We start from the raw sequence: 72,089 nt of genomic DNA on the forward strand, positions 1-72,089 counted from the left end.
AAAATAAAAATACAAAAATGTTTGACACGAAATTTTTTTGTTGTCAAAGGGATCCTATTCCATTGTTATTAAGTTCCCTCAGCGCTCTACCGGCTCTAGTGGCAAGTAATCGCATATATCCTTGGCTGTGTGTTCCAGTTACCTTGGTACACGCATCATTTGTTCATATTTTGTTGAAAACGATCTGCCATAAGTTGGTACGTGCGTTTGAAATCGATCGCTCAGATATCTGTGAACTGTTCCGCGACTGTTTGGAGCCGGCATTACATTTAAATAGGTGATTAGCAACCCGCCCCGGCTTCGCTCGGCTAAAACCATAATAAAACTTCCTCAGAAATCATGTAGATAATCAGATTTAATTACTTATTTCCATCGAGATATAATGCACAAATGCTAATTTCAGCGTTTGCGTTTTGAACTCCGCCGCGGGCTGTCATTAGAGTACATTAAATTGTACCATACACGTACAGTAATCAATTTAATTATCCTATTTTATAAATAAGTAAATTAAAGTAGTATTTTATAAATAAGTACAGTGTTATTTTTATAAATGTTAAATTAAAAAAAAAATGATTCGTTATTCTAAAAAAATGTCGGACGCTAATGAAACGCTACACGCCGCGTTCAAACGCTCATGAAATTCACGTTAGTATCATGGTCGAATATTAATTTCAATTCGTCCTTGGTTACATATAATAAAAAGTTCCTTACCCCTTACCCCATCACGTACATACAGATGTACGTGATAAATTCAAAAACTATCGGATTTTTGTACGGTCTTGAGGAAGGTTCAGCTTTCTCTGTCCGCGATTTCGCTGCGTAGATACTCACTGAATTGCAAGCGTTTTCTGATGAAGATACTCCAATACCACGTTGTTTGGCTAATCTCGCTTGGGAAGTATGTTTAGATAGTTAGGATGGGGTTAAAAGTAAAAACGGAACACTTCGTTGTTCGTCTGTCAAGGGCCTTTTCCTCAGGAATGCGTACACGTATAACGATGAAATTTACATGAAATATCCAGGTCGATGGTTTAAAGCGATGAAAAAATTAAACTTGCAAGTCAACGTGATCAAAACAGTTTTGCTAGTGACAGTTTTGCTATAATTTATTAGAGTTCGTCCAATATTACCGGAGACAGGTGTGTACAAAACATTTATTCCTACAAATTTTCAATTTACAATCATCGGGGTCAACTTTTCTAAAAAAAAAAATTATATTTGCCTATATCACTCCTGGTTACGTTTCGTCTGTCTCTGTGCAAAATTTCATTAAAATCAGGGCAGTAGTTTTCGAGCTTGTCGGTTACACAAACAAAAATACAAATCGTTTCTCTTTAGAATATTAGTATGGATGAGAAGAAGCAACTAAATATGATTAAATAATATATAGGTATAATTTTTTGCATTAATTTATTCTATGTCACATTTTATCAACTTACGAATAAATACGTTTTAAACTTTAGTACTAAGAATATAAAGGTAGGTATGTTTAAAACTATGACTTGAGTTTGACTCTATTTGCTTTGGCACATTCCTATATAGTTTATTATGTATCAAATATTTTACAATGAAATTGTTTACTTAAAGGTAAATAATACATAAGTAGGTATACCTATAGCATACATTGTTTGGGCCCAAATCGTAAAAGTTAACAAAACACAAAAATAAATCCTTTTTTTGTGTCACTAGTGAAAAATGGAATACCATATAACTATAATTTAAAAAAGACAATATTTTAAACTAAAATACGTTTGAAATAAAACCGATTGTTGATATAAATCAATAATACTTACTTATAGAAATTTTTAGGTTATATTTTTTTAACAGACAATTCCAAACTTTATTACAATACTATTAAGTCCCTGTATTGGTTTATGTTACATTACATTCATAAATTTATATAAATATATTAATGACATTACATATAACAACACAGACAAGACAGATTTATTATTACCAAACACGCACAAGTTTCGTACAAAAAGGTATTTTACTACCAAAAGATAACCAATTTTAGAAAAAAATAAGAAAAAACACAATCATTTTTTTCTATGCTTCTTACGTTTTTGAATAAAGAAACTCACATAGATACATACAAAACATGAACGCTGAAATCATGTCACTCCTTTTTTGAGCAGTCGAGCAATTAATAGAACATTTTATGCTTCGGAGCATTCCCTAATTAGTTTGTTTGATGTCATTGGGTCACACTAACAAATTATCATTATAAATTAATATTATTATTATAAATTACACGCGACTGATGTCTATTATGACTGTAAATATGGATGTTAATTGTTTTCAGAATGCTAGCAGAATTATTTAGATATTTTACGGACTGAATGTAGGTCTAGCCGAAGATAAGCAGGCTCCACCTAGGTATAACTACCGACCGGCTGCATTTAGATCTAAAAAAAATCTAATATATAGATAACTACATAATAATATTAAAATTAATATTCATTACCAAAAACTGTATACCTAAGTTACCTATTTAAGTTTGTGTATTTTCATTTGGATGCATGGATGGATATTTTAATTTTATGAATTGCCAAATAATTAAAGTATCTCAATATTATATTTTGATTGTTAAATTAAATGATAACACGAGACCTCCGAAAACGTGATTATTTTTCCTCGCTTCCAGTTTCCAGATGAAATCGCTCACGTAGGCCAGACCTCACAGCAAATCTTTACATAATTATAAAACAAAGTCCTCTGCCGCGTCTGTCTGTTTGTCTGTTCGCGATAAACTCAAAAACTACTGCACGAATTTTTTATATTTAATAATATACAGTGTAATTTCTAAGAAAGGTTTAGGCGTATAATTTATTATGTTTTTAACCGGGTGAAGCCGGGACGGACCGCTAGTGTTCTTATATAGATTAACAGTAGTCGAAAAAATATATTTTACTAACATTTTATAATAATATATGATAATGGAATTTAGAAGATAATAAAAAATGTGGAATCGAAATATAAATTAGTTCAAAAAAATCTATTTTTGCGAAATGGTCTATTTATTAAAAAAAAAAACAAAACTTTTAATGAATCTTGATTACCAAAGAAACAGAAATATGTATATTTTTATGTATCAAATAACTGTAACGATAACCAAAATTACTCGGACATGTCGCAAATTTCCAGTTAGATAGCTGATATAGACTTAATTTGATGACAACGTTTATAATCGTAATAAAAATATACATATTTCTGTGTCTTTGGTAATCAAGATTCATTTAAAGTTTTTTTTTTCTTTTTTCTAGGCAATATTTGTGTTCTACTGCGGCTCATAATTCTTCGTACTCTAAAAAGAGGCGAGTATATTCCGTATTATAAAGGAATGTAATATTTTATTGTTAAAATAATATTTCGATGTTATTTTTGATTTGCATAATAAATGTGTTAATTATTTATCTCACGTACATACATTTCATTTCACGTAGGTACGTACATTCTTCACACGCTTTCGTAAAAACATTATATCTATTCCGAAAATAACAAAAGCTTATGATATTACTACAAGAAAGTGTCTTCCCTTCGTCGTTTTTGCTGGCAGTTGTTATTAAGCTGGTTCTCAGGTAAGTGGAGACGGACCTTTTTTGAATTGGTGCTGTTGACTTGGTGGACCCTCTGCTTCGGGTACTTCAAAGTGTCTTCTTTTACCTACGAGTAAACGTCTAAATTAAATAGAAATAATTCTGTTATAAAGCCTACATCTCGAGTGCACTAAAATATGCTCAAGACGTTTTGCATTTTATCAAGACCTTTAGTTCTCTCTTCACAATTATAATATTAGTGACTATATTTATTGATTGTCATGTTCATATGATAAGTAAATATGCAAGACTTGTAAAAAATTAATATATATAGGAAAATGAATTTGTAACATATAGATTTGGTGACGAAACGAATTTCATATAGATTCCCATCAGTTGCCGAGGTCCTTAGTCGCCTTGTACGACATCTACACGGATATGGAGTGGTCTTGTACTAGGGTGCGACCACACACCACTTAAGGGAGATAATTATACAGTGGGAACTTAAAAGACTGACCCTAACTGTCAGGTCGTGCCTGGTTCTCCTGTGGGATGACGTCAGCAATTCTGTGTGAGCTCTGGACTCGTTGCCAGCAGGGCTGTCGCTGGCACGCATCCAACACCACAGCCATTTGTATGGCGGTATGTTCCTGTGGGAACAACGACACAAATGTTTTTCAAATGTGATTGAGAAATCTTCACACTATTCTATTCACGATCGAATGAAAATAATTTGTAAAGTATGACAAAGCGGATAAGTAGTGATCGTTTCAGAGGGGGAAAAGGTAACCAATAAAAATATAAACTACTAGATGTTGCCCGGGGCTTCGCTCCCGTGGGAATTTTGAGATAAAATATAGCCTATAATAATCTTGGATAATGTACCTATGTATATGTAACTAGTAAATATCTTCTCTGGCTTCTTGTCAGAAACTCTCTCATCCACAATGGAATGAAAAATTTGAGAAAATTTAATAAATTAACTATAATTGCGTGAGTATCGGGTCCCCGGTCGTGTGAAGCGAATTATAAAAAAAATAACTTCACGATTTTAAAGGTTTGGAAGACGGTTGACGTCAGCATTGCCAGAGCTCAAAATCATAATGTTTATTTTTAGCGTCAATTGAGAATCTATACTATAATTATAAAGAGGTAAGAGTTTGTGAGTTTGTATGTTTTAGCCGGGTAATATCGGAACCTACTGAAACGATTAAAAAATATTTCACCGTTAGAAAGGTACATTATCCAAGATTGCTATAGGCTATATTTTATCTCAAAGTTCCCACGGGAGCGAAGCCGCGGACAACATCTAGTACTTGATAAACTTGTAATCCATTGACACGATTTGATAATATGCTTTCTTCGTAAATCTATTTTTGAACATCTCTCTTTCTATAGCTCTTTAAATAAAGTTAAAAACTATATTATATTACTAAAAACTATATTATATACTTATATTAATAGCTATTTAAAGAAAATTTATTTTTTAACTTATTCTATTCACACAAAAAATCTTACATTCATATTTTTTTGTTTATTCCTTACAAACACCAAGGAGAATTATTATGTACGTTTTGTTATTATGTGCATTGCATGCACACAAAATATATAAAAAGTTCAAAAGAACTAGGACCCATGAACCACAAGATGAAATTTATTGAACGAACGGAACGAATGAAACTTCGGAAATTAGTACTGAACGACGCTTTGTCAAGAAGGAGCTAAGTTGGGAAATTAATTTAATAAATCAATTGAAGTTGACAATTTCATCATTAATCATCGCGCTGAGAAAATTAAGGTTCCGTATTTAATTATACATGTATTTAAGTGATTTATAACTAATATTATTTACTGCTTCAACTAGAAGTACACTTATCAGTATCGGTAATAGGGTAATCTCCAAATAGACATTTTATTTCGAGTGTTCGAGAAAGTAAAGCAATAACTTTATAGGATCAAACAAGCCATTATATCTATCAAAGCCAATTTGCTCGGGTTCTACTGAAACGCTACGATTGAAATTAGTTTACGTATCTGTGACCGCGTATTAAGTAACGTGAAGGTTGAACGAACTTTTTACCAGTACGGGATTTTTTACCATTTCAATCATGTCATAAATATATTCACGGGTAATTTTGGAACTAGTTTTTCGAGACTTTGCTGTCAAAATCTTCACGATAAATCTAGAAGTGATAATCTTACCTTAAACTACTAAAGATTAGGATATAGATATGAACTTTTTTGATCATTTAACCAGTAGTATGCGGATCTCCTCAAGATCATTTTCAAGCCAGTCATCTTGAGTTTTAGTTTCACCTCGAGTCGTAGTCTGGGAATTATACTTTAAATTTTTTTCCAAAGTTTTACTGGTAAAGAATGCTTTTAGCATTAAGTCTTCCTTTTGTTGTAATTTGCAACTTCAAATACATATGTTTATTTTTAAACGCCATGTTTTACTTATTGACGTCATTTACTTAAAACTAATCATACTGCCGAATTTCAAAGCACAGATGAGGAAGAAACGCAATATTAACCAAAGTTTAAATAAATTAATACCTTCGTCATCTTACCTAAGGCTAACAAAGATCCTGTTAGAGAATATAAAGTAGATGACTGGGTTAGCAGCGGAGTTGAGTGGGACCAGGCTTTGGATGAACGAAGCGATGGCCGTGTTGACCTGTGTCTCTGGTACGAAGCCGTAGACTTGCAGGATATCGAAGATCATATACGGCGACCAGCAGATGATGAAAACTGCAATGCAGTGATTGTTAATGTTCCTGTACAGTGTGATATGAGAGTAGCAAATAATCAAGGGGGTTTATTGCTTTATTTTTTGCTTTTAAAAAAGTTACAATTTGAACTTACATTACACGATACATAAATAGAATCTTACAAGTGTACTTATCAAAGTTTTGACCACAAAAGTTTAAAATATACAATTGAAGAATATGAGTAATAGACTAAATGATTGAAAACTTAGTTAAGTTCAGTACACCGGTGCCTTCCTATTGCGAAAAAAATATAAACAGTTATGCTTTGGGTCGAAGTAAAGACATGTTGTGAACGTAGTAAAGTAAATGGTTAATTCAGATATCACATCAGTACAAGGTTATTAAAATTGTATATTTAGTAGTTTAATAAATAGATATATAAATTCGTGTATTTGTGGCCACAATCACACACATGCTCAAAAATAAAAAACAAACAGAAAAATGGCTACATATTATATAATTTAAAATATTGCAATATAAGTGCAGGTGTGTGCTGCAGAAATAAAATGGTTACATTTCGGCGGTGGTATAACTCAGCTCGAAAGTTGTAGGTGTTTGTGTGATCATATATTGTGACATAGCAAACAATATAACGAAATGGAAGAAAAGTACTAATTGAAATCTAGAATGAATGTATTATGAATATAAAAGTAAAGTAAGTCATCAACTTGGAGGTGGTTCAGTCTAGAAATGTCCTAACCAAATAGGAACTTCATTTCAATGCTTCAAACAAAGACGTTTTACCAGTTTAAAAGGTATGTGGTTAAAAAGGGATCCTCAATTAAACGCGCTCAACCCAAAACTTTATTTGAACCTTAAAACCGAAATGCTTTAAGGCTTTCACCGTACAAAGAGACTGTCACACGCAAGGAGAATCTTTAAAATCCAATTAATATTTTCCGTTTGTGGCACTGTCGAACACAGTCCGGTGGTGACTTGACTGTACTCGTAAATTTCCGCTAAAAATAATGAACGTTGTAAAATTTTGAATTTTAGAAAAATTGTTGACGTTTTTCATTTTGAACGTTGAATATTTGACTTCAAATATATCCTACTAATATTAATGCGAAAGTTTGTGAGGATGTGTGTATGTTTGTTACACTTTCACGCAAAATTTACCGGATGGATTGTTATGAAATTTGGTACACGGGTAGAATATAACCTGGAATAATCTGGAATAACATAGTATGTGCAATGTAATCTACATTGTATGAATCAATTCATTTTGTGTTCTTAATAGCCAGTTTTGATTGAAAGAGATCTTGTGATACTATTGAATATTATTTCATTTTAATTTGGCATTGGAAGTTAAAAATACGACGACCTCCCTGGCTTAATGGTCATCATGCCGGACTGCTACAGTGGAGGTCCCGGGTTCGAATCCCGGTCAGGTCAACATGAAAAATGATCTTTTTCAGATCGACATGGGTCTTGGATGTTTATCTATATATGAATATGTTATAGAATATAGTATCGTTGAGTTAGTATCCCATAACACAAGTTTCGAACTTACTTTGGGTCTAACTCAATCTGTGTTATTTGTCCCTATTTATTTATTTATTTAAATAGACGTTAAAATGACTGTCCTAAATTGGTTTCTCAATTGCCTATTGGTGTATGTTGATAAAATGCTAATGCGAAATAAACAAGCTCAGGATTGGGCGGGAATCGATCCCTGGCTGTCGAGATAGCGCAGATGAAAATGACACAGACGCTCGTTCGATAAATAAGCGATACTTATTATGCTAATCTTTAGGTAGATAATAATAAACATACGTATTTACGACAGCGATCAATGTATAGATGGAGTTTTTGTTGAAAAACATAATTCAGTCGATTTTTTATCAGGATAATCTATCATCTTCACGTGTGCGACTACATTCGATGCCGTGACTCACCGATGCACAAGGGGTTTGCGTAAAAAATCAACTAATTTTGAAGATTTGGCTACGATTAGCTATACAGCCAGATGTCTGTCTGACGTCAACCCAACTAAATGATCATCTACAGTGCAAAGTCAACTCGTTAATCGCGCTGAATCGAGACACAATATATGTAATCGTTTGACCAGCGCATTTGCACCGGTTCGTAAGGTAAACGTTGAAAAAAATAAGCAAGCAGTTCAAATTTATCTCTTATAGGATCACTTATTACAGTACGTTAGCACCCTGAATAAAATATCAGAATAGGTTTATACTAATGCGATGTGATTACTTCGAAGCAACGTAGTTTAGGAGGTCAACATTCGACAAGTAGTTAAGAAGACAACGAAAGCCAAACTGTTTGAACAAATAAAATGGATTTACGATCAGTTTTATCACATACAAACTTATTAATGCGCTGTTCCTCTTTTATTTAGAACTAGAGTTACTTATCTACTAAATGGATCTTTTATTATTAGGTTTAATAACTTTCATTATTGTTTGGAATGAAAATATTTTTCAGCAAAATTATATAAAAATCCATTCCCGCAACATAATTTACGCAAAAGAGTTCCTTTTTGCCAAATACACGTTCGTATTATTATATAGGTATATCAAGAATGTTGTCATTTGCATCTATAGGCTTTAAAATTGAAGAATTCATCTATTAATCCATACTAACATTATCTGTCTGTTCCTGTTTGACGGCTAAACCGCTGAACCTTCCTCAGGAATCACACTATCTTTTGGTGAAAACCGCATGAAAATCCTGTGCTTTTGTGACAGACAGACGCGGCGGAATTTGTTTTGTATATGTCAAAAGTTGCTAATAATGATATTGCTTTGGTTCATAGCGTGACTGGATCTAATATCAATATTTGTTTGTTAGTGCTGACACAAACTGACATCGCGTTTGTTGTGTCATTATAATATCGTGACCTAATTAGTTATTTGTTTTGCTATTAACGATATAGAAGACGGTAGAAATGGGCTCCAACAATTTATGACAGAGGAAGAAACTGGTTATGCACTCAGAGGAGAGACACCTACCGTCTCTTCACTGAGTGCATAACCAGTTTTTGAATTTAAATTTCGTACAAGTTACATGTTGTGTTATTGTTGTGTTAAAGTGAGGACCTGAATTAGTTTTTATCCCAAAATTCTTATAAAAACCTCATACAATACTCCTAGTAATGTACTAAAATAATTACTTTCATTTTGGCACATTTGAGATTTTAAACAACTACTTGGGTACCATTATTAGACAGGTTAGTAATAAATGGCAAAACTTTGTGATAAAAATTTAAAAAGCAATTTTGACATGCGACTAGAGCCCTACTTGGCACCGATTCAGAATCAGAATCGATATAATGCCACCACTAATGTTGAATAGAGAGAAAATATCTCATTACATTGTTACAACCCTATTGGATCATAACTAGTAGAATCTATAATATTGCAAATAATTTAAATGTTATGTTACGTATTTTTTATACCTACTGCGCACGTATCACGATGAAACCTATACCAAATTTTAAGTTAAATCGTCCGCTATACGACGCATCAAATTTCATCCAGAAGTTTTTGCGTGATGCACAATCACACATACAGACAGACAAAAATTTAAAAATCTGAAGACCATACTTAATTATTTTTCTTTAAAATCTACTATATACAGACATAGCCCACTTTCAGTTTTATTTATAGATTAAGCTCGAAATATTGTTTCGGAAAATCCCATCTAAATATCGGGGCCAATCAAGAAATAGATTTTGCATTTGACAGCTCCATCATTGAGGAAACTCAATTATTTTAGGTTTACTTTGCCCAACGGTTTCACTTCCCGCCATTCCTTCAAAGGAAAGCTGATTAAATGGCTGATTGACAAAAATGTCGAAGTCTTTTTTTAGTAAAATGTAAATGGTACTTCTGGTACTAACATTAATATTGTACAAAACAAATAGTGAATTTGACAATTCATTACCTTGTATACTGATATTTATATCAAAATAGTAATTCGATTGGGATTGGCTGTTTGTCTTGAAAAACATGTAATCGTTACGTCATAAAAATACACTCAAATACAAAATATAAGTTTTGTGACATTTGGCCGCCCAGCATTGGATTTTACCTGTTAATTGTTTTTTTTTGCTTTCACCCTATACAAATTACAATAACAAATAAAAAAAATATATAAAGAAACTTGCACATTCAAGTAAATTATAGAGTAATGATATTTAAGCCAGGCTTCATTGCTCCGTTGCGTTCCGATAACAGATTAACACACACAAAGGCAGTGCGGCGATGTAATGATTTACATTATAACGCCGCACTGCCTTTGTGTTTGTTACATTTGTATAACCTATGTAAAACGACACCGGGGCAACTCATTACTTCGACGCAACGTAGCGCAATGGAGCAGTGTGTGTGGCCCTCATAGTGTGCGTCGATTGTCTTGTTTTATTACGTGAATACATTCAACTATATATTTTATACACAGGCAACTACCATATTCGTTGGCACCCTATACCTGTGCGGCAGCATAGAGATCTCTGTATGTATAGCTTGATTTAGAGTTGAATGTACTTACCAAAAACAATGACGAAAGTCATCTTCACCGTCTTTATTTTCGCCTTTGGTATGATTCCTCTGCTGCTGGCACGACGACTGTCCAAATCGTCACTGTCTGAAATAGTGCAGATTGTTAATGACCTAATTCATTTCACTTTGATCGGTGGATCAAAGTGAACTAAAGATTTGTGGATGAAGGGTTCATTGATGGATCAATGACCAATTTTTCTTGCTACTTGAATGCTTATTATAATAGTATCTTTTTTCCTTTGTGTTCCATTAGTGGATCAAATAATATCTTTTTCACATCGATCCACCGGTGAATCAAAAATTTTAAGGGTCATCTTTTATTTTTCTAGCTGTTACCCAAATATGCGATCACTTGGAAATATATAAAACTAGTGACCCGTCAATGCCTTCAAATTTTACATAGATGGTGTATGGTCCTTCGAGCCGGACATAACTAGCTAATGGATATAATATAGCAAAACAAAATCAAATACATAAATAAGACGTATGATATAAATAATTTAGTGAATTATACGATAAAATGCTCCTAAAATATCAAGTCCATGACAAATGACCCTACTACTCGACATTCTTGAGCCTATACACATAAAATCTCTGTGCTTCTGTCCTCATATTTCACTGGACCCACTTGTAGATAAACATCTCGCTAGAAACCGTGAGTGGACTGGATTTACGTGTCTGTTATAGTTAGGTAACGTTTTTGGTAAAGCTTAGTTTGAAAAGGGAAGAAAGTTTATAGAAATTAAGTCATTAAAATCTAAGTAATATATGGACAATTCACACAGATTGTTATAGGTATGACAATAATGTTGTTTAGCCAAAATCTTTCTTCTTTGTAGATTTTGACGTTTCAAACAGAAATACGAATGAGAAAGTGTTGTAAATAGACACTTCGTCCATCTTCACCGTCATTCAAATTCAAAATTCAAATTCAAATCATTTATTCAGAAATTAGACCTTCACAGGCACTTTTTCTCGTCAATCTTTAAATTTATAGTTATTTCTCACAAGCTAGAAACTACTGGCATTTCGGAACGACCACTGCTGAGAAGAAATGCCGAAAGAAACTCATTTGAACAGTGTTGGTCCCTATCATGCCAGATCGGCTTACCATTATTGTTTCTTACAATGTTTTTTTTTTTCTTTCTAATAATATATAAAAGTACATAATGTACATAGTCAAAAGGTATATCAAAACAGGTTATGATTGTGATCCGAGTGCTGATTATAATATATATATCATTCCTTTTACCCCAACTGATCATACGTCTTAAAGATGCTATGTCTAGTTGTGTGTATATCTGTGTCTAGACCCAAGCCATCGGCACTCAAGTCACGCACTCCCTAATTTGGCTGGATTCCTCAGTTTTTACGCTCATCCATTCACCATCCGTTGACAGGTCCTTTTCGTGAAGAATATTGATAAAGAACCGTCGGTTTTTTTTATTTCCTTCAATTTTATCGACATCATTCCTTTAATTCAGTCAAGCTTAAATTGTTACAAGTAGTAACACATTAATACATAATAAGATAATAAATCTTATATTTGTCACATGCTTGTATCCCAAAGGGTGAACTCTCCTAGTGTAATCCTGCGCCTCGCCCCATGCGTTTATAAAAAATATATTTTACCACATTCGTAACTGTTCTTTGATAACTGGCTACGCTATTTATTCATTATCAAGAAAATAATTATATTGTGCACCCAAAAAAAAAAGCGAGCGAAAATAGTTTTTTTTTTTTTGCAACTGATTATAAAATCAATATACTTAGGTACAACAATTCGGGATATCAATGTTATTTGTGTTATAATTACAAAATGAATAATTTTAGACTACATTATATTTGAATTATAATATTTTTATGATAAGTTATTTTTTATTTCCTTTAACCAAAATAAGTTTAGAATTCCAGTGGAATTTGAAAATAATTTGCGCGCATTGTTAGGAAAAGTTTAGGAAATATACAATTTAAACGACCTACTTCTGGTTCAAACGTGATATGAATCATATTCCAGCACATTTTATGGGCGCAGTTCTCTGTAGACAGTTCTCCTTTTACCACTAAACTTGTCTATGAAGTTGGAATGAACCAAAAAGTTGTATTAGTGAGCAACGTACTAATAATAATGGAATATTCACGTACAAACTTTACAAATGTCATATAACTGAAAAGTATTGGATATTCTTCGAAAGTAGGTGCTTGTTTTCTTTTTGAATGATAAAAGAGATTCACTTTGCTTTTATTTTCTTCTTTTAGTCGTTTTTCACATGGCTTTAAGTGGAATGAAGCACAAATAACGACATCTTGGATTACATACATTAGATACTAGAGATTATAAAAACAATTGAACAATAATCGGATCGCGTCACAGCGTGGAATTGATAAGTTAATGGACTGGTTTGCACATTAACTTATCCATCCATACACTACTTGATAAATCATCATCTAAAGTGCAGCCTTCCTTACGAAGTTTTTCTTCACCAAACAATAATGTGCCAAAATGACTGAAAACGAAGAAGCCTCATTAACTAAATAAACAAATATTAATAAATAAATATAATAGGAACAAATCACACAGACTGAGTTAGCCCCAAAGTAAGTACGAAACTTGTGTTATGAGATACTAACTCAACTATACAGAATTATATAATACATATTGTTGATAAACATCCAAGACCCAGGTCAATTTCAAAAAGATTAGAAACTGTCAAGTAAATCCTATACGTACTTACATTGTTTCGTTGTGACTCTTCTGCCCAGCACCTTCTGACTCTTGTGTCTGATGGTGAACACAATGACGCCGTAGCACGCGGCTATGGTCAGCGCAGGCGCAACGAACAGGGATATAAACACGGTCGTTATCCATATCCGCCATTGCAATAAGCTGATGTCCGCCCAGCATTGGATTTTACCTGTGAATTGTTTTTTTGCTTTCAATATATAAATATTACAATAACTAATAAAAAAATATATAAAAAAACTTGCACATTAAAGTAAAATATAGAGTAATGATACTTATCCATTCGATTTAAGCCAGGCTTCATTGCTCCGTTGCGTTCCGATAACAGATTAACGCACACAACCGATGTAAAACGACACCGGGGCAACTCATTACTTCGACGCAACGTAGCGCAATGGAGCAGTGTGTGAGGCCCTCATAGTGTGCGACTTAAGATTAAAATGTCTGTTTGTAAAAACACCACGCGCTTCGACACGAGCTCGATTAATATATAATTATCTGATTGCGTTATCTAAGGCTTTAACGAAAATCTAGTACATATTTAGTACATACCTACGTCTTCTTCGTCAAATAAAAATAACATAGGAACACAGAAAAGGAAGCTGATGAACCAGGCGCCCAATACAAGAGCTCGCGCGCGACGCCCTGAAACAAAAAATAATGATTTATTTGAAAAACTGCACATAAGTATATAAAAATAAGAACTAGGTACCTATACACACATGACCGTGGTAGCCTGTGTTGAACACCGGATGATTAAATATAGTTTAAGTACCATACGTTTTTTTTAGCGGTAAACATTATTTTTAACCCGCGACGCAAAGATAGGGGTGTTATAAGTTTAACGTGTCTGTCTGTGTATCTGTCTGTGGCGTCATAACTCCCAAACGGATGAACCGATTTTCGTTTAGTTTTTTTTTGTGTCATAGATAATTTTATCCCGAGTCTTAATTTAAATCAAACTATGTATTACATAATATAAAATGCCCGGGGCTTCGTTCCCGGAATTTTCTTCGTTCAGGAATTTTGTTTAATTTAATTTTTATTTTTTTTCGTTCAGGAATTTTGCGATAAAATATAGCCTTTAGCAATCTTGGATAATGTACCTTTCTAATGGTGAAAGAATTTTTGAAATCGGTTCGGTAGTATAGGAGTAAACAATAAAACAAACAAACATACAAACCCACAAACGCTTACCTACATATTTATAATGATAGTATAGTATAGATATATCACTTACAGCTTCCAGTGAAGTTCATGGGATGTGTGATCGCATCACAACGGTCCACACTAAGAGCTACTAATACGTAAGTAGACGAATATGTTACTACACCCTGAAAACAGAAGGCAATTTAGTGTTACATCTAAATCATAGACAAAACATTTCTGTTAAGACTTTCACAGGCACTTTTTCACGCCATATTGCTTTAGTGAAACGCTTTAGGCGACTTTAATAAAACTTGACACAAGTTTTAACAATAACATACTCATAATGATAAAAAAGTGTAAAGTTGTTATGATGTTATAAAGTTTTAATAAATAAAATGAATAAATTAAAAATTGTGATTGAATATTTCTCCTTCGGATTGGTGAAAAAATATCAAAGTTAATATTTCTCATTAATATTAATATTTCTATAGTTTATAAACTCGGTGCAAGTTTTAAATTCCACCTTAATCATCAAAACGTTGACGCGTTGGCTTCAGAGATTGTTTTCATAGTCAAGTCTTCTACACTCAAAAACTATTACAAGGATTTTCACCAATAGATAGTGTGGTTCCTGGGGAAGGTTTACGTGTATAATTTATAATATTTTTACGCGAGCGAAGTCGGAACGTGTCGCGTAAAAATATTATAAATTGTAAAACTTAAGTTAGTATTTCGCACGAGTTTTGTAGTGAAGACAAATAAAAAATACGTAAGTAAAGTTAGTTTAATGTAAATTAAGTACATAAAAGCATTACCTGTAAATATTTCACAATTTTGCAGGCCAGTGACCCGGCCATCCATGTGATAGTAATTCGATGTATTAAATCTGGCAACACATTGAACAGTCCCACCAGTAGATCTGGAAAAGAAATGTTTATGAAATGAAACCTTACAAATAACGTCGTTATTCAGTTTGTTAATACATTTGTAAAATTTCCTATTTAAATGTACCACGTTATAAACACAAATATGTGGTCGTCCAAATCAAAAGGGACCTTATGGCGGCTGGCACTAAACCAACGTCAATAATTGCGTAAGTGCCGGGCGCCATAAGGCCCCTTTTGATTTGGACGACCACATATGATCTGACAGCTAAAAAATCTCGACGATCATGCGCAGTGGAGACAATAAAAGTTCGCAATGCGAACCATAGGCCCCAACGCCCAACGGCTGAGGAACGAACCTTGAAAACCCTTATATGAATTGTATTTATGTACATAATGTATAGCAACTATTTATGTAATGTATTGTAATGCGTGAATCAGTTACTTCTTCTTATATAATATCTGTTCTTGTTCAGTATATAGCTTAATAGGCTATGTTGTCAATATACTATACTTATTATGTTCTTCTATGTTTCTTAAAATGACTGTTTGTGCCAAAATCAATTAAAAAAAAAAGAAAAAGACAAGTAACTTTTCACTTTATGGTTTGTAACTAAAAATTACGAACTGATGTTACACGAGCATAACCTACTGTGGCATACCTGATATAGCGAGTTGCATGATGAAGAAGTTCATCCTACTCTTCCTGGACTTGGTGAGCAGTAGAGCCAGCACCACGGTCGCGTTGCCGGCCACGATTGCCACCAGCAGAACCCATAGTACTGCCAATTGGGCCGTCTGCAAATTCAACCATTGAAATACTATCGATTTTGTGTCGTTTTCGTACTTCAGGTGGCATAGATAAAATTAATATTATTCTTTTATCTATGTCAGGAGGTCTGACACGGAAGACTTTCTATATTACTTGTATATAACTTCTTTTTTCAAAAACAAAGATTATTTATTTCCAAAATAAATAATCTTTGTTTTTCCATGAGTTTACATGTTTCACCGTCCACGGGTATGCAAATTTAAATGGAAAGCATTCTATCATCCCACAAAACAAAATCGAATAATTAAAAGTAACTAAATCAACTACATTTTTATCTGAGTCTATCATTTAAAAAATCGTTCCAATTATAATAACACTAGATGTTGCCCGGGGCTTCGCTTCCGTGGAATTTTGAGATATAATATAGCCTATAGCAATCTTGGATAATGCACATTTCTAATGGTGAAAGAATTTTTGAAATCGGTTCGGTAGTTTCGGAGATTACCCGCCTCAAACATACAAACTCACAAAGTCACAAACTCACAAACGCTTACCTCTTTATAATAATAGTATAGATTTATCAATCAGTAAGGACCTGAGGTGCTATGCTTTTTAAATAAATTTGAATTCTGATCTTTATATTGTTGTACTATGTTGTTTCTATATTATTGTTATTATGTACTTATTTATTTTTCTATTTATTAATTATTATTGTTTATCTATATTATTACAACAACATTATCTTATCGAGTCTCCCTTTCATCTCCGCATGTTCTCGATTGCGTTCGAGGTTGTGACGCCGCGAGGACCGGACATACATAACATTTTGAAGATTTTGCTGTGATTTCACAAAAGGCCTGTCTGATGTCAACCCTCCATAGGAATGCTGTCGTTACCTATAAGCTGCGTAGGCTGTTTGTTTGTTAATATGTCACAGTTATCCCTCTATATCTTCATGTACAATAGCTGATTACAGTACAAAACGTTCTGCACATTGAGATTGAATTAAACAGGATACATAAGTACTTCACAATTAGTAGATTGTACAGTCAACAGCATATTAACCTACCCAAATTTATTGCAAAATCACCACTATTACCGCGCTCTAAAGGTTCATGCAGGGTAATTTGATGTGCTATTGACTGTGTAGTGATCTAAACGGAACCTCACTCAAGGTAAATAGTTACTTCGGATTGAGTCTTTATTTATTTTTTTAATTAATGTGATATAATAGTTAAATTTGTTAATCATAATTAATTTAGTAACCTATTTACAATAAAAATGATAACTTGGACACTGTATAAAGAAATAACAATTTTATAAACTCTCTGTCATAAACATAATCTAAATCTAGTACCCTCAGACGACCTCGGTGGCGCAGTGGTAAAGTTCTTGCCACTGAACCGAGAGGTCTCGGGTTCAATCCCCGGTCGGGTCATGATGGAAAATGATCTTTTTCTGATTGGCACGTGTCTTGGATGTTTATCTATACATATATGTATTTGTTATAAAATATAGTATTGTTGAGTTAGTATCGCATAACACAAGTCTCGAACTTACTTTGGGGCATACTAAATCTATGTGATTTGTCCTAATATATTTATTTATTTTATTTATCAGAACGATAATCTAGAACCAGGTCGTCGGAAGCAGGCAATATTTCTAGAAGTAATATCATTACCCACTCCGTAATACGGACAATACGACGATATGGCGTGTCGTTGCTTGGATTAAAAAAATATTTTTACGATACGATCTGAGTAAAGATAAACATGTTTTGTTAAATCTGATTGTGTTAAGTCGTACAAGATGAGTAAGGGATTACAATTCTTGAAGCTGATTAACAATTACAGTTTCAAAGGTTAACTATAGAAAGACAACGATAAGATTTTGATGAATTTATTTTAAAAGAAACACAAATATATATCAAAAAATAATACAAAAATAAATCGTTTTTAAAGTCTTTATACTTAGGTGTCTTTGGTTTGGACATATTTCAAAACAATTTGCAAATCTAATTAATTTACATTATAAAAGGAGCTTTCTAGAATTATTAACTAACATAGCACAAAGTTAAAATTTAGTTAAATTACTCAAAAGGAGCAACAATGATTATAAACTAGATTTTTCGAATTTTCCCGTAGCTTCGCCCGCATTTATCTCGTGCGGCCGCTCATAACTTATTATTGTCGATATCTCTAGTTCTAAACAACGTATCGCGATGAAACCTATACCAGATTTTAAGTTAGATCATCTGCTGTACGATTATGCAAACCACATCAAATTCCATCCAGTAGATTTTGCGTGGTACACGAACAAACATACAGACAAAGATTGTTTTTTTTTTTTTGCTTCTATTAGTGTCATAGAGAACCATTTTAATTACTGTTCTTTAATATCTCGTATATACAGCCATAGCCTAAATTACAGTTTTATTATTTCTAGTGCAGACGAATTATTTCTAGTGTAAAAAGCTTTGTGGATTTAATGCACACTGCACCATTAATATCACGCAGAATCCTCTCAAAAGAGATTCTCAAATGCTATTCTGGAAGGACACAGAATTTAAATAACCAAGGGACACTAATGGCTTGCGAGTCCGAGGCATAAGAGAAAGCGTTTTGAATAACTTTTTGTAGTTTTGTATGTATTGTCGAACCAAAATTTTGCCTCATTTAGCCTTAACTAAATAGCAATAAAGGTAACAGTATTAAAAATAATTAATTAAAATTGCATTTATATGTATTGTGATGAGACCGATTCGATTATGATTACAAGCCATTTGTAGTTAAGGGATTAAAGCGTCGATTGGGAAAGCTATAAAGATGATAAATAATTGTGTCTAAAATAAAATAGACATATTTTATTTTACAAATCCCTTTTTCCTACAACATGAAGTTCTTCATAAGCGCGTGAAAAGATTCATTCAGGGCAAACAACGTGCGTGACATCACTGGTGTTGCAGGCGTCACATAGATCAGGTAAGTAGGCCGTATGCTTATTTGCTTGCTCAGTAATATAATTAAAACACATGATAATAAATCAAGTCTTCGACTTATCTTTGGGCTAACTCAATCCGTATGATTTTGTTATTTTTAATTATTGCCTTCACATTTTATATTGACCTTCAGGTCTCCGCTTTTCTTCTACAACTTAAACACATCGAGGAACGAGATTAGAATACAGGAGCGTCTAGACCCATACTTTAGATAGACGATATTCTCACACAATTAACTCTCACCCTTGGCACAATCACCAGTACCCGTTGATGATACAATATTGTTAAGACCATTTTTCGTCTCATTACCTTTTGTTATCTGATTAAATTGGCTATTGATATAGGATTTTACGTTAGCACAGATTAAATAACTTTAATATTTAATTTTGTTACTTGTGCTTGTGTTGTAGATATAGGATAATTCAAGATGCGGTGTGTAAATTCCAATAAGAACCATGCTGAGTCGTGTTCCGTTGTGACTTGCGATGACGCACCACGTTGTAGATCACTTCACTTTACTTCACTTCACTTCGCTTCACTTCGCTTCGCTTCACTTCACTTCATTTCACTTCGCTTCGCTTCTCTTCTCTTCGCTTCACTTCGCTACACTTCGCTTCACTTCACTTTCACGCTTTTTTGTCAGTCTTTAGTAAATATAAGGTCTTATTTGAAGGAATTTCATTTCTAATAACTGTTTGATTGCATAATATAAAGAAATAAATCCTGCATAAACGAGAAATATATAAATTAAAGAAGAAAAAGTAACAAAACCACATTTACCTGATAAAAGAAAAACTTGTTGATTTGAGTGGCATTAGTATTGTTGACGAAGGAGTCATTGAACCCAGCGAGGTAGCTGCAGTTGGAGCACTCCGCTTCTTCCATGACCCTCAGCTTCACATCTTGGGGAGATTACCTGAAGATCAGGAGATTTTGTTAAACATACAAATAAAATTGACACCATGGGTAATATAATTCCCGTGGTACCTTCCAAGGACTGTCACAGGGACCATGGACAAACACTCGACTGAACAATGTCGTTTCATATCTCGCAACTCTGTTTGGAAATGCCGTTGTTATCTATATGCTGTTAGCTTCCTATCCCTTAATCGCATCTTACGATTTTCACAGCAGGAGTTGGTGAAGAATATAAGTGGTCCTACTCTAGGCTTTGTTAGTAGGCTTTTGTAGGAGTCGAACCTGAGATCTTTCGGTTCGCAGACGTCTTAAACGCTAGCCCTCCACATCATATACTAATACAATTTGATGCTTATAGATTCAAATACACGAAAAACAGTGCATTTTGAAAATATTCCCGAGATTGTTCAGACAGTGAAATAGTGAATTGACGTGACAAAAAGTATTTCCCAGTAATTGATAATTTCAGTCCCCCTGTCGAAGGGTTGCCATCTTCAAGATAACAAATTTCCCAACTTCATTCGGGTATTTCAAGGACAGAATTTAATTTTGTGAAAGATGCGACCTCGGTAGGTAATTGTATTTGGTAAAGATTGTGTAGATTTTTTTTTACTTTCCTTGCTCCTTAAAATAGAAACTCTTTTAAAAATTTTAACGTATATAAAATAAGTGATAGGTTTATTAGGAATGTAGTCTGTTTTGAAAATAAATTATACGTAGAGTAATTATGTATATAGAAATAAACATTATTATTATTATCTGGTTTGTCACCATCATATGTTTTTATGTATCTTGTTTTGGTGTATTAAAAAGTGTTTAAGTATAACAAGTTTTTGTAAAAAATCCAAGAACTTTAAATTAAGGCAGTCTCTCATCTCTGCATGTTTCCGCTACGGTTACGTTCGGGGTTGTGAAGCCGCGAACCCCGGGGTCAACATAAAAAAAACCTTAAAATTTCGAAAATACGGCAGTGATTTTACAACCGGCCGCCTGCCTGACGTCAACCCTCCTTGGGAATGTTATTGTTGCCCATCAGCTGTCTAAGCTGTTTGTCCCTTAGACGATATCCACGTGAGGATGTGGTCCTATTCTAGGGCGGAAACACACGCCACAAATTAAGGCAGAGTATCTACACGTTATACATGACCTAGTTTTGAACTTGTTGTGTATGAGAATACGCTTTTATCCCGAGTGGGAATATACGGTTTTCAACCCCCTTTCAACCTCTCAAGGATCCACCACAAAATTATATTTGTGGTAGATTTTATGGCAAGTTTGCCAACTGACTAACGGCAACTGATGAAGTTTCAACGTCTGAATTTGAATAATGTAATTAAGTAAATTCTGTATTTATATAATAAATAATGTAATTATTGTAAGTATATCATTTTCTCAGTATGAAGTTGAACGAAGAACTGTCATAAATTACGAGTAAGTTATTTTTTTCCTTCATTATCATCCACACTAATATTATAAATGCGAAAGTCTGTCTATCTGTCTGTTCCGCTTTCACGGCTAAACTGCTGGACCGATTTTGAAGAAATTAGGTATACATGTACTTAAAAACCCCTGTTAAAACATAGGCTACTTTTTCCCCCCAAATTACTATAATGGGGTTGAAAGTTTGTATGAAAATCATGTGTGTTCCGCTTTCGCAGATCAATTCACGCGGGCGAAGCCTAGAGTAAAAGCTACAAACGATATAAATAAATATGGACAAATCACACAGATTTATTTAGCTCCAAAGTAAGTTCGAGACTTGTATTGTGTGATACTAACTCAACTAAAATGCTCAGCTACACACGTTTCATTGGCTTTCAATATTATAATTCAATTTATAACTTTTAATAAGCAATAATTGTGAAACATAATTGGCTGTAACGGCAAACCACGTGGTCCTCCTGCACCGGATATTTTTTATAATAATAATAATAATAAGTTTTTATTCAGACTTCACATCCATTGTTGTACTTATTCTCATTATAACAAAGTCTGTCTGACGACAATACAAGCTTAAGTGTGAAAAACGACATTTTTCTAAATAAATTTATTTCCTTCGAACACGTGGCGCATTAATTTACTTTTTTATAATTACAGTACTTGAAAACTAATTTCTAATTTGAAAACTTTTAACAATAATAGAAAGAAAATCGAAATGAGCTGGGATAATTTAAGTATTAACATTGAACAGCTGTGAATAATACATTCTGAATAAATTAGATTGGTCCCATCTGGCGAAGTTAAAAATAGTTTTCAATACTTATTACAAGAGTTTATAAGAAACTCTGTTAATGAATTTTCTTTTTACTTAAATAATATTTTATATTTGGTTTGTAGTATACTAACATATTTATTTCTGTTATGTTCATTGAATGTATTTGTGCAATAAAGTTAATTTAAGTATATGGTAAAATTCATACTAATTGACCGAGCGAGTGAAGCGTGCGAGTCTACAAATCAATTTGGGGCAAAAATAATTTTTTTGTATGTATATAATTATGTATGTATGTTTATAACGCGATAATTTTCGAAACGTTGATCTGATTTTGATGAAATTTAAAAAGGTATGTAGAATCTGTCAATAGATTAAGTTCGTGGGGCATCAAAATTGGTTAGGTCGTGTTTGAAATATTCACAATTTTGTAAAAACTCATCAAAATTTATTGTGTTCGATAGGTCTAAGTACGCGGCGAACAACTAGTTTTAAAAATGCGAAAATCGTTGTACCGATATTGAAATAATCAAATTGTGTATGCATGTAAAGACCCCCGTTCAAACATAGGTTACTTTCAAACCCTACTGACAGACGACAGTAAGTACTGTGCAAAATACTGTGCAAAATTCATTGTACACAATCAATGAAAACCGTGTTTGTTAAAACTACATGTAGGAGTTATACTTGTGACCAAAAGTACAAGAAAGGTAGGCATAAAATTGTTTGGAATATAATTAAGTGAGATATTGAATAAGGTGATAATTAAAATATTATAACAATACTAATGAATATGAAATTTCCCTGTAATTCCATTGATATTTAGATTTTGAAATATTTAAAAGGAAAAGAAGGAAGGTCTCTATTCGCCGCTATCTTTCATTATTTTTTGATTGGTTGTTATCCCAAAGATCTCCCATAGCTGATGTGCACAGTTCGCAAATTAGCGAAAGTTTCTCAGATAAATGTTCACTACTCACAAATACCTCGGAGTAAACGAGAGTTCTTGCTCCACTATAAATAAACAAATTTAATTATAGTCAAGTTAGAATTTAACCACCCTCATAAATACTGAAGGAGACACAAATATGTAGCAATTAACTCTGAAACTGGATCTGATACTGTATGTTTACAAAATACACTTTAAACTGTATTTACGAAAATACAAAGATATCTTTATTTTTAGTTGTTAACTAAGAAGGCATTAATTTCAATTTCATTATTAATTAGCCATGAATTATTTTCTAACACTAGTAAATTGATGTAAACATATGTTTAAACAAATTGCGTTAAGTTACTTACAAAGAGCGTTTAAAGTCAAAGTTAAAGCGCTTTCACACGCACACTAGCGCCACCATGACATTTTAATCAATTTATTTTATTTCTTAGCAAAAAAATACATTTGCAATTATTTCTGAATATAGTATTAATAACTAAACTAGCTTTTCCCCTCGACTTCGACCGCCTGAATTTCCCTGCAAAAGCGGATATAATAGACAACATTTTCATACAAACTTTCACCCCCCATTATAGTCATTTGGGGGTTAATTTTTGAAAAAAAGTAGCTTATGTTTTAACGGGCCTCTATAACTATCGTTAACTTAGCGCTTTAGTCGTGGCGGAATAGATTATTAGTATTAATATTGATATTGTTTGAAAACGCCATTAGCAGAAGGGAAGTGGGTCTTATGTGTAAACAATAACAAGACATGGTGTTAATAGCCCTTAATTTATCTAGTAAACTAGGTTATGATTATAAGTTTAATGTCCTCTGACTCCATACAGCTGAAAGCGTTTTATTAAATTATACAGGGTTAATGGTATCTAACGCATAACCTTCCAAAAGAGCATAAGGTATATAAAGACTAACATCTTTTGTTCTACGAATGTTGTCGTAATAAATGCAAAAAATCCTTTTTAGTTTAAATGTTTAATGTTTCTATAAAACGTTAACGTTCGATTCCGCTACATAACGCTACTGTACTATCTCGTGTTGCTTGGCTATTACATAGAGTTAAGATGTGTGAATCGCGAATCACGAAAAGTCGTAGAGTAAAAGTTGTTTTAAGCTGCCAAGTACTCTATAGGAGGTTTTGCGTTTGATACCTACCAGTAACCCTGTATAACAAATACCTAAACCATCTTCAGCAATCACCCTATCTATTAGTGAAAACCGCATGTAGTTTTTGAGTTTATCACGAACAGACAAACAGACGCGTCAGAGGAGTTTGTTTGATAATATGTAAGGATTAGGATACGAGCGAAATTAATTATGTTGATGCAGACGAGTGATCTATTTAAAAAGCTTTAATGTGTTATTGACATTTTAAGACAATCAAATTCTAAATGAAATATATGATATTATGAGATGATATTCTTGATATTATGAGTATGCATGCATTTGCAAGTACGGTCATTCCTATAGAATGAGATATATGGATTTTTGCAGACGACAGTACACTGTACAGTTGAAAAGGATTGTAGTACGGTGACGGAGTTAAGAATTTATCAATTCGCCTTTGAAAGTTTTCTATTTTGACCACCGTAACTAATATCCATTTAAAATCTCAAAAGAAATAGGTACAATGTTTTCTATGTAGATATCTTGAGAAACGGGTCATGTTGTTGAAACCTATTCACTCATCGATCAAACGCACAGAATGGTCCGATAAATTATTCTAACTTATCAATAATACCCAAATCCTGTGAGCAGGTGTCAGAAAAGGTTCAGATTTATTAGCATTATTAAAGATCCGATTTCTGTGGACCCCTTGGGGAAACTGACCCTGCTCTCCAACGCTCTGCGGTTGAGAAAGAAACCGAATATTACCTGGTATATATTTTTATCCCGAAATTCCCACGGGAACGAAGCTGTGAGGCGCAGCTAGTCATTAATAACTATCATTGTTACATAATATATATATTTTATAACTAGCGAGTACTTAAGTGAGTATCCGAGGTTTACCAGAACATATACCCACAAATGTTCCTAATCAAATATTAATTCAACTGCTGTGTAATCACGCTGAGAGATTCAGGGATTCGTTCGGGGCGCCAGTGACAGGAATTAAACTCAATAAGGAGGTCAAAGTATCCGAATTGAGGGTTAAATAATTTCTGACCTGTCTATTTGAAAGCTTTGTAACTTTAGACCTCTTATCTGTGATATTTTTAGTATAGGTATTTACTTATTGAGGTAACTGCATATCGTGTCCTTATTTTTATCAATAAAACACATTTTTACACATTTATTTATGTTACCTAATTTTTGAATTGATTTTTGTTGAAATATATTTTTGTAGAGTATCATTATTTAGAGACACTAAATGTTAGAATTTGCTGTCAAAAGTACAGTTTTTTTGAATCTATGAAGATCATGTATTTAGTCAAACAACAAATGCCAGATCATGGAATTAGTACGTACTCCACGAAGTACTTACTAAATCCATGTGCCAGTTACACAGTGCTGATTTTAAAAAAATGATATTTTTGATCGATTATCCTTTGCGATAAAAAAAAAAAAAACACAATTCTATATTCCTATCGTAACGTATTCCTATCCTATCTAAAAGTGCTGCCAGCCAAATTCTCATACGAACGTACCAGAAACATATCAACTTCCATTTTATCCGCGCGAACACGCACAGAGAATACTAAACACGAGAGACTTCATAGAAAGTAGCTTACTTTGACATAGAGGTTATGATGGTCCATAATATTTTCGTATTGTGTGGCCTATTTGTTAGGAATTTTACTAATTCATTAACTACTTACTATGGATTTTTTGTTTGAATCGCACTGCGGAGAAAGTCGTTGCTTGAACAACCATTTTATTGTTATAAATTAAGTAGTATATTTTAATTTAAACCCGTCTTTGTGTGGCTTCTATAACGCTCTATCGAATGTTAAATATATTCTTGCCAGAACCGAGTTTTATACTCATTTAAGTCCCGCGAAGAGTATTTTTCACATCTTTCAAAATTTCTTTTACATTCTAAACACCTATTATAATGTAGGTACCGCTAACTACACAATATTGAGAATAATTCCACTATTGATATTTTGAAGCCGTTATTGTACAATCATTAAAGCATTTTATAGTAATCATGCCAAATAATTCAGAGTTTGTAATGGTATTGGAATTAGGGAAGCCAGCGGGTGCTATTAATCAATCAAGATAACACCAAAGAGAATCAAGATGTGACGTATTTATTTGTTGTTTCATTAGATAGTAATACATTTTCAGCTATTCGAAATTAACTTCTATTTCTGTAGCTATGATATTGTTTTAAATTTTTTGAGTGGACGGTAGAGGTTAGATCTCGCTTGAAGCCGTCATACACTGATATCTTAATATATAATCCTTACATTATAAAACAAAGTTCTCTGCCGCGTCTGTTTATCTGTTCGTGATAAACTGAAAAACTACCGCACAGATTTTCATGCGGTTTCCATCAATTGATGTATTATAATTTATTACGTTGTACCCGAGCGAAGCCGTGACGGGCCTTTAGTTTTTAATAAAGCAGTAAATCTTTAAATCCATCTGAACTATTAAAAAATGGGTATTAAATTACAGTTAGACATTAAAGATCACATAATATCAATCAATAAATTATACAATTTGAATTCAATACATCTAAATTCAAAATTCTTTATTCAATTTAGGATGATATACATAACCTTATTGACGTCAAAAAATTACATAAACTAAGTCTACTGCCGGCTTCCAAAGCGCAGGTGAAGAAGAAGTGGCGCAACAAATCGCCATGCGCCATCAATCATCCAACAGAGCGCCATCGTCGCTCGTTTCGATGAAATGACATTGCGGGCGTTGCTCTGCGCGGGTTAAGTTGACAGATGCAACCCCCCATTAATTAATCCAAACGCACCATTAATTTAAAGCAAGTCAACAAATATTAGCAAGTTATTAACAGACATTATATTTTAGTATAGTTACACAATTTTACAACATACTCAAATTCAAATTCAAAATTTTTTATTCAATTTAGGATGATATACATCACTTATTGACGTCAAAAAATTACTTAAACTAAGTCTACTGCCGGCTTCCAGAGCGCAGGTGAAGAAGAAGCGGCGCAACGAACTTCACCGCAGCCTTTTCTCCAAGGACGTCCAAAGGAATTAACAAATGTAGAATGTATGATGTATGTAATGTATGTAGTATGTATGATTATACATCATGATAACATTTCAAACATTTTGTCAGTAGTTGCGTCAAGTTTAAGAAAATTGAAAGCACTTTTCGTAATAAAGCATGCTATTCAAGACTCTCTCGTCTCGTGTCCAACTCGCGGTCAACACGTCCCGGGTGACCTCTCGCATCAGATTTACCAGCAAATGGCGCTGGCCATTCACGCCTAGGGTTGTCACATTCATACTAAATCTATATATTGCACTGCCCAAAAAGCTAGGTCTAAAAACTTCAAACTTTTTGACCCAGCGTTTTGGGCTGTGCACGTTGGTTCCTTTTGTGGTCCAGGGGTGCAGTAAGAAAGGATTTTCCAAAATTCATCCTCTAAGCAGGCAAAAAGGGGGTTCAAAGTTTCTATGGGAGGAAACCAGATTAATTAAAGAGTCTAAATATTTCAATGAAGCTAGTAAAGTACAAAGCTTATGATCTAGATCATAAGCTTTGTACTTTACTTTACTAAGCTTTACTTTACCGAGACATGTCTCGGGTCCAGATAGTGGTCAACACTTCCCGGGTGACCCTCGCATCGAATTCACCAGCAAATGGCGCTATCTCATTCATGATTAGGTTTGACAAATCCATACTAAATATAAAGCATGGATGTTAAGAACAAGTTTGTCTCGTGTCGAACCCGCGGTCAACAGATCCCGAGTGATCCCTCACATTAGATTCACCAGCAAATATCGCTGGCTCATTCGTGCTTAAGGTTGACTCCATTCGTTCCATAATAAATATTAAGCAAATAATGTTTACAATAAGTTAGCCTCCCGCCCTAGAATAGGACCACTTCTTATCCTCCCGTGGATGTCGTACGAGGAGACTGAGGGACACAAAGCCTTTGCAACTGATAGGCAACAATATCATTCCCAAGGAGGGTTAATATCAGCCGGTTGTAAAATCCAAAACTTAAAAAAAACAGGATTTATTTTCCGTCCCTGGGTTTCGCGGCGTCATAGCTGCGAATGCAATCGAGAACACATGAAAATGAGTGAGTGATTAGAACAAGACTGTCTCGTATCTAACTTGCGGTCAACACGTCCCAGATGACCCTTTCATTAGATTCACCAGCAAATGGCGTTGGCCCATTTATACTTAGGGTTGTCATATGCATCATTCCACACTAAATATTACAAGATGTTTAGAATAAGATTCTCGTGTCTAACTTGCGGTCAAACGTCCCGAGTGACCCCTCGCATCTGATTCACCAGCAAATGATGCTGGCGCATTCATGCTTAGGGTTGTCACATCCATAGTAAATTATTATAAACGCGAAATACGAACTTTCTGTCACGTAGAAGCTGCTAAAATTTTATGCAATTTGCCTATATTTTTTTTACCTAAGATACTTTTGCTAGGCCACACTAAGTAAAAATATATTTAATTAACGAATATTATGAGAATATAACTCGATTTATGTGCGTATTATGACAATAACAAAAGTAGTATATGTACTAGATCAATAGACCACTTTAGCATGAGCATATCGGATTATAAAGTTTCATTTTGGTCATGAGAATAACTAGACTTTATAGTTTACTTAAATTCTTCAGCGGACGACAGAAAGGACGGAATCGCACAATTATACTTTATGTGCTGATTTATCGACGTTGTCGAAAATTTACGAGCGGCCAAAGCTGATTTAAACTTTGCATATTTGGCAGCTTTGCATTACGACATCGATATGCAGATCTTTATAAAATATGGAGAAACATTTCCGTGATAAATCCGTGTCGAAACACGTGTTTTTTTTTATAATTTAACTTAAAGATTGACAATTGAGAATACGGGCTGAAATATTCTCAAGACATTTTAAAATGTACAATTCAAGTTTCAACCACCAATAGAGGTTACATTAATAGGTAGAGTTTATTTTATTCAACTTGTAAATCTAATATTTTTAAATATCTTTTTAGTTTATTTATTAGTTATTTTAATGTTCCCCGTTTACACTTATAATAAATATAAATACACAAAATCATCAAAGTATTAAACGAATATAGTTATTTCAAGTTAGAAGAAAACCTCTAAAATTCTACTGTAATCCACTATACAAACAAATTAATGGAATATCTTCTGCTTTTTGTTCCACTAAGATCTATTGATGGATTAATTTCCACTTTACGTTCCACTCTTTTACATTGGTGGATTAGTTTTTACATCTCTGATCCAGTATAGCCTAGTCTCACATTTTGTTCCACTATGATCTATTGATGGATTAATTTCCACTTTACGTTCCACTCTTATACATTGGTGGATTAGTTTTTACATCTCTGATCCAGTATAGCCTAGTCTCACATTTTGTTCCACTATGATCTATTGATAGATTAATTTCCACTTTACGTTCCACTCTTATACATTGGTGGATTAGTTTTTACATCTCTGATCCAGTATAGCTTAGTCTCACATTTTGTTCCACTATGATCTATTGATGGATTAATTTCCACTTTACGTTCCACTCTTATACATTGGTGGATTAGTTTTTACATCGCTGATCCAGTATAGCCTAGTCTCACATTTTGTTCCACTTTGATCCAACGATGCAGGGCTCAGTCTTAGTGCCAACCCTAGCAGCATTACGATAGCACAATATTCATGACTACAAATGCAGAGGACGTTTCTTTAGAATAAGAAATCCAATTTGTGGAACTGAATTTCTATTATATATATAAGTATAGTTGAGACTTTGTGTATAAATATTATACTTCCAAGTATTGAAACCACTATTAAATCCTACTATGAGTAAATATTATAAATGCGAAAGTTTGAGAGGAATGTATGTGTGTTGTGCATATTTGTCACTGTTTCACGCAAAATCTTCTGGACGGATTGTTATGAAATTTAGTACAAGGGTAGATTATAACCTGGAATAACAGACAGGGTACCTAATTTTTTATCCCGGAATTCCCTGGCAAGCCCCTGGGCGCAGCCAGTTCTCTATAAATTGTGCAATAAAACGTTAATCTACATTTATAATTTACAAACCTTTATTAATTGTAAATCTTTGAAACGAATTATAAAACTATTATAATAAAATACGCAATCAAAATAAAATATCAAGATAGGGTAAGATTTTTTATTATCAAAATAATAATAAAAAATCTTACCCGAAAAATAAAGTACTTAAACATTTTTTATTTTATAAACGTCGAATAGTATTTATTAAATACTGTTATAGGATTTTCAGGAAATGTGCGAATAACGCCGCGTCTACACTGAAGATTTTCTTACTACCATTTTTTTATTTTCGCAATACTAGGCAAATATTTTTCAATTAAGCATCAAGTGTAGCCTTCGAGGTCCTCGAACAGGCTTACGACATCAGACTCCATAAAGAGGCTTACACAAATTGAATTAGGAGTAATGTGGCAAAAAAAAAATCCCTAAAATTGCAGGCGAATAAATAGAAATTTCAAGGTTATTACATGCAGTGCAAAAGTCCACTAAGAATCCAATATTTAATCAAAATATTTCGAGTTTTTTTTTTGTTAAATAAGGTATTACGAAAAGGAAAAGATTATATTCGGATATCGCTGTATTGACTAAACTACCATTACTTAGTATAATTATTATCCGATACTAATAAAAAACAAAAACACAAATATTATCTCTTAGCGGCCCGTTCCAACTTCGCTCGAGTAAAACCATACGAAAAAACGTAACCTATATTTCTCCTTTAATGTTTCGTTTATCTCTGTGCCAAATTTCATCGAAATTGGTTCAGTAGTTTATGGGTTTCATTACAAACAAAAATACAAATATGCATAAAAAATATTATTTAAAAAAAAAAAAAACAAAAATTAAATAACATCTGTCAATTTAAAGTGTTTTTCACCACGCAATGAAACAAGAGTTTTAAAACAAGAGCCTAACTTTAGTCTAGACTAGTATCTGAATCTAGTTTATACTCTTTTGGGTTTAATCTCTCTTTTGATGTCTCGTTTTATTTTAGTGTTTTTGTTAACAGAATAGCTCAAGATTTGTGTTTTATGTCACGACAAACTTTGTGTTCGGTGTTTATAGAATTGTCTTGAAAAGAAAAGGAAAAAGGTTTCAAGTGAATCCCAACTTTTTGTACTGAAACTTTCCTCCGCTTTTGAGTTTAATTAGAGGAAAAATAATTACTTTGATGCCGAGTAACAAAAACCAAAGTATTTTACCCCCCATGCAAAAAGATGGGTGTTATTAAATTTTGAAACCCAATAGATAATAAAATATACTTGCTTAGTTGATATGAGTATGCTCAGTATTTTCTTTACTATTTTTTTTTCTTTTCCAGAATTTATGTATTAAAAAAGTGCTATTTGTTAAATACTTTTTGTCAGATTTATATTATATTTTAGACAGCTCGAAAAATGTGACATAATTCTTATCATCAACGCCGCTTCGGGTTCGCTTAAAAAAATCAACCATTAAATCAAGATTTGGCTATGCTTTTACCACCGGCTGCCTGCGTGACGTGAACCCTCTTCGGGGATGCTACTGTTGCTTATCCCATGAATTTCATACGCGGCGACTAAGGGACATACATCATCTGTCCCTTAGTCACCTCGTATAACTTCCGCGGTAGGGTTTGGAGTGGTCCATACGCCACGTTTGAATAATAATAATAATAATAAGCCCGTAGGGCAGCTTGTGGCGAGCTGTTGGGGAGTAGCGACCCCACGGACCTGAGTGCTCCCAGGGGAGGCCCCTGTTCCTCACCTCCGCCTTCCTTCCCCAAGGTCGGAGTGGAAACCGAGAGGTAACAGGACCCCTACCTCTGGCTTGCCTTCATCGGCTGGCCAGAGTGGAGTCGCGAGAGCTATATGCTCGAAGGGTGGAAGTGTAAAATGTCATAACGCCGGGGCGTCTGACTGGATCACCATGATTTCGCGCCCCGCAGACTCACCTCTCTACACCCTTAGCCGCCCACGCCAATGTTGCCCCTTTGTCGCCAATCGCGGCGACTGATTTGAGGGGCCCATCCAGTGAGCGGCGAGTCACCACCTGCCACTGAATAGTCAGTTATCATGATTATGGCAGGTGACCGAACTCTTTGCAATAGCCCATTCTCAGTCCATCCAAATTTCACTCTAAAGACCAGTACTTCTATCCAGTATTCTGCAATAGTTCACACTCCCGCCGAGACCTGCTCATGGGCATATCATTTTATTGGTATATCCGCGAGCGGGTTTTGGCGGGAGACTTACACTACATCAAAACTCTCCAAAGGGCCTCTACGTGTTGGATCCATATCCCCACGCAAGCCTCTCAAAGGACCGGACTTAGTGCCGTGAATTTATAAAAGGAGATACAAAATAATAATAAAAATCATTTATTTCGGTCAAAAGAAAAAACCATATTATGTTAGTAAAAAAAGTCTTAGACGCTATTTTTAGTCAATGGAATCATACAGTATATAAATTCAATTAAAATCAAATCAAAAATTATTATAATAAAATACAATTAATTAATTAATATATAAAAATTGTACCCCACCAGCAACACCAACCACGTCGCAGTGCATACGAGTCTAGTGCCACTGGATCGGACGGTGCGGCTTGTCAGCAATGACTTTGAGAATGCTGTCGGAGCTCCCATGCAACCTACGCATCAAGGATTGCACTTTTGCGTAAAATTGAAAAAGAAATCGTTTGTACGCGCTTCAGCAAACACTAATGCCTATTTACTAATTATAACAATGGTATCACACGTGTGCAACATTATGAAATCACATATTGCTCTTGACACAGACAATTTAAATTTGCATAATAACACACGGTTAATATACTGTGGGTTTAATTCGAGACCATTAATTGCCATTATCTTTGGATCAGATGCTAATTCGCTATGCCCTTACATTAAGGTTTAATGTGGGTCTCAGACAGTTAAAGTAACACTTGTTTAAAATACGGTTTTTTTCTTTAGGACTAAATAAAATGAGCTATAGTTTCTATTGGATTTCATTAAATATCCATACTATCTATACTGATATTATAAATGCGAAAGTGTGTCTATCTGTCTGTTTCACTTTCACGGCTTAATCGCGATTTTGATGAAATTTGGTATGCATGTAAAAGACCCCCGTTGATATAGAGTTTAAAAAGGAGTTTTTTAACAAAAATCAACCCACAAAGGACTATAATGGGGTCAAAGTTAGCTAAGAAACTTTATATATTTGCATATCTCGCCCAGAGAACCCAGAGAATAAGCATACCCATTCAACCTAGTATATCTGTCAGCATTCTGAATATGTTAACACAAGGCAGACCTGCAAATATATTTATATATCAAGTGGTGGTCTCTGAAAAAGTGAAAACTACTCTTAGTATGAGTCATGTGGCACAAGTAGGATTCGAACATGGGACTTTTCAATCACAGGCGGTCGGTCTTAACCACTGGACCACGACCAGTTCAATAATAAATATATATTATAAATATACTCTGTAATTTACTCCTTAAATTGAGTTACCAACATAATTGCCCAATAAATGCACGGGACTAGCCTAAGCCCATTTAATACAGTGTAAAGTTACCTATTAACATTCCTATTTGTTTGATCACAGCCTTTTCCTAATTATCTTTGAATTCTAGACTAATTTTTTCTCCTTCCTCATTTTATATTCACGATAAATAAAAAAAAGAAACGTATTTTTGATAAACGAAATTCTATTGCTTGTTCAAAGCTTGGCTTCAGATAAGGCGCTTATACTTGGCATAATTAGATAAAGGATTTTGTTTAGCAAGTATTAGGTATATGTTTTAGATAATACGATTGATCAGTTGGCTATATGGATTTTGGTGGCCATCGTTTTCGATTTAGTCAACTGTGGCTACATTGTGTAATGGAAAACTAGATATAATACTTCCTAATAAAATTCTTGGTAGTGTATCTTATATTAAGCTAAGACATAAGAAATTGATAAAAATATGATGTAGTTTATGCCTAGTTTGTGGATAAATAGCACCTTAACACAGCAAAGCACAGCACAGCTTCTATGGAGGCCGGTCCTTAGGATATGGAAGTTACCTAGATAAAGAGTTTAATATTTTTCCTTTTATGGAACGTTATGCTAAAATATATATTTTATCTGAATCCAATCATGTCTGGATCGTGGTAAGTAACGACATTATAACTCAATGTCTGTCGTCTCGGTTACGGTATAATTTACAACCGAGTCCAGATTAAAAACGTTCATTTTTAAAACTGTATTCTTACAGATCATGGCTATAACATTGTTCTTGTGGCGAGTTATTTTTCATTATAGATCTTTGTCACAAGTTCCACTTGCATTATGTAGGAAAATTTGTTTAGTCGATGTTATTCGAAGGAATACAATATAAGACTGCATATGAGTTTATATGGCTTGTGGTTCCCGCCCTATAAAAGGATAACTCCAAATCCCGGTTTGGCAAAAAAAGCGGTCAACGTCAGACATGCAGCCGATTATAATTGGAACAAAGTCTTCAAAATTTAAAGGTTTATCTTTTATGACGAACACAAGCTTGGGGCATCGTAGACTGTGAGGAGGAAAGAGAGAGAGGATGAGAACTTTTAACAATTCCAATAAAACAATTTCCGACCAATGTTTTCGACACATTCACCCGTAAAAATGGCTTTGCATTAAATTAAAAATGTTCCGAAGCAGCTGAAGCGCAATTAACTCGCGACAAAGTTTGCGTCGTATCTAGTTGCAAAATATCGTGGATACAAAAATATCACTTCTTTGCTAAAGCACCTACAATCACAACTTATAAACCAAATTTTGTAATGTTATATAATAACGAACTACATGACATATTATTGTAAACTAATTTACTCGCACGCTTTATCTATCTTCTAAGAGTATTCCCGATTCCTTCCGAGCAATTGAGCGTCGGAGCCCAGGGCCCGCTTTTCTATTTGTCATCTCCACATCCTAAAGAATGCCTACCCTCAATCACGCTCGACTTCAACTGGATCGCAATTGAACTTCGATCATTATATCTTTTTATAGTTTCGGTTATAAATTTATCTTTGAAATTTGTTGTTTTCACAACGACAACGTTGGTTTGCGATTCAGTTTTGATCTAAGAATCTGTAAAATTTCACTGTAAAAAGCGGAACGATTGAGTTTCAATTACGATCCAGCTCAAATTATTAGTTTATTTTCTTTTATTTAGCGGGAAGTGGGACAAAATGTGTAAACTAAGCCATTAATTAATGTATTTTTGTGGATTACAGTGGAATAAAGTGTTTGAAACTCGCCCGGATGAGAAGAAAGATTGTGCTAGCGCAATAACGCGGCTTCTACTGTTCTATACTCTTATTAATTTGTGCTATCTACTGTATAATATTATATATATACACTCTGTGGAAAGTTTGACCTAACCACGTGAGCTTCTGGATAAATTATATTTCAATGAGGGTTTGGATCATTTATTATCAAGGTAAATAAAAATTGGAAGCGGTGGTGGTGTAATAATTAAGACACCCGCCTGTGGATCGAAAGGTCCCAGGTTCGAATCCTACTCGCGGCACATTAGTTTGTATACCAATCTGACTCATGTATAGTAGTTTTCATCGACCACCACTTGCTTCCGGTGAAGGAAAACATCGTGAGGAAACCTGCACACTGGTTGATTATTATCTTGTGTGTGAAATGGAGAAAGCAATGGCAAACCACTCCATGAATAATGCCAAGAAAGTTGCTGTGTGTGTTTCATTCCACGACCTTCAGCCATGAGGAATACGACTATGAAGAAGAAAAAATAAAAATAGAACTTAATGGAAATTGAGGAAAATACTTATCTCACTCATGCCATAAATCTTTTGCTGGAATTTTTTATTTTTTTATTTTTAATATTATGACGAATTTTAGCCCTTTGATTAGCCTCAGAGACTATTGACTTTGGGTAAGCTCCTTTCTATAATATCAATACTTTTGTGCCTAGAAATCGGAAAACGTATTAGGATTGCGGGGAAAATGTCATTTTTGTGTTAATCTACATAGTAATATTAAATTGCACGCATAAATTATCCAATCAATATATATTTTTAGAAGAAGATTATTATCCACTATATATATATATTATATGTATTTTCTTCAAAAACTAATCGCTCATAATTTAATCGAAATTTTTTCAAAGAAATATATGTTTTTCAAAATTATGACATTTACGCAGATGATTAACAATAATGATAATAAATCTTCAACTCCCATTAAAAATACCGAACACCTGTAACTCTGGGGTTAAGCTTAGTTCATGTTACGTCCATTTATATAACCCACTGGATGGAAACCCCCACACATTGCGGAGGTGGAAATCTCAGCAATTTATCTAACCAGTTTATGATGTTATAAATATCCTGGATTTTATCACGGCTGTTTTGATCTTATTTCTTGGTTTTGTTTCAGTCACATGTTTATGATGAGATTCACATACAGATAATCCTTAATCATGTGAAATGGTTGAAAAGCGGCTTCAATGTTTAGCATCAGGGGAAGGAACCGAGAATACGCTCAAATGAGATAGACAGAGAGAGAGAGAGAGGGAGAAACCTAAAAAAAGAATAAACGTATGGTAACTTCATTTATTATTCGTTGTGTTTTTATGCATTGACAACTATACCCATAGTGATGAAATTTATACACATTAACCGACAAAAATATTAGAATTTAATCAAAAAGTATACAAAATTTATAAACCAAATTTAAAAAGTTCAAATTACTAAATCTACAAAATTAGGCAAAATTAAAAAAAAAAATTTTTTTGAGCTTTTGGTGTTGGTGGAACACATCATATTAGATAAAACATTTTTTTATATTCGTACTATCACGGTAATGTAAAACGAAAGCTATCTTTTTTGTCCCAAAAAAATGGAAATAATAAAGGCTATTTATTGGCCGAAGCTTTTAAGCAATGAGAGGTTGGAGTGGTAAAAAGCTGATTGACTGATAAAGCTCTTGAATTTAGACATCGATCAAACAGATCCCCTATCTTGACGTAAATGTAAATACCGGTTCAGGTCTTGTTGTTAAATTTTCGAAAAAAAAACAATTGTCGAGTAAAGACACTTTACTAAAAAGAAATGTTTTTTATTCACTGCTGTTTGAAAAAAAAATGCTCAGTGCAGTGGTAAAGTGCTTGCCACTGAACCGAGAGGTCCCGGGTTCAATGACGGAAAACGATCTTTTTCTGATTGGCCCGGGTCTTGGATGTTCATCTATCTATATATGTATTTGTTATAAAATATAGTATCGTTGAGTTAGTATCCCATAACAAAAGTCTCGAACTTATTTTGGGGCTAGCTCCACCTGTGTGATTTGTCCTAATATATTTATTTATTTGCTGGCGGAGCTGAAATTCCAATCAAATATCAATTGTTGACAATATACACACACTATGATTAAATCATTAACAACAATAAATATATAGTAATTTTTTTAACATTACCATGGTACCTATGTTAGAAAACTGTAAATATTTGATTTTAATTGTCGTAATAATTTACTTTAATTAGATTTGTTCAAGCTAATGGGAAAATTATTGTGTGTTATTTGAAACTTGACAAAACTGAAGAATAGGAATTTCCGCCTTGGATCTATTTAATTACATGAGATATATTAGCTTTGGCCAAAGACATGATAAAGACGACGATTTTTATTATGTTTTTTTTGCGTCTAGTGTCTGTTACAAATAGATCTTACATGCATTGTAATTGTAACACCATCATTTTTCCAGAGATAGATAGATTGGTACCATTTTATATTAAAAATACTACTTATATTTATATTTGTGCCGCTACTGGCTAGAAACACACAAAAAAATAAAAATCAAATTCTCGGCTAGTACTTTGAAAAAAAAAAAGAGTGCTGTACGTGTACAAACTGGCTAGTATTTTTTTTTCTTTTGACATAACAAGAACTAAAACGTAAACAATAAAAACAAAATTACATTGCAAAACAAAAAGATTCTTACTTTAACCGTGTAAGAGATTAGGATGTCCAACGACTGACCTCTTCAATATATCTTGCAACGAAATAAATCAATGGCGGCGGTCGGCGACGAATATGACAGTGATAAATTAATACCATCGTAGACTGTAATAGGAAGAGCCTGGGGTGGATATTAGTATCTTAGTCGGTTTTATATTGTCACGACTATTTTTTAAATTAACCTTGTAAAAATGCTTTCATCTATGCATAGTCCAATATGTTCATTAAAGGTTATTAATTACAGAAGGTAATAATTTGTTTTTTAAACCACTCATTAGAAAACAATATATAACATATCTTAAAGTGCGCCTAATGCTAAGAAATCATCATGATCATATGGTGCCATCTTCGAATTGAAGTTTGGAGGTCAGCATACGGAAACCCTCGCGGCTTTGGGCTGATTGCTAAGAAAACTGATGTATATCACAACTCCTCATTGTCATTATTTCACATCACTATAAAAATAATTATTAATAATGAAACATAAGATTATTTTTTAAAAATAAGCAGATGAAAAGAAAACTGGATTCGAGAGGGAAATTATTGCCCCAATTGGAAAATTTAAAAATCAATTTATTTTAAAAATCAAGTTTAAAAGCATTTGTGAAATGTATAACAAATCCATTTTACGTACATAACTTTTTTACCAATTCATTTTGTTTACTAGCGAAAACTAAAAAATCCTCTTTCGAAATTATTCTACACTAGATAAAGGGATTTATTGCAAAGTATTCTAGTGTAATGGAAAACTATTAAATAAAATTGTTTAATGGTAAGTCCTCTATGCACAGACTTCTAGAAATTTCGAAAAAAGGACGTGAATTATGTATATAGATACACGAGAAAGAATAAAATTTCCATTGGCAGTATCACATATCCACTGGGACTTAGTTTTGCATGTCAAAGTGTTCGGATAGTTGTGTTTCGATGCGAACACAGAAATCAAAATGAAGCAACTAGAATTACCAACTATTGTCTAAGGGTGGGTTGGACTATCAACTTTGACGTTAACTTTTACAGAAAAATGCAAATTACGCCCTTTTGTCAAAATCAACGTCAAATTAGATGGTGCAACTCACCCTGTCAGACTCAAAAGGTTTTAATTTTAGAAGAAGGTTGTTAGGTATTCTATAAAAAATATTGAGGTTTACTGATGTGATGTTGTGAATGTTTAAATAATTATTATTTAAAAATGTAAATAGATAAAAATAATCGGACCTGAGTGAGAATCAAACCTACCATGATAGGATAGCTCTTCGCTAGATATATATATATTATTTATTTTTATCTAACACAACATTTACATAACACAAAAAATAATGAATTGACGACCGAAAAATTACTTTAAAATTAAACATGCATTTTAGTGGCACAGTTCAAAACGGACTACAGCTGAGCTAATACGCCACCAGTACCACGCAGAGCACTTTTAAATTTCGAACCTCATTCCTCGCATTTTTTCAGATTTTCAGTACGATATTCGAAATTCAAAATATTAGAAAATTAATAACCTACGGTCAGTATTTAAAGGCAAGAAAAAAAACATCAACAATTGAGCTATCGAGGCCTACAGCCAATTCTATGATCTATAATTTGAATTTCTGGTGAAACGAGTAAGAAGGAATATTCGGTTTGAGGAATGTTCTGTTATTTTTCAAGCTTATTTTCGCAAGGAACTTTTGGTTATAGGATCTCTATAAGTGATTGCTGTTGTGTTGGCTATTGCTGCGACGACCTCTGCAGAGATAGGGTCACTCAACCCATGGGTATTTTTGCTAGGGTAGTAGAACAATTGAAGGAATTATACATCTTTGAAAAACCTGAATATTTTAACTGCGTAAATGAGCGGACGCAGGCACTAAAAGTTTTTGAAGTATGTAGGTAGGTATATAAGTTTATGAAGTAAATTTTAATTTTGCTGTACAGCAAATGAGTTTAATTATTGAAGTACCTACCTATATTAGAAAACCAGCAAAACGTCACAATTATCCTATTCTTCTTGCTTTATTATGAGACATTACCAACATAGTATAAGTAAGATTTGTATTGAATATTTTTTGAATTAGTTTATGAATAAGTTATATATACAAAATCTAAATATTTTTCCTAAAGTTTTTACATTTTTCATATACTTAATCATTTTGACTAAAAATTTTATTATTATCATTTGAGAATGAGAGGTCCGACTCGGCTTCGCTCGGGTAACATCGCCTCGCCCATAACAAAAAAATTATAAGCCTATGTCACTCCAAAATCTGTATCAGATTCCATCAAAATCGGCCTAGTAGTTTTGAGTTTATTAATTACAAACAAAAATACAAATCTTTTCTCTTTATAATATTAGTGTGGACCTATAAATTTGTAAATATTAGTTTAAAATTTATAAATAAAATGTAAGGGCATAGAAAATATTTCATTTTATTTGACGTACTTATCTTTTTAGTTACGGAAAAAATCAACTTTACAAAATCTACTACTTTCTGTCTTGGAAGCGCGTATAGCGTTTGACAATACTTCACAGTTTGTCATATTAATAGCAAACTGCCAAATATTAACTTATTATATCGCCATCAAGTTATACAAGTTACTGTTTCTGAGTTACGAACAAAAATATTTAGTGACATTTATTTTCAGGCCAGGAATAATAGCTGCAATGAGTTAACTATGACACCTTAGAGATTATACTTACTAGATGTTGCCCGGGGCTTCGCTCCCGTGGGAGTTTTGAGTTACAATATATATGTTACATAACCTGTAGCAATCTTGGATAATGTACCTTTCTAATGGTGAAATAATTTTTAGCGGTTTAGGAGATTACCCGCCTCAAACATACAAACTCACTAAGTCACAAACTCACAAACGCTCTTACCTCTTTATAATATAGTACAGATATTATTCTTTTAAAGGTATAGTGTAATTATGTATATGTCCCGAATTACTTTAAAACTAGCTTCTGTTTAGGAACCTAACTTTGTTAAGTAAATATACTTTAATTTGATAACAAAACAAGAAACAAATAAATTAAATCAAAGTTAGCTACGTTTTTCAAATAGACTGATGGCCCACATAATACAATTTATGGTACAATTTTGCTGAAAGTTTATTGAAAACAGAGACTGTTTTCCTATACAAGTTGTATTTGTTATGAAATTTAAAACGGGATGTTAGATGTGCATACGTGAATTTTAGTTTGTAATTAAAGTGGGTCGTAGGAAACATACATATATCACAACACACACAGGTGCATATGAAAATAAACAAATATATTTTTGTAGGTATAAATTACTTATGCGTATCAGTTAACGATATTGGCTAAGAATTTCGTATTAAGTTATACATAATTATTGATGGAAAAAGTTTTATTTTTCGTAAAATGTATTGATGATACAAAATCCTGGATTTTTATAAATTAACAATTCAGTAATCTTTAATTTCACAACAAAATCAAGAAAGACATGTACACAAATACATGACAACTATAATAAAATACTTACAACAATTTAAAAGTTCCTTATCTTTTTTCTCGATAAAGTTCACTAAAATCACACTCTGTACACCTCACGAACACATCACTATGATTAAATTTTTTTATTAGTCTTAGTCATAATATTTAAAAAGTTTAAATCTTTGAAATCAGAACACAATTTTCGTAATTCGAACTTGGAGGAGCGGGACGGACGAGCGTGCGTCTCGCCTTACGATTCGCTTCTGAAGGCAGTGCTCTATAAACGAAGTATCCGCTCAAATCTCGAAGCTTTATTCAAGCTTATTAAGCTTTAACTCTTGTTTTATTAATTCCTGGAATTAATTTAACTGAGTTTAGTTTATTATGGCAGGTAAGATGGCTTTCAGACGCTAATAACATAACTTTTATTTATATATGAAGCGGTGATAGACCGTTGGTTAAGATGTCTATTGCCTGTGATTATATTCTACGTTGATGTGCCACATGAGTTTGTATACCAGTCTGACTAAATATATAGTTTTCATAGACCACCACTGTGCGATCTTAAGTTCGAAGGTTCCAAAAACTTGGCGTGGTGCTATCGATTGCTTAAAACTATTTTGGTGGACAAGAACGAGATGATACCTACTATGTATCATGCTACAAAATCTTCCTTCCGGTGAAGGAAACCTGTACACTCGATGTCTGATTAGATACGCCTTCTATTGACACAATATTAAATAAAAGTCATACCAGATATCTTTAGGCAACCCGAAAACAATCTGACATCAGTTTCACCAATAAAACACTCGATAAGAAAAAAATGTACGAAGTTTGTTCCATCCATTTTAATTTTACGACCTCGATGGCGCGTCTTATGTGTTATAAAATATAGTATCGGTTGAGTTAGTATCCCATAACATAAGTCTAGAACTTACTTTGGGGCTAGCTCAATCTGTGTGATTTGTACATTTATTTTTATTTATTTTTCTCATTCATTTTAATAGTAAAATAGATGTAGATTTTGTATTGAAAACAAATGGGCCGTGCTCAATTTATCCAGGCGGTGATTTATACAAACAATTTAGGGCTTAATGCGCACTGGCGACTGAATCCAGAATCCGTTAATTACAGAGCCGCATTTAGGATCACTGATGTATAGGATACATTTAACTTATTTTAGTTTTGTTACTTTATACTACTGGTTGGAAAGGAGTAAGTTTAATCCTTCTTCTTCAGTCGACTCATGGCTAATCATTACACCACCGCTTCACGACCAAGATCGTGATGGTTAAGACGACCGCTAGTGGATCGAAAGGTCCCCAGATTCGAATCCTACTCGTGCCACATGAGTTCGTATACCAATCTGACTCGTATAGAGTAGTTTTCATCGACCACCACTTGTTTCCGATGAAGGAAAATATCGTGAGGAAACCTGCACACTAACTTGTGTGTGAAATGGAGAAGGCAATGACAAACCACTCCATGAATAATGCCAAGAAAGTTGTTGTGTGTGTTTAATTCCACGTAATAACTACGACCCTCAGCCACGAAGAATACGGCTATGAAGGAGATGATCGTGGTCATTAAATGGAATGAAGCACAACTAACGACTTCCTTGGCAATATTGCCTACCTAATGGAAGTGGTTTGCCATTACCTTCTTCATTTCACACACTAGATGATAAATTATCGACTAGAGTGCAGATTTCCTCACGATGTTTTCCTTCACCGGAAGCCGTGGCGTCAGAGCCCAGGGTCCGCTTCCCTACTTTTTCGTCTCCACTTGGCACGGTCGTCGGCATCCCTAGTTGTCAGACCATTGGCACGCATATCATCCTTGATGACAAATAATAAATATATCACTTTAAAATGTTTAGCACAAAACCAATGACCTCAAAATGCCCTTTCCTATTTTTTCGTCTCCACTTGGCACGGTCGTCGGCATCCCTAGTTGTCAGACCATTGGCACGTATATCATCCATGATGATAAATAATCGAAAATACTACAAAAATGTTTACCACAAAACAAAACCAACGACCCCAAAATGTATTAAATTGTATGCGACATTATATAAACAGGAAACTTATAATGCCCACGATTTTCATTGATCCCATAAACCATTTGTTAAAGTAACCGCTGCAGTAAAAGCTGATACCGCCGTCACGCGATGCGTCCCTGCCCTTACCCGGCGTCCTAGCTGAGTGACAAAAGCGACATGGCAGCACGACGCAATGCGATAAGTGAAAATTAATTCTCCCATCTGAGCATTCATAATCGGTTTCTTCCTCAGTCATTAAGCGTCGGAACCCAGGTCAGACGAGTCAACATTAACACGAGCACGCGTTTCCGTGTCGTGTTGGAATGGCTAGACTGTGTTTCTTAATTTATCTAATTTTCTTAGCGAACCATTATTATCATTATTATTGTATTGTATCAGTTAATTTTGATGTTATATTTAACCTGCCTAAAACAATGCAAGTTAACTATTTTTGGGAGGATTTGATTTGAAAATACATTTTTGCGACCTTTCGTTTCGTCGTCACTGTAATCTTTATACACGTATAGCGTCACATCGCGTTTTACAGCGTTACGTCGCGTCATTCGTCGACCGCCGGTTAGGGGACCGATACACGATGCTGAGATTTTATAAAATCTTTTTTTTAAACCTGTCCATAAGTATCTCTCTTTCATTTTTCCGTGTTACTAGTTGCATCATCGACTGTGCGACTTAAACCTAATTTAAAATGCAATTTTTATCTATCAGCTGCCAAGACTATTGACATATGTCAATAATCGCCTTGTACGACATCCACGAGAATCCCCTGGAAAAGAACAACGTTGGAGTTGTCCTTTTCAGTCGTTCTTTTTTAGGGCGGAACCACAAACCATACCTGTTCAAGTATCCTACTATTATTATAAAATAATGCAAATGTTTGTGAGGATGTACGTGTGTATGTATGTTTGCTACTCATTTACGCAAAATCGACTGAACAGATTGATATGAAATTTTGTACACGGGTAGAATATAACCTGGTATAACATATGGGGTGCTTTTTATCTCGAAATTCTCACGGAAGCGAATAATAATTTGTACAAACATTGTGTAGTTAATACTTGTTAATTCAATATCTGAAAATTCATGCCCCTTTTCTAATTCCAAAAATGCTCTGAATATGACTGACTCCAGTAGACTGATGCGGAAAAATTTACATACACAACATACTATGCAAATCACGGGAAATGAAAATGACGTCGCGGTCGTTGTGTCATATTTATTAAAATGTCTGAAATGCCATATCGAAATGCCGTGTTGATGAAATGTCTTTGTCGAATCGTACTGCTAACTATTATTATACAATTTATGCTTTATCTAACATTATTGCTTGCACAACATATCAAAATACTTAATAATATCAAACTCTTGTCTGTGGTGGTTTTCAAAACCTGGTGGTGTGTTTACTATATTTTTATTCACATGCTCTGAGGTGATCCATCAAATTGGTTGACAGTTCAGTTCACTATTGTGTATGCGACTACTTGCCACTAGTTAAATAAATAATAATAACAAATCATTTATTTCCTCACCATAATCCTTAGATAGTCGTAAAAGTCATGATGGCTTTAAGCGACTTAAATGTGACACCAGTGTTATCAATAACACACTCGATATGAAGATTAATTGGTTAGCGCCACTAGCAAAGTGAGGTCCTATTATTATAGCTGAAATTTTAAAAATAATCACACTTACGCTCTTGCGCTCAAAATTCAGATAAAAGCCATGTCCCATTGTTCAGTCGTGCGACGAAGCTACACGATTTAACTCCGTTGTTTTCTATAGGTTTTAACACTGACATGATACGTCGAAAATGCATATGATTTTGCATTATGCATTGTCTATCGACGAACGTATAGAAAACAATGAAGCTACGGGTTGCGTCGACGCACGACTGAGCATTGTGACCAGCGGACCTTTCTCCACACCAGCGCTCCTAGCGGCGAATTCAGTCGTTAGCATTAATTCAAATCGTGTGTTTGTGAGCAGCTCACGGCCCTCCCCTGTTGCGGCGACATTTTAGGCAGTTATAAATTGTCTGTCTTATGTGCCATCCATTTTTCCTTGTCAAACAGGTGGTTATTTTCGCGTTCTAAGATTGTACTCGTAAGTTGCAAAGCCAGCCACACAAATAAATTAAAATATTCAGATACAGTATCATGCAAAAGAATAGGAATCAGGATGACCTGATGGCAGCCAAGTAGCTAATTTTTGGGAAGAATTGATCTGTTCTCGTTATCAAATGTCATCGAACTCTGTAGCCCAACGTCAGCATGTCAGACTGCTGGTCTTTGGTTTCTTGCGACAATTACCAATTATCGCCGGTTGTCAACTCTAAGGATCACTGCGGTCTAGGTTAGGTCTTCTCTTATTTTATTTCGACGGTTTTACGTAAATTCATCATCGAAAAAGTTCGATCGATCGATTCGTTCGGTTGAACTTGTTCAATTGTGACTTTTTGTGAATGCAGAATCTCTCTTAAACTTAAAAAAAATATTGAAGGTATAAACCATTTGCATCAGCCATTTAAACGTCCCAACCGCTGGGGCATAGGCCTTCCTTATGGATGGTCAAGTAGTGTGAGCCATGACCCACAACATGAGCCCAATGCGGAATGGCGGGATTTAACAACCGCAAATACAACCGGGACCAATGACTCAACGTGTCTTCCGAAGCACGGAGGCGCTCAAGATACATAGTACATAGTCACCCATCCAATGACCGACCATTGTGGGAATAACTTAATCACTGCGCCATTGAGCTCCTAAACTTTCAGCATTCTCATCTAAACGTCAGGAGTAAAGCTACAACGAAGCAAAGTTTAAAGTATTTTAACTCAAAAAGTTTTGAGTGTTTCTCACAGAAGTTATAATAATAAAAAAAGCTTGTATTTAATCGATTTAATCAGGTCACCCGCTTACTAGTTTACGGTCTTATGTCATAAAATATTGGTTAATTCAATTAGTTCAACCACGAAGAGTGATGTTGATAGTTTCATGTTCCTCGTTCATATATCTGGCAGAAAAGGCGAACTAAGAAATGCTGGCTTGATTTTGGTAAGGATGATATGCGTGCCAATGGTCTGACACTTAGGATACTAAAGTGTTGAAAAAAAAGAGAAATCGTACCCTCTGTCCGGTGAGATTATACAGAGGGCGAAGTGCGGGTTTGCATTTCACTTCTCACTATCGAATCGATTCGAAGTGAGACGCAGCGAACCAATCACATTGCAGTGTGGTTGTCGTTGCGTCACAATTGGTTAGCTGCGTCTCACTGCGAATCGATTCGATGATGAGGTAGGCACACATATAAGAGAGACTAGTTTCACGTTGCGGTAGTTTTTCTTGCCCTGGAGATGTAAATATTTTAAATTTAAAACAATTTTACCTTCTGGATACCGGACGGCCGCAGAAGAAGCAGTAGACAGAGAAGGAGATAACGGGACGATATTGACAAATTCCTACCGAAATGGCCAGAATTAGGAGACGAATAGAAGATAAAGGAGACCATTGTCATTTGACAACCTCGGTGGCGCAGTGGTAAGGTTCTTACCACTGAACCGAGAGGTCCCGGGTTCGATCCCCGGTCGGGTCATGATGGAAAACGATCTTTTTCTGATTGGCCCGGGTCTTGGATGTTTATTTATATATGTATTTATTATAAAATATAGTATCGTTGAGTTAGTATCCTATAACACAAGTCTCGAACTTACTTTGGGGCTAGCTCAATCTATGTGATTTATCCCAATATATTTATTTATTTATTTATTTATTTATTGTCCAGCAGGAACACAATATACACAGGCTACATAAAAAAAGATTTTACTTTTCAAAGATAATAAATTAACAAACAATTAAGGGAACAAAATATAAACCGCGCTCAACCGCGAAGACCAATAAACCGAGTTTAATTTTAACGCCGCCATCATGAAAATTCAATAGAAAGTTAACAGCCGCTTTATTGGGACAATGCCCTGACGAAATTCTTAATATTTTGAAGACTGTTTTTAAATTTGTTTCCCTTTTAATCACTCGATTCCAAAAAAAGCTGACACCATTGTTAAAAATAATACACTTGATATCTAACAATTAATAATATTATACTTCTATACGTCCAATTCCCTAACTTATAAAAAGAAATAAAAACAGCGATTTCATAAAAGCTGAGCTGATACTTTTATATGGGACTTGTAATCTTATGCCGGCATCTCTTGATGGTCGAAATTCTACCATTTAGCCACTTAGCAGTCGCTGATGTGGCTAAATGAGCACCTTGGAGTTTTTATTGCTTTTCAGAGTATAATTACGGAGGGTTAAACTTTTATTTCCATAATTCTTTTTCCAATTCTTTATTTTTAAACCTCAATGCAAAAAATATTGTGTCTAGTATAATTTGCATATCTTTTTTTTTTGTTTACCCAGGGGAATGCTTGTTACGCACTGAGTGTGGGACTCCTGGACCGCTAGTCGGCCCAGCCTACCCACTAAACCCCTGGGGCGTTTTCACGCTGCTGTTATGGGGGACGTCATGGGGTCGCTAGGCATTTCACCGCGACGCCCCCCCGGCCGATCTTTCGGCCCCGACCTGGGCGGGCAGCAAGCACAAGTGCTAACCACCCGCCCCTTACGCCACGCGAGCGTGGCGCGGACCATCAAGCCCACTCCGCACACCAGTCAGAAAGCTGACGGGGGGAGCAGGCATCACCGACCACTGGTCCTGAAGGGACCAGCGGTCACAACACACATAGGACACACACAACGAAATCCTGGGTGCCACAGGGCACCCAAGTCTGCCTCTGTACGGGCGCAAGAGGTGATAGGCAGGTGACACCCACACATTGCGCCCGATACAGAGGCAGCCACTCTTCGGCCGCAGAGGACAGGGGGATCGTCGAGAGACATACCGACTCTCCTCTTCCCCTGCGGCCCCACCGCACCGTGTTCAGCGCCACGGCCGCGCTGTGGTCGCGGAGGACAAACCCCCGCGACCCCACCTCTGGTCCTCTCTGGTTTCCACATCCTAAGGCTGGTGGCGGGTCACCAGCCAATAGCAGTACTACCGAGGGGACCGTCCACCAGGCCCAGAACACCCACCAAAGTCTCTGGGCCTTGGGTTCCTCTTGATTCACCGGGGTGGCTGGTTGTGTCAGACCAGCCCCCCCGGTTACTAAGCCCCACCATCGCGACAAGATGGGAACCCGTCGGGGGGTAATTTGCATATCTACCTCAACTATGAGAAACGTGACTTCAACGAGGCTTAACATAATTCCATGTCTTTTTTTTCTAATTTATTGGTGTCACAACGCACTACTGAAACAATATTAACGCTAATGTAATTTTTTATAAATAAATAAATAAAAACCCAATATTCGGATATAAGTTTTTTTACAAACATAAATACATGTAAACCCGTAACGAAAACAAGCCAAAAAGTTTTTGATAGTGCCTTCAAGTTCAAGGTAAAATTATCAAAAACAACTTTTACTTACTAAACAAAGCACTACCGTTAACAAAAAAGATGCAAATAAATCACAATTTCGCAAAAACACGAGGTAAATCAAATAGTTGTCTAAAAGTTCGCAAGTATCTGCGTAGGCGACGATAAGTTTTTATCTTCGAAGGAAGTAGTGAATGTGTTTTTATACTACAGTGCTTATATGAGAATGGTCAATCGATAAATTTTTATTTACTTGCTACTAATATTATCGGTGGCGCAGTGGTAAAGTTCTTGCCACTGAACCAAGAGGTCCCGGGTTCGATCCCCGGTCGGGTCATGATGGAAAATGATCTTTTTCTGATTGGCCCGGGCCTTGGATGTTTATCTATATATGTATATGTTATAAAATATAGTATCGTTGAGTTAGTATCCCATAACACAAGTCTCGAACTTACTTTGGGGCTAGCTCAATCTGTGTGATTTATCCTAATATATTATATATTATATTATAAATGCGAAAGTTTGTGAGCATTTATGTTAGTTACTCTTTCACGCAAAATTTACTGGACGGATTGTTATAAAATTTGGTACACGAGTACTTTTTATCCCGAAATCCCCATGGGAGCGAAGCCCCGGGGCGCATCTAGTAATAACAAAAATAATAATGATTCATTGAAAGTTATTTTATATATTCAATGCATTGTCCCTTCACTCAATTTAAATCATTCAGAAATTAGACCTTTACAGTCACTTTTTCACGTCAAATATATATATATATATATATATAAGTATAGCCACTTCTCAAGTTTGTTTCGTATAGATCCGATGGACAATTGGACACAACCACAGCCAGAACTTAAATATAAATCAGAAATTAAATAATTGTGCTTGTTTGTCCCGGAAATTGTTAATATCCAAACAAAACACTCAGCTCTGATCCGTTCAGCCTTATGGTTTTGTCGTTTGGTCTTCAAAATGAAAGCCCTAAACCGGGATCCCGTGACCGACCTTGACTTTCACGAGAGATTCGCACTTCCTATAAAGCAGACTTGCGACTAGCTACATCACTGTCAACATAATTCTTTTTTTCTTTATTTTCTGCGTACAAGACCCTACCCAAAGTGAAATGGCATATGGGATCACAATTAAGATTAAAAATTATTGACAATATTTATATAATAGGGGAGACCGGGGATGGTTGACTAGTTTTATGTTTGAACCTTAATAACTTTGGAGTTTTAAGATAAACATGCCAAAATATTGACTAACATGATTAATTATATATTCTTCTAACTAAAAAAGTTTATTTCATTAACATATATTATTATTTAATTGTAAATTTATAGATTTTTTTAAGAGCCCTTACCTTTAGTCTATCTACCCCAAACACGGGGTATGTTGACCACATTAAGGGGGTAAGTTGACCTATGGTGCTGACGATGATGATTTATTAAAACAAATTAGAGAAATCTGATTTAGAAAAGAAAATAAAACAACAAAATTAATAATCATATTATCTCTCTTTAATAAAGACGAATACTTCTTATTTTTTACAATAATTAAGAACATAAATTAACTTATCATCTATTTTTGCACTCATAAAACATTAAATTGCCTTTTGCACATATTGAATGGGAAAAGAATAGATTCAGTGTATTTACTAAATCCATTCTTCACCAGGCGGACTAACAGAATCAGTGCATTCTATACAAATCGTGTCATCATCATCACTTTCATCTGAATAAGCTGCAGCATCATTATCTTTATTTTTAGCTCCTCTGATACCGTTCTTACCTTTTACCTTAACCTTAACCTTCCCTTTACATTTTCCTTTCCCCTTTTCCTGACTTTTAGATGTAAGTTTTTTAGTTTTTTTCTTCTTCAAATATTCTGTACACGATTGTTCCTGTTTTAATTCCATAAGTTTTTCTTTTTCAGGCATGTGTATAAATAATACTTTTACGTTTGCGTACATTTCTTCGATTTTCTAAACAAGTTAGAGCTTTCGGAAAGGGCATTATGTCTGTTGGATGAATAAAATAAGTAAAAGGGGTATCAGAAGTTGAAGGCGGTGGAGTCACTCTTTGGTGTTTTTCCAATTGATATTCACTTTCGGGTGTTTGTATACTGAGCTCTTCTCCTGACTCATGCTGTTCAAGAATTGAAGGTGATTCGCAATTAGTACTAGCAGATCTTGAGCGTAATGGCAAAGCAGTAGTCGATTCACTTGAAACAATTGGTTCTTCTGCAGTAATTTCATTATGATGATCAGAAGTGTTGACAATGTTAACCATATTATTGAATATATATACAGCAGAATTTGGAAGGGTGATCAAATGTTCAGCTCTGGAAGACCTTGCACTATCGATATTCTATTCTGGCACTGATGGTATAGCATTTACGTTCGGATTTATGTTCATCCTAGCCGTTGAAGAACCAGCAACATCTTGTGATACTGGCACTGGTCTATCCATTACATAAGCTCCACTAAACTCCGATTCGGGAAATATGTTTTCATTGAGTGGTGATATACCGGATATTGTAAAACCAAACTGTATATTTTCAATGGTAGCAGGCAGAGCTTTCTTGGTTTTGTTTCACTTTGGACATACATTATGGCAAGCTCTTTCCACTATATTTTGGGGTACATCAGATCTCGTTGTTTTTCTCTTATATTCTCATTTTCTGTAACAAAATAAAACATACAAAATCAACACATCGTGAATTTGTTATTGTTAGGTATATAGGGGTTGGTTGACTTATTAGTCTACCAGCCCCAAAGAAAACTAGTCAATCAGCCCCAGACGCCATTTTAGATTTTGATCGCATATATATTCTAAACAAACATGCTTAACAGAAAATAAATCTGTGTATCGGAAAGAGATATCCTTAAAACTATCTGTGAAATAGGAACAATAAACTTCACAACGTATTTATACACGTGACAACAAAAAGTGTATAGTAGGAAAATAATACTTACGTAGGTCAAAATTCGTTATCTCAGCACCAAACAAAAACGACGCGCGTCGGCTACACGGCACTTCGTACGAATGAGCGGGGCACAGGGCTCGTTCCTTGCGCCTGATTGAAGGTCACGAAACACGTGATGCCGGAGTGTTTTCGACGATTAGTCTACCTACCCCTATAGTCAACCATCCCCGGTCTCCCCTAATTATTATTAATATTCTGAACTCTCTCTTTCTCTTTCGCTTCCTATTCGAAATAGCATAGATCACCTTCACTTCGTGTATTACCGTGTTAAAAATTGTAAGCATGATTCCCTGTCATAATGATAACTTTATGGTCTAGCTACTTACCTATATATCCAAATATTCAAATTGACAAAAAATGCATATTTTTTCTGTGTTTTTTATTTCGATTGTATTATTATTATTACTTTACATTGAAGTCAAGTCGCCAGAAGCCATCAGCCATGACTTTCACGAATGCTGTTGCAGCAGAATAAAAATTTGGTAGTATTAAAGTTTTGACTTTAAGTAATTAATTATGTGTATGACTGTTACATATCATACGCCGCCATCTCCACAGTTCCTCAAATATAACGGTGTCGACGTACATTGCTGGTTATTCATTGCGGTAAATAAGCTCACAAACTGCGATAAATATTCGATCGTTTGCGTCGGCATCTGGGGCTCGATTCTCATGAAATCGAAGTATCATTCACCAATTTTCTCCAATTTGTTTAGAAGGTTTCAAACGGTTTCTTGACTTACGAAAAATCACAATTCAAATAGTTTAATTCAATGCATCAGTCGATCGATTTTTCCCATTGTAAATTTGCTTAAAACCTTCGGAAAAAATTGAGAAAATTGATGATATGAACTTCGATTGCGTGTGAATCGGGCCTCTGAACAGATGTAGATTTCGAACTCCGTCGACCTTGCCGATAGCGTGGAGCCGGCGTAAAAGTGTCTCGTCTACTCAGGTCCGAAGGCGAAGGGCAGGGACAAAGGGTAACGCTGGAGGCCACTGGACCTACCAAATTGAGTTCAGGTCGTTTGGTTTTGTTTGATACTGCAGAGTACTGCTTACATTTTACTCTACCGCGAGTATCGCTTTTTGCAAATTTAGTCAAATTAAGTTTTATTCTACAAGTTAAATATCATTGAAATGTGCTACTATTATTAAAAAAAATAGAAAAATCTCTTATTTGTTTGAACATATAATCCATATCCTAACGTTCCACGGTCAACTTTGACGTGAACTTAAATGAGAGCGGAAAAAAATGCGTCATTTTGTCTAAACGTCAGCGGCGCGCAGGTCAAAGTTTAAATAACAAAAGTTTATAAGGAAAATGTTGATTCACATGTCTCGTGCGGAACCCACATGATTGCTAATGTATTGTCATTACTAGAGCTATTTGAATCAGCCGTTATTTGTGGTTTCTGCATAATTAATTTAATCAATTTTATGGCTTAGATCACAACTGGAGAGATTTAAAGCAAGCTGGTATAGTAAATCAAGTGCAAAACTATCTCAGTCAGTATCCTATTAATATAATAAATGCGAAAGTCTCTGAGGATGTATACGTGTATGTTTGTTACTCTTTCAAGCAAAATCTACTGGACGGATTATTATGAAATTTGGTACATGGGTAGAATATAACCTGGTATAACACATAGTGAACTTTTATACCGAAATTCCCAGGAGAACGAAGCCCCGGCATAGGTATTTCGCAAAATCATAAATACAGTTATGTGGCACTTCTGGGCCAGGAAGTTGCCAGAAGTTTTGGCCGCTTTAATATATGAATTCCAGCGCGGTCTCAATGCGAATTGTGAACACAGTGGAAGATTTTTTATTTACATAATGAAACGGCAAAAAGGCAATGTTGAAAGATAAATTTCTATAATTTTAAACGTTATGAATTCGATGCGAAGATTGCTCATCTTATCTTTCAACGCAGCAAAAATTTGTTTATTTGCCGAGTGGAAGTTACAAATTAGTATAGGAAGTTTTTTGTTTATTTTATTTGTAACTACATGCATAATACAACTAATATGTATTATTAAAGAACAGGTTGCAAGTTTTCCACTTGAGTATATAAGTATAGCAGCGACTGTAACTATATTTGCACACCATTTTTTGGTAAGGCGTGTTTATACTAAGTATTAATTTTTTTTTTCATGAATTAATTTACACGTGTTTTGCAAATAAAATAGATTTTATCTTTTTATCTTTGTATTTTAGCAGAAGACGCTCTCTAAGTTTCTGAATACCAAATTTCAGCTTTTTACGCAAATCGCGTGGGGCAATAATCTAATAAGATTATTTAGTCTAAGGCGCCCCACGCCAATTTTTTTAAAAATATAATATGTATTACTTGTAAGATACATTGTTTTCATGCAATGGCCAAGTCGATCTATTTATTTAAAACGTAAAAGATTTTTAATATTGATATGATAATAACTTATGCAATAACTTGAGACAAAAGGTCCCTTAAGTAGGGACTAAATAAATTTACCGACTTGGTATTACATGGATCTCACAACTTTTTACGGTAGAATAACTGTATTTTTACAGTATGTTTTTGATGGCATAGAATATACCCCAAAAAAACCTACCTCAGAAATACTAAAAACTTACAACAATCTGTCCGGTAGTTTCAGAGCTTAGACAGACAGACGCGACAGTAGAACTTCTTTTTATAACACTAAGGATGTAGGACACATAAACAAATAATATATTTTGTGGAATACATTACCCTAGAAAAATTTATTTATTGTCTTAATATAATTACTCTCCCGGTTGCTTAGCTCTGTGTTTCATAATACTGACTGATTAGTGTGTATTTTATACAAATCTCGAAATACAACCTTTTTGGGGTGAATTTGACGAAAGTTTGAACGCGGCGTGTAGAGTTTCATTAGTGTCGCACATTTTTTTTTAATAAAGAATCTTTTGTCAAAATTAATCATTTATAAAATTAATTAACCAGTACTTTACTTATTTATAAAATAGGATAATTAAATTGATTACTGTGTATGGTACAATTTGATACACACTAATGACAGCACACGGCGGCGTTCAAAACGCTCGTGAAATTCACCCTTTGGGGTATTCTTATATTCACAGAAAGTATGATTTAAATAAATATCTATCCATTTAAACAAATGACTATAGGCTTAATGGGAAGTGCCATTTTTTATACAGATCTTCCCCATTTACGAGAATATAAATATGCATACGTACTTATAGTCATGTAATGCGTATGTTTTGATAGCAACGGTTCATTTTGTTTGGGAATTTTTTGCTCAGGATATAATTTTTTTATTAAAGTTAAAGTTTGATTTTTTTATATTATTAGGACAAATTAGACAGAACTAGCATTGCAACTTCACAGATTGAACTAGCCCCAAAGTAAGTTTTAGACTTATGTTATGAGATACTAACTCAACGACAGCATATATAGATAAACATCCAAGACCCGGGCCAATCAGAAAAAGATCATTTTCCATCATGACCCGACCGGGGATCGAACCCGGGACCTCTCGGTTCAGAGGCAATCACTTTACCACAGCGCCACCGTGCATGGTCCTTAGTTTTAACATTGTGTTTTTACATATTTATTTTAAATTGTTGAGTGATTGAAAAAAATAATTGCCATTTATTTAGAAATATTATGAAAAGATTTAGTTTTTTTTTACATAATTCGTATCCGCTGCGAGCATCGTAGTCGGTGAATCGAGAAGGTACGTCACTAACTGATTCCTTCTCGTTTCACGATAAACTAACCACATCAATAAAGAAACTTGCATCGTAATAACTTTTCCATTTCACGTCCCGAACTCCTAAAAGCCATTGTGTCATCAGAGTTCAAGACATCAATACTGTGCTGTAATTCGATAGCCATAACCCCATTCTGTCTTTCGTGGTTCGAGAATTGTGACCAGTGTCGTTTTTACCTAAGGAATAGAAATGCCATGCACTGAGCACCTAAGTTTAGGGGGTTTATACGTTACATTTTTGGGTTATACGCTAAGGGACACAAGGAATTGACAAAAGTATGAAATCTATTTTATGCATTTTTATTTTAACACATTTTACATAATTTTTAACATAACCTTGTGTTATACGTACATACGCCAATAAATAAATAGAAAATGAACGTTTCTATCAATTGCATGGATACGATTTTTTTATGACGCACTGAGTGCTTTAAGATCTCCCTGACAATTATTAAAATTGGTACAGGTTTTATGGTCTTATAGTAAATAACTTTAGGTCGCATACTAAATATATCTTAAGCAGCTTGGTTGGGGTCCTAAAACCTTTTTTTCACCATGGCCTGACCTTGTAACTACGCCACTATTAGTGACATAATACCACTGAACTGGACAGATATTTAACCAGTATTTGAGAATGGATTTAGTTTCCATTTCTTATGTAACATTGTCTCTACGATGATTAAATATATTTAAAATTAATAAAAAGTAATATTACTGTCGAGAATATTTCTAAATAAAGTTAAAATTAAATGAAAAAAAAAACATATATATTTAGTAAATTTATCCTCTCAAACTATAGCTGGTTAACTGCTTTGCGATTCCGTAAAACTCGAAAGTCTTATCTTTATTTGACATTCTGTCAGTTATTTGCGACGTGATGTGATGTGATGTGAAATGTGATGGAATAGATCCCTTCATGGGATAAGTCTGCTATTGTATATTTACCTTCTTAACCTGTTAAATATGTACTTTTAACATCCATTCTTTGTACAATAAACATATAAATTAGAAACGATATTAAAAATATATGATGATGAAATGTCATGAACACAGTTAAAATGTTAAACAAGGGATTTTCTGAAAGCTGTTTATTTTCACCATATAAAATACTTCATCCCTTAGCATTAGGGATGCAAGGGGCGCATGTAGTGGAACATAAAATGGCACTTAACCCAGCTCTATTACGCACATGACTTGTTTTATAGCAAATAAGTGAAAGTTCAATGAACCTATTGCTTAGCATTAAATTTTTGAATCAAAATAATATACTCATATAAGGACGAATCACACAGATTGAGTTACCTCCAAAGTTAGTTCGAGACTTGTGTTATGGGATACTAGTTGTTCGCTGCGAACTTAAACCACGCGAACTTTTATACTCGTACTTATATGTCTATCTTATCTACGACGTGAACACAATAAAATTTTGCTGAGTTTTTACAAAATTGTGAATATCTCTAAAACGACTTAACCGATTTTGTTGCCATACGAATTTAAAAATTATATTAACAAATCCTACATACCTTTTCAATTTCATAAAAATCAGACCAACAAATCGATTTAAAAGTTATCGCGTTAGAAACATGAATACATACAAAAAAATGTATTTTTGTCCCAAGTTGATTTGTAGACCTCGCCATCGTCAGCAAATTATAACAGTCGCAAGACGGTCAAATTATATACTGTCAAAACCACAGCAACCCATCCAACATCGTTGCAAATTCACCTTTATTACAATCAATTAGAGTTCCATGCAGTACAACTTGTCATGGTCGACTGTAGTTTCGATAGATTAAAAAAAAAATCAAACCGATGCAGCCAGACACCTCAACTATCTATTTACGAAGAGTAGTTTGGATGTAAGCAGTATTTAATGACAAAAATTATACATACATACATAATATGTATACCGCCCGCAATCTATCTTGTCGAAATCGCTTTTCAGTCCACGGGTAAAAATAAGAAAACAAAGGCTTTACATAGAAACGAAAATCAATCAAGAAATTACTAACAAATATTTCCTTCGACAATGATAATGGAAAATTTACTAGAATAACAATTTAAACACCCACACGATGTATCAATTTGTACCAAATTAACAATCAAGAAACAGGTTTAAATAATAATTTTGTTTGATCGTTACTAATCTTTCAAGCGGGAAAGTTAAACATTGATTCGTGTTCGGTAATTTGTTAATTTAAGATTGGTTTGCAGCAGCAAAGTTTGACATTAACTTTAAACATCGCGCCGCCGTCGTCGCTCGTGTCGATGAAATGACGTACATTGCGGGCGTACATTAAAACAAGTCAACAAATATTAGCAAGTTATTATCAGAAATTATATTTTAGTATAGTTACACAATTTTACAACACACTCAAATTCAAATTCAAAATTCTTTATTCAATTTAGGATGATATACATCACTTATTGACGACAAAAAATTACTTAAACCAAGTCTACTGCCGGCTTCCAAAGAGCAGGTGAAGAAGAAGCGGCGCAACGAACTTCACCGCAGCCTTTTCTCCAAGGACATCAATTAACAAATATAGGTCTTATACATATATTAAAAATTAGGAGGACGAATTTACATCATTATTGAAAATGTCAAAATAACACTTATTTTGAGGTATTTTGAGGAATTTAAAGTTACTAATAGCTTTATGATAAAAAAAAAGTTGTATATCATTGGGACATCGATATATTAATTAATGACTTTAATGCACAAAAAATACTTTTTTAATGTTTTAAGAATTCCGAAGCTAGGGATCTATAAACTGTGTAATACATACTTACTCAAACGTAGGTGGGTTTTACTACGGATATACCATATTAAATGATACAATTACGAAGATTATCAAACATATGCAAGAGATGCACTCAATACATTTAATGTCAATACATTTTCTGCAATAGCACAATATTTACGACGCCTTATATACAAAAGCAAAACATTCAATTTATAAATCTAGAATAACTGTACACAATTTGTAATGACTCCAATAATCGAGGTAAAAAAGGGCTAGAGAACTTTTTTCATCTCGCACCGTTCTAATCTTTTGACAACTTTTGACAAATTACATCGTTCTAAAGTAAAGACTAACTAAGCTCTCCTAAGGACTAAGGGCTCCACTCCAATAGAAATTACTGTAGTCTATATTATAGTCTACCAATATACAAAATTTAATTAAAATCGGTGGAGTATCTTTTGCGTGGTTGAGGTAACAAACATTCTCACTCATTCGTATCCAAACTTTCTCATTTATAATTATTAAGTTTCCATTATAGAAGTACCTAAAACACTAGGTGTTTATAATGTCATATCATAACTAAAGGTAAAATCTAAAGTTAGATTCTTTTGACAACCTTCCCTCCAAAAATCAGAATCTAATTCTTTCCGATTGGTTATTTTAGAGAACACTCTGAGGTGTGTACACAGACTGAGTCTGTGATTAGTCGATTACCGTACATCTGTCATGTCAATGACATTGTGATAGTTTGTATTACTATTATTTTAAATGTAATTACTACTTAATTTTATTGGAGTTGCCAGTATAATTATTAAAAATACTTACATAAATCACGACATTTGTAACATCCTTACATAATTATAAAAATAAGTCCTCTGTCTGTCTGTATTGAGGAATACCTAATATTTATATAAGAAAAAAAGGAGGTTACTTTAAACTAATTATTTAAGAATGTCATAGGTATATGTAAGAAATAAATTGTCTTTTGGCAATGGCGTCTAGACTGTAAAAAAATATAATAAATAATATAATATATAAAAAAATATGATAAATTGTATACAATATTTCATGATCAGGCATTCAGTATCCTACACACGTGTAGAATTAATTGAATATAATCACGGCTCTGGCACGTAATGAAGTAAGCAAGAAACAGCTAGATAAATAATCTACAAAGGAAAACATTTTTTTTTCTGTTTCATTATTTAGGGATTAGAAAAAGTATTTTTAGGTATCTATAGTGTAGTTAGTATGTTTAAATGCTATATCATTGTTGAAAGTCAATCAGTATCATCATTTATTTATACAAATATCTCTTTCATTATTATTTACCTGTAAAAAGTAATAGATGTCAGCTTTGCCTAATAATTTTGCCATACTTGTAACAAAATAATTAATTATTTAATGAGGTTTTTGAAGTCCGTCTTGAAGTACAGAAATGGCTTTAAGCATTTCTTTTTATGTTCTGCATTATAATTTTACTTTGCATATAGAATTTCTTGAATTTGACTATTGCCAAAAGTATACAAAAGCTTCTACTATAATACACAAATGCATGCAGTGTATAATGAAATTCGTACACGGACAAAGATGATCCATCAGCAGTAGGTATATTGCACACGTTGGGTTACAATATTGGCGTTAATCATGCAGATATTTAATTTATTATTATATAAAACCATAGGTAGATATAGTACACAGAACATTAAATTATGAAGACGAGGCCAAACGTCGTGGGTAACTTAAAGTTTCGCAACTCCTTTGGTATACACAAAGTAGTGAACTAAACTGTCCACCAATGTGCAGGTCTCCTCACGATGTTTTCCTTCATCGGAAGTATAAATCGACAACCTCGGTGGCGCAGTGGTAAGGTTCTTGCCACTGAACCGAGAGGTCCCGGGTTCGATCCCCGGTCGGGTCATGATGGAAAATGATCTTTTTCTGATTGGCCCGGGTCTTGGATGTTTATCTATATACGTATTTATTATAAAATATAGTATCGTTGAGTTAGTATCCCATAATACAAGTCTCGAACTTACTTTGGAGCTAGATTTTCAGATCTCGTCTCCCGCGGTCACTGAGACAACACATAGACTTCGACAAAACTCCATAAATTTTTCATCTGTCAAGTCCACAGAACGCCAGCCAGACACTGCAAACAAGTTTTTGTTTTTCGACTTGCACAAGAAAATTAAAACGGTTTAACAAAATGAATTAAACGAAGTTTTTATACCAACATTGTTTTTTAACATGGCAATTTGGCACTTAAAGCCCTGTATTACAGAACTGTAGGTAAAACTGTACATTTGCCAAAACTCAAATAGTTTATTTAGAGAAATCTAGACCCGCACTTTGTCAAAATATTCCACTTCATTCACTGTACTTAATTGTTATTAGTCAAACCAGATTAAAAAGACCCCTGTGTTTTCAACCTTCAGGCTTCAGATTACAAAGGGCATGAAACAAAGGGCGGGTCAAAGTAGAATGGATAATCTATTATGAACTCGGAGCTACACGATGGCAAGTGTCCAAGAAAACAGTGTGTTTTTTCACAACACAAATTTATTATGAAACTTGTCATAAAGCCACCTCATTTGTGTAATAATATGAAGTGAATGTTTGTTGTTACAGCTCGGAGGGAAAAAAACGTGGGAAGAAAAATATAGAAAATATTAAAAACGATGAACGATCGATGAATACAATCATAGAAAACTACTGATAAAAAATCGGGCTCTTTGCTATTTGACGGCACTATAAGTACCTACAAATTACACATAATAATATATATATATATATATGTATCGAAAGTGATCGAAAGGTCCGAGATTCGAATCCTACTTATACTGCATTAGTTTGTACCTACTTATAAATATATTGGAACAAATCACACAGATTGATCTAGCCCCAAAGTAAGTTCGAGACTTGTATTATGGGATACTAACTCAACGATACTATATTTTATAATAAATACATATATAGATAAACATCAAAGACCCGGGCCAATCAGAAAAAGATCATTTTCCATCGTGACCCGACCGGGGATCGAACCCGGGACCTCTCGGTTCAGTGGCAAGAACCGTACCACTGCGCCACCGAGGTTGTCGATTTGTCTCGTCTTCATAACTTAAAATTATCATGGTAAATGATGAAAGGGATGGATTGTAATCATAGAAAATTACTGATAAAAAATCGGGCTCTTTGCCATTTGACGGCACTATAAGTACCTACAAATAACACATAATAAATATATATATATATATATATATATATATATATATATATATATATATATATATATATATATATATATATATATATATATATATATATAACCCTTATTTTCTGTAAAATAACAGTTATAGAACTAAATATTATATGTAAACAATTATCATGGTAAATGATGAAACACTTGATTGGTCACAAGTTAAACTTATATATTTCTACGATAGATGATTTTTGCCTTAAAATGAGAGCAATTGTAGCATCTCGTATAAAATTAAAATTAAAAATAAAATAGTAATGTAATAAGTATATTTCGTACGAGGCGATTATTGGATGTAAAGTCTGGAATCAAGATTGCAACCCGCGTTGTCTGTATAGCTGTTAAGATTCTTAACAGATGATAAGTAGTGACAGCATTCTCAAAAAAAAAATATATATATATATATATATTATAATCAGCACTCGGATCACAATCATAACCTGTTTTGATATACCTTTTGACTATGTACATTATGTACTTTTATATATTATTAGAAAGAAAAAAAAAACATTGTAAGAAACAATAATGGTAAGCCGATCTGGCATGATAGGGACCAACACTGTTCAAATGAGTTTCTTTCGGCATTTCTTCTCAGCAGTGGTCGTTCCGAAATGCCAGTAGTTTGTAGCTTGTGAAAAATAACTATAAATATTGACGAGAAAAGTGCCTGTGAAGGTCTAATTTCTAAATAAATGATTTGAATTTGAATTTTCAAAGAGAATGAAAAATATTGAAAATTCAAAGGTTTTTTCTCAAATTAAATTCTAAATTTGTCTTGTATTACTTTAAACTTTAAAGTACATATTATGTGTAAACGTAACTTTACAGTTTAAAGTTATCTTCCGTCTCAGTCAAAGTATCGAAAGGATAATCTTTGTTTTCATTATGCAACGCGAATGCGATGCGCCGCATTTTACAAAAAAATTAACGTTTCAGATTGTTCCAAAAATATATTATTTTATTTACTAAATGTAAAGGTAACAAATTCTATTACAAATCATTGTAATGTACAACAATTGAAACAATTGTATTATCCTAAGGTCATAAAATCCTCGTTAACGCAAACGACAACTAAAACCGGGTCATGTGGACATTGATAACATAATAACAGTTATAACTTGCCGCACTTGACCTCATTCATCGTGTCCCTAAGGGCCATAATTTTGAGGATATCGGTGGAAGTAGGCCAATTTATGAGATGTGTAAGTAGTTTGTGTCAATATACGCAATTCAGTTTATTTTAAGGAAGGAATATATATATATATATATATATATATATATATATATATATATATATATATATATATATATATATAGAAATTTCATTAATTACAGATACAGTATTACGTCTTTATCCCTCATGGGGAAGATGGAGCCAAGAGTCGTGAAACCCGAAGGCCACGTTTCGCTGGATACCGTGCTTAAAGTGGACAATAATCTGAAATAGTGACAGTTTGTTAGCCTGTGCACGGAATATCCAGTTTATAGCCTTTCCCTTGATTCACTTTTACAATCTGCGCGGGAAGAGAGCAGGCACATTCTATGATTTTCTTTCGCTCCTGGACCAGTTTTGAAACAATTATACTAAGGATGAGTTGTCTGGTACAACTCACCCTTATCAACTCAACTTTGATATGATTTAAACCGGCGCGCCGATGACGTTTAGACAAAATGGCGTTTTTCTGCTTACGTTAAAGTTAATGACTCACTCAGAGTATTCAATTTAATTCAAATACAGAAAATTGGTGTGAACACAGAAATCAACAACAAATAGGGGCTTTTTCTGACTGCGTCTAAAAAATCATGAATCGGAGAACAAATATTTTTGTATAACATCTTTTTGCCGTATCATAAATTATGCGAAGAGAAGAATTTATTTTAAGAATTGTTATTATACTCATTTATTTTTTATTATTACTCTGTCGCTATACGCGATCAAATTCTTAATAATCACCGATTGACTAAAAGTCAAAGTCGAAACGCGAAAAATAAAAAAAGAAGGCGCAAATTCTCTGATTTGTTTTTATGATTCATGGAAATATGGAATAGGTAGACTTTTCAATAGGTTTTCCCGCAAATAAAGATTGCCTCTGATGAATGCCATTAAGCCTGTTTATGCAGACGAGTAACCTTCGTTTGATAAACTTGTGACAGTATATACATAATGGAAGTGATATACAAAACTTAGATCAGTTTACAATATTTGGCCCAAAATGATCACTTTACACCTGTAGATAATTGTCGTCCATACATGAAAGTATTCAATAGGCTGCCTAATAGTACTTAAAAAAATTTTTTTTGCCAAAGGCTTTTGCTGTCGTCAGAGAGATCAAATTTTCAATATTTTATACGTGCACATAATGAATGTCATAAGAATGTTTTAAGGTACAACTGGTTTACAACTTAAACACTAATATTAAATTTAGTTGATTTATGATCACCGTTATAATAGTTCTTATAAAGTAGCTATATGTATATTTCAAAATTAATTCATGTATATATTTCTATGCAAATCTATGGCAACGGTATGAAGCGAGGATTCATTATTTGCATATTTTCGTATACAACATTCGGTGTCTGAGTTTTTATGCTGGTTACGCGGAAATTATGCGTTGGGGGTATTGGCGGATCTTCACTCTCGTGACTTTTGAATGGCAATATTTTTAGTAGCTGCAGCTGTGCCTACTGCTGGGCAAAATAAGTCTACCCATATTGACAAGACGTGGGTGGAAAAGATCAAACACAGATAAGGTCCATTGGGATGATTCCGACAGAAATTTCTATAAGATAACTAAAGGTTTATGTTTCGGTTAATTATTCGATGTTATTTTATATTTACTGTCATTATCGTTTTACCTCTGTGTGCTCAATAAAATAATTACTAATTATATTGGAATTGACATGTTATTAAGGTTATTCAAGCATTTAAAATTTCGAATCATATTTTTTCGTCTTGGGGATATTATGAAAATAAAAAAAAATGGCGCGAAAAACACTTGAGCTTGAAAACTTGATGCTACTGACGTATTCTTGACACAAAAGTCTTACGCCCATAATGCGGCCGCCAATCAAAATGGCGGCTAGATTAATATTGCCTACAAGGAAATATCGCTCAGATTAGTATGTGCTGTGGATTAGTATGTCCAATGGACTATATTAATGCAATAGACAATATGATGGTAGGGTATATAAATTTATAAAACGTAATAACATTACGTTTTATAAATTTATAATATCATCGAGATACAAAAGTACCTACGTAGAAATATCTAGTTTTGTATGTACTTATTGATGATACAACATCACGGCTGTGTCCCATGCAAGTTCCACGGGTGTTAGAGGAGACTAGGGTTTCGACTCTGACAAATCATACTCAGCTCCTCTATACTTATCACTCAATTGCGGCATGTTTTACGGGCGTTCTTAATTCTTCCTTACGAAGGAGATCCAAAATCTGGTCGGTTGGTACTACTGGTTGGTGGTAAAGCGTTATGACCGCTGCGGCCACGATGTCATTACGATCCGTCAATTTTCTTGCGAAATCATTTCCATAATTAATCATTCATAAAATTGATTAGGTAGTGTCAATTTTTGTCAAAATCAATTTTCTTGTCTTTGTTGAAATTTGAAATTTGAAAAATTGTAATGACAGCGCGGCCGCAGTGGTCGAAACGCTCTGCGAACAACCCGGTCGCGATACATTCATCGATTTTGACCTACTCTTTATTCACCTCCCTTTCATAATTAAGATATATGATCATAATTGATGATCATAATTGATGATTATAATTGGTGATCATGATTGATGATTATAATTGATGATCATAATTGATGATTATAATTGATGATCATAATTGATGATTATAATTGATGATCATAATTGATGATTATAATTGATGATTATAATTGATGATTATAATTGATGATTATAATTGATGATCATAATTGATGATTATAATTGATGATTATAATTGATGATTATAATCGATGATTATAATTGATGATTATAATTGATGATTATAATTGATGATTATAATTTATGATTATAATTTATGATGACAATTTATGATTATAATTTATGATTACAATTTATGATTACAATTTATGATTACAATTTATGATTACAATTTATGATTACAATTTATGATTATAATTTATGATTTTTAGGCAAAACGAAATTGATTATACATTACCTATCGTAGATATATATGATACCTGCCGTTAATACAAAGAACCTACGCAATTATAGGTTTACGCCCGGATTTGTGTCCGGGCCTAAGCCCATCACTGCTAGCAATCGCAATGTCCACGCCATAGAAGACAAGTTCGGATAAGTTCTGCAATAAACCGGCCAAGTTTGCAACTTCACTGACTTAGCTCCTGTGTTATTGACTTCGATGAGGTCATGGGTTTACTTATAAGAACCACTTGAGGAAGTTAAACGTTGGTTTCCGATGTGTTGAGTCTGTGTGTTTCAGCCGGTTCAGTCTTCAGTTATATTTTAAAGTTTGAAGTAGAAAGAAAGGAAAAAAGAACGTTTATTTGCATAAAACATAAATAAGTAGTACTTACGTACAAATAAAAACGAATTGCACAAAAGGCCACGATCCGTTTAAAGAATCTTGATATTTTCAAAACTCCGCTGGGATTCCAAACCCTGACTAACACTTTATACCAACCTAGCTCTTTTGTATTGTAGGTTTTCATAGACCATACTTTGTTTCCGATAAAAGAAAACCTGCAAACTGATTGACATAAAAGTCATGTCGGATGCCTTGAGGCGACTTGAATAAAATCTCACACCAGTAGAAAAAGACAGTAAATAAGATACAAAAAAAAAACAGTAAATAAATAGTTGTCTACAAATTGAATCAGCCATATTTGTTAGCGGCTCGTAACATAAAGCTAACACCTACAAACACCAAACCCAAGTCTTGGAAATATACGGGTTTCTATTCTGCTCCCATCCAACACAATACAACTCTCGAATTTTTGCATCAAAAGGTTTAATTAATTAAATAGTTTGTGGAAAATAACAAAAATATTATGTAAAAAAAAACATGCACAAAAAAAAAAAACATTTAAAAAAACATTAAAAACTAATCTTCCATTTTGATACGTCAACGAAGATTATAAAATTTCTCATGTCAAGTCAATCATGAAGCTCAATTATTATTTTTAACATAGAAATAAAAAAAATATTTCAACAAATAATTATACCAACCTCATCTTTACGGGAAGCAATCAGGGCAGATTGAGGAAAACACGCTTAAATTTTTAATCCATATTATTATTATAAAGAGGTAAAAGTTTGTGAGTTTGTTTGTTAAAGCCGTGTAATCTCCGAAACTACCGAACCGATTTCAAAAATTATTTCACCGTTAGAAAGGTTTATTAACCAAGATTGCTACAGGATATAATTTATCTCAAAACTCCCATGGGCCCGGCACGAAGCCCCGGGCAACATCTAGTAATCAAATAAAGATGTAAAATTTACACCCGTACGTACTCGCCTAATTGTCGGGAAATGAGAGAAAATTTTTATTACCCCGTAAAGAGTCGGTTGTGATAAACCATCAGAGTTCAATGCACCCTGTACGCTTTTATGAATTTCACCAGTCGAGCGCTCGACTTGATTAATTTCACAATGATGTCGAAAATTTTTCGAGCGGTTTTAATAATAACTTTAATAAGTTTCACCTTCGAGGTTTCAAAGTATTTTCTTTTTTAGTTTTAACCATAAATATGAGAGGTTTGTGTTGGTGTTGTCATCTACACTGATTCTGCATAATACCAGTTATATATATCAAAAAGTTGGCCAAAATTTGCAGTTTCGACGTACATTGCTGCTTTTTCCTTGTGGTAGTAAAACGCTTACATACAAATTGCCCAATGTACCGTTCATTCCCATCGGCAGCAGTCTCAGCATGTCGATAGTGTAAATCAAAGTCGCTTCCCGCTATCTGTCTGTCCCTATGTATATTTAGATCTTAATAACTACGCAATGGATTTTGATTATTAATATTTATTATTGTTTTACACGAGCGAAGCCGGGACGGGCTGCTAGTATGGGATAAAATACACAACGTTTCTCTTGGCAATTTTAAAATAGATTTTTGCACTAGCCTTCTCCATTGCTACTTCAAATATTTGTTAAATAACTTTTTATCTTTCAATAAACACAGGCCCAAAGGACGCATATTTCTCCTAAACTAATTACAATCAATAGAAGCTCGTTAGTTTTACGACATCGGGGAAGAAGGCGATAGCTTCAGTGAACTGTCTATCCTGTTCACAGAATTTATAATAAAATAATACATAGAAGTGGCAAAGAAAATTTATTTTGCACTCTAACATAAACCACATGCGCGCGGCGCGGACATAGTAATAGAGGATATTCAATAAATATAAAATAAAAAATTTAAGAAACCCCGACTCCGAAGGTAATGGTATCTTCTTATCTGCTAGAAAAGTGCTGGTGGTTTCCAAACGGCTGAACACACGTTTTTCAAGCATAGCTAAGAACACTCTCGATTAACTAAGCGTCAAACAGTAGCATTCCCAAGAAGGGTTGACGTCAGGCAGTTGATTATAAAATCACAACCCGACCTTCAAATTTTTAAGGTTATTTTTTTAGACCCCAGGTTTCTCGGTGTCACAATTTGCCAAATTCAACCGGGAATATGCGGAGAGGAGAAAAAATCGGCGTTAAAGTCAACGTCAAAGACACTGGTGCTGCTCATCATCTAAATAAGTAACGTATTTGAAAAATTGAACGGAAATTCCCTTTGAATGACAATAATTGTCATTTCACAGACAACATTTCGATCTCGTTTCTCTTGCAGTTAATATATGAGTCTGTGACGCTTCTATTTGCTTTACTTTGTAAAATTCTATGATACTAGAGAAGAAATATCTTGTGCCGATATTTCGTGAAACAAATTAAGACTATTTGGTACGAACCATTTGCGTTTATTAACAAACTTTCGAGTTTAACTGTGTATTGATATTTCGAGTTGATTTATTGTTGTTAATAAAGCTAGTCAAAGTAATTTGCTAACAGTAGAATCTATATCTATCTATGTCTAAATTGTAAGTAATGTCTGTATATTGGAGATATTGGAAACCCTTAAAAATTAGCTAAACGTGCTACGATTTTGGTAAAATTTTGCATACGCCCATATTTTAGTTGGTTCTACAAAAGGCAACTATTACAAAATAAGTCATCATTTGCTTTACCTTGTCCCATCATCTGGGGTCGGTGCAAAATGTCTGTTCCCTCCACAATTCTCTATCTTTTGCTATATTTGGACCCCCAGCAACCTCATATCCTCACTGACACAATCCATCCATCTTTCTCCCAGGCCTTCCTCGTCCTCTATATCCGTGGACCTTCCTACTTAAAACTTTCCTCAGTAAATGATTCTCTTCTCTCCTCATCACTTGTCCAAACCAACTGAGTCTATAACCTCTAATTTTATCATTTATATATGTATATATACAACAAAATTTTCATTAGTTTTCCGAATTTTAACATTTTTGCTAAATACTTAAGTCAACTTATTGACTTTTCGAATTTTTTGTATAGAGATTCTTTTACTTTTGGCACTAATATAACTCAGTAAATTGTCCCCTATTTTTTGACACCACACCCGGTGATTATAGTCGGAAAATTCACGCGGAAAAATCGAATTTTCCTTAAAAAATCAGTTTTTTGGCTAATATGGGGCTAATAATAGAAGACAAATATTTTTTTTAGAGCACATAAGAATTTAAACTATTATGTGTTTATTATATCATATATTTTTACGAACGTGAATATATCCGAACAGTAAATCATTGTAAATCAATGTTTATTCCATTTTTATTAGCTAAATCCGTAATCTAGCTCGGTGGAGCGCGCAAGTATCTTATTTATTGAAAAAACTTGTTTTCGGGCCCGGAAGAAGGATTCTGCGGATCGCAATAAATTCTATCGTAAAACCTGTTGGCCGTCCCCGGGATTGATTGTCAAGGGCGACCAAGGTTAGAAAAGCTATATCTATAAACTATATGATATGAGGAAAGCTGCAAATCATGGCTGAGTCATGGGCAATCCACTTCAGACTATTTCTTCTCCTATAGTTAGTTATTATTATATTGAAAAGTGATCTCAGACAGTCCACAATCCAACACACCTAGTGTACCTATGTGTTGTATAAAGTATATTGGTACACTTTATATATTCAGATTTTTGAGGACATTAATAAAATAGCTTATGGTCTGTCTGTTGACTACATCTATTCCATAAAAAATCAGTGCAGTGGTTGAGCTTAAAAGTACACACATACTTATTAGTAAAATACGTAATGTAATTGACAAATTGATTTGATTTGCCCAAGTTTGCCCATGTTTAGAGGTCCACACATTTTGTCCAAGTTCGCATATTTAGAGGTCCACACATTTTGCCCAAGTTCGCATGTTTAGAGATCCACACATTTTGCCCAAGTTCGCATGTTTAGAGGTCCACACATTTTGCCCAAGTTCGCATGTTTAGAGGTCCACACATTTTCATTTTCTTGTATACAATTTTAAACTCACATTTTGGTTCAAGTTTTCAATGAGATTGTCACAACCGCAGAAAAATATCTTTCAAAACGAACTCTAGACAACTGTACCGAACTTTGAAACTGTTAAGAATATCGCACAAGTTGAATTGTGTCCGGCGAGCGTTTCTATTAAAGTGTTTCTTCGAGTGTTCTCATGTTATATAAAGCGACTTTAATTTGAATTGTGTCATTTCATTTATTTATTTATGACAATTAACATTGTATTCGAATTATTAAATTATACTCATCATTCATTGAATAAAATTAAACACACCAATAAACAAAAATAAACAAATTACATGCAAAATAATATGTATATAATAATAATAATTCTTTATTTGTCAGATCATAAAATCCATAAATTGTTAGTAGAATTCTCAACCTATGTTAGTAAGCAAACAGTCCATGTATTTTAGAACGAGTTTGAGTGACTGTATCGAGATTCATTTGCGTGACACATGAATCTCGACCCAGTGTTTCATTATTGGACAGTCAATCCTGTCAGACAACACATTTAGAATGCCGTTGATGGTACCGTTGGTGTGTGTAAAAGGACTGGCAATATGCCTTAAATAGGGAAACTTTTACATCCTGTGAGCATTTGACAAATCTGGTATATAAGCTATCATGATTCCTAAAATAATTTCATCAACTGAATAACAACATTTTCCTAGCAATATTTCTCGAAATCTTGATTTTATTTCTTATCACGATGAAAATGTTCCTTTCAATTCATTATTCTAATTCAAAACTTTTCGTTTTGTACAATTTATCGTATACATATTAAATTTTGGGATCAATCATATCTTTAATTGTTGTATCTTCTACTTTTTTCTACGGCAGCGAATCATATTGTTGGCAAATATTATGCTCGCTGCTAACTAGTGTTTATGTATCACATTAAACTGCAACTACAATATACTTACTATAATATTATGTATGTAAACACTGTAAGCGTTCCTTATACCTGTCTACTTTCTAATTTTAATTCTTTTGTTAATTTATTGGACAACAAGACAGTTTTTTCGCGGACTGTGCGTTAAAATTGTCAAAATGTTCGTTATTCACATAGATTTAGAAAGGTGACCCGCGCGCGCGTCACTTTATTCATCCCATGATGACTC

The 72,089-nt window shown here is 34.0% G+C and overlaps 1 protein-coding gene across 1 annotated transcript; it reads right to left on the minus strand.

Moving 5' to 3' along the window:
• Positions 1–1,407: 1,407 nt before the first annotated feature.
• On the minus strand, positions 1,408–42,373 carry LOC128670991 (cardioacceleratory peptide receptor-like). The gene is made up of 11 exons (XM_053747050.1): positions 42,177–42,373; positions 20,160–20,295; positions 16,272–16,407; positions 15,541–15,644; positions 14,817–14,910; positions 14,129–14,221; positions 13,569–13,748; positions 10,823–10,918; positions 6,110–6,290; positions 4,057–4,189; positions 1,408–3,666 (listed from the first exon to the last, which is right to left on the minus strand). Exons 2-11 carry the CDS (start codon positions 20,262–20,264, stop codon positions 3,520–3,522), a joined length of 1,269 nt encoding a protein of 422 aa, XP_053603025.1. The 5' UTR covers positions 20,265–20,295; positions 42,177–42,373; the 3' UTR covers positions 1,408–3,519.
• Between the last annotated feature and the right edge of the window lie 29,716 nt (positions 42,374–72,089).

Source organism: Plodia interpunctella, chromosome 6 (genome assembly GCF_027563975.2).
Source record: "Plodia interpunctella isolate USDA-ARS_2022_Savannah chromosome 6, ilPloInte3.2, whole genome shotgun sequence".
Taxonomy (NCBI): Eukaryota; Metazoa; Arthropoda; class Insecta; order Lepidoptera; family Pyralidae; genus Plodia; species Plodia interpunctella.

Bases quoted from the DNA above. Each gene is read 5' to 3' on its own strand.
- LOC128670991 (XM_053747050.1), bottom strand. From the start codon at position 20,264: ATGGAAGAAGCGGAGTGCTCCAACTGCAGCTACCTCGCTGGGTTCAAT. The intron at 13,749-14,128 runs GTATGTACTAAA...AACAATTCACAG, and splicing joins ATTTGACGAAGAAGACGTAG to GTAAAATCCAATGCTGGGCG. The intron at 10,919-13,568 runs GTAAGTACGTAT...GCACTATTTCAG, and splicing joins AAGAGTCACAACGAAACAAT to ACAGTGACGATTTGGACAGT.